Source organism: Ixodes scapularis, unplaced genomic scaffold, assembly GCF_016920785.2.
Source record: "Ixodes scapularis isolate PalLabHiFi unplaced genomic scaffold, ASM1692078v2 PGA_scaffold1__304_contigs__length_218370807, whole genome shotgun sequence".
NCBI classification, from domain to species: domain Eukaryota; kingdom Metazoa; phylum Arthropoda; class Arachnida; order Ixodida; family Ixodidae; genus Ixodes; species Ixodes scapularis.
The window spans coordinates 186305323-186377411 of record NW_024609846.1 but is presented as its reverse complement, the minus strand read 5'-3'; the positions used below and the strand labels follow the sequence as shown (position 1 = coordinate 186377411).

Sequence of the window (72089 nt, the reverse complement as noted above, 5' to 3'; positions counted from 1 at the left end):
TCCATCATTTAAGTAACAAATATTTCATGTTCTTTCGTAGTTTTAACGAGTGTTTTAGCATACGAGGGAAAACCAGATACTTGCTGTTCTGCCGCAGGGCACACTTGGTAAGAGGAGCAAAGCTGCCTCACTGCCTCGAGATGCGGCACATTACCTTCTGAGAATTTTTCAATAATCTGTATGCGCGTGGCGACATAGTAGATAACAGACTTGAGAATACCAGTAAGTGTCTTGGATACTGCACAGCATTGCTGAGGACGAGATCTACTTGCCGTTTCAAAAATTTTACTTCCTCCATGTGCCATCCATGCAGCTTTTGACGTTGGTCATCACAAATCAACTCCTGCAGCAGTGACGACACCAAATCAAGCAGCTGCTGAGTCTGCTGCACATCATCAGCAGGGTGATCAGTGTACAGCTGTTCAACATAGTGAAGGGCATCTCTTAACTCCCTGAAATCCTACAACTGTGCAGGAACACTGACACGAGCATGGTTCACAACGCATGTTTCACCTATATAAGCTTCATCACAGAAGTCACTTGTCACTGCCACTAAGGAACGCACAGCTGGGGCATGTTGATCAGTAAGGTCCAGGAAAAAAACCTTAGAATGTTGGTTGCATACGGTCCAGAAGTGAGACGTTTGAAGCCATGGAAGAGCATCAAGGAATGCATAGAAACTTGTCACTTTATGCTTCTCTGATTGTAGCTCCTATTCGTCTATGGACAGCTGTAGGGCCTCGTTCAGTGATGCTGCTACCAGGTGTTTTCTTTTCTCCTGTGGTGCTTCTCGAGCCGACGTTTTCGTGTGAGACAGGTATACGGGGCAGTTTCGGAACAAACTCAGTATCGCATCTTGTTTGACTTTGACGAGTCGCAGAGGCACTTCGACAACTCTTCCTGTCTCTACGTTTCTGTAGCTTGATGTTATAACGAAGTAGCTTGGAGCGAATTATTTTTTGCACAGCTGCATTAAAGAACAATATATTGTGATCACAAATTCTGTAAGAGAAACAACCAAGAAAACCCATATGTGCGCCTTGCTCCGATAGCAAGCGTTTTGCGGGAAACATACGTGTTTTAAAAACTACTTCTCCTCATTGGCTGCCACAGGCTAATACTAAAACACCAAAACTAATATACCAAAAGCAAAAATCTTACCACAGTCTGCTTTGTTGGAATGAAATTCTTCCGAGGGACAGCTCGAGCCCACGCCGTCCACCCTAGAGGGTCAGTCGGAAAAAAGTTAACTCTGACGCTCGGTGCACCCACGAAGTTAGACTTGCAGTTCGGAGCGCAACTGCAGCCAGGCATCCCGACAGTTTCGTTATGCGTGAAGGTTCATGAAAGGAGTACAAAATATGCTAAGAACAGCAAAAGACAACAGCGAAAAGAACCAAAAGAACATGTGGAGGCCGCGCTGATTTGTTTTTGCGTTTGCTGATTGAATCATTGTGGCCAGCGGACGCGGAACGAAATCCGACAGGAACAGATTTACATGTCACTAAGTCTGTACGGAAAGTAAAAATAAAATAATCCACTAAAGGGTTTCTTCTGAAATATTTACTAAGACGGAATTTACAGTTCATATTTACTATTTTCTTCCGTCTAGGTAAGTTCAAAAGGGGCTGAAATGAAGTTTTCGCAATAACACTATTTTTTTCTTTTTAGCCGAAACTACTTTTAAATCCAATATCAGCCAACCAAAGCTGTTCAACGACGAGGCGCAGACGGCGCCAGGAGGTGAGAGCTTGCTGGCGATAGTGCCATTGATCTCGCTTTGATGATGTAGGCACTTGTGAGAGGAGGTCGCGAAGAGGACTTCCCCTCTTCTAGGAGGTGTTGACTAGAGCACCATATAGCTCCTATCGAGAAGAGTAGCGCAATCCTTTGTTCCGTGTGTTTTGCCGACAATATGGCCGACAAAGCAGCTCGGCGCGAGACACGTGGTACTGAGGGTTCCAGGAGGCGGCACCTCCTATGGGAGAACAGAAGGAGATTGACGCAACACGACTGAATAAAAAGTATATGCCGAGTTCACACTTTTCAAAACTAATCTGTCGTGAAGTTGGTAAAGCACTAAATACGTTATCAAAGTTTTCATAACATCGGATGCGTGTGAAAAGTTTGAGAAGGCAATTTCCAAGGCAATGGCGTTTGAAGCAGACGTTTTTTGTACGCAGCGAAAATGGACTTTTTGGGTTGACCGGAGCGATCACGTGAACGCTGTGACGTCGCCGCGTCGTCTCCTGCATGATGCCGTTCGAGCAGTTTTTCAAAAATAATTACGTCCTTACGTGGCACACAACTTAGGACAAATTATTCTAAAATGTTCCCTTATCATGGCAAAAACTATTGTCGTTCTGTATATCCCCACAATATCGAAGAAAAAACTATTTTCTCATGTTCCCCAGTGCATTTCTGACCGGAGTTGGAACCTCCGGGCGTTTGCCGATAGTCGCCGAGAGATGGCGTTCTGGATTGCGCTACTCCAGAGCCGTGTATTGGGAGAGTTTGGCCAATAGGCGCAGCAAAGGCCACCGCCATTGCCGAATATTCCCCCCGCGCTTAGAGCGTAAACTAAATTTGCGACACGGAGTCGACCAATAAGGAGACCGCGACGTTACAATATTGCAAACGACATTTAAAGCGTGAAATAGAAACGTTCAATCTCGTCTCCATCTCATAAATGTCTGCAGTGAAGATAAAGGCACAGGCGCGTGAGCCTAGCTCAGCAAAACGCTTTTGTTTGTACGAGAACTCGTGCATAGGAGGCACTTTCCAAAGCCACGCGCTCGTACCCATGGCTTTGTCTGCACTGCTGATGTTGGCTTGCTAGAACAGCGCCCTGAGACTGGCTGAAAGAAAACAGTGCAAAGGGTGGGGCCCGCGAGCGTCTTGAGACGCGGAGTCCCACTCGGCTCGTGCGCTTGCTTTGGCAGTGCTTTCTTTCTCCTTCTCAGCTGAGAGACACTGTTTCTAGCAAGTCGGCCCTGGTTTGGAGCTATGTTATTAGAACCAACACAGTTCTGGAACTCCGCTCCGGAGGGGGGTCCCTTTGCGTGGCGTCTGATAGAGGGCGCGCGCTCAGCATTAATACTCGCTATCATCACCATTGACTTCGCGCTTGTAGGCGTTGCCATAGAGATCGTACATGGCCGTTGCATCTGGCCCATCTGGTCTACTGCATAGGCCTACTGAGCTTACGTGGTTTACGGATGTTCGTGGCGCTTTTTCTGACAGTAGCAGACGACTTCCAAATTGTTTCTGCTGCAGTTGGTAGTCATCGGCACATCTACTATTACAGTATGTACAACCTTGCCCTGATTTTAGCCACCGGACTGTGGCGCCGACGAATTTGTGTTGTTGGAAACGTTTCGCGCTGTCAGCGCAGCTAAGGCAGCAGCATTTTGCAATAATGCAAAGCGTATGCCAAAACGGTCGTAGCGCTTTTCATGCTCAAATTGTAATTTTTACTTGCGAAAGGGCCAAAATTAACCAAAAACCATGCTGAACCTCGAGAGGAGTCGGGACTCGCAAGCAGCCGCGGAACAGTTGCAGACGAAAACGCGTGAAATAATGCGCCGGCAGCGCCACTTAACTGCAAAAAATCGGACACGGTTTCGGACCCCCTCCAATGTACAGCGTCTATGGGAAGTTCCATAACTGAGTTGATCTAGTAACGTTGGTTTGGAGCGTACGTTGGTTTATTCTACACTTGAATATTGGCGTGACTAAAACATCACATGCACAAAGTTTTCAGTCACCGAGAGCTAGACTTTTTCACTCTGCGACGCTAAAACGGCTCAAATTAGTCGTGCCACATCTTTAGAGCACGCGACCACCGCTAGGGGTTGTTTCGCGGCCTGTGGTTGGCCCCGAGATGCTCGAATATTCAAGGAAAACTCTGTCAGTAAACGGCTCTGCGCTACTCTGCTCCGAAGGAGCTATATTGTGCTCTAGTGTTGACTGGCCCCGGCGCGCTCCAAAACGACCTGGTGAATTCGCCATTAGTTGCGGAGCAAGAAAGCACCTGAATCGCAACGGACGCGAAGGGATGCGCATCTCATAGCATCTTCGATCAACTCGCACCGGAATCACCCTAAAACTTGGACAGTGCACAGCGCTCCTCGGTCGTGTAGCACGAAGTCGGTGCAACATCGAAGACAAAATGCGGCGTGGCGGTGCACAGCAGCGAGCTCCACCATGCGTCACCTCGTATTTTGTTCGTTGTTTCTTGCGTAGGTCCGCGCGCTGTGCCCGTCTGCTGTCAATCTCTCCTGTTTTTTTTTACTCGCGGATTTGGCGGTCCCACACAAATGAACATCGTGGACGTGATTGTCGATGGGGTCACGAAGCGGGTGACAATTCCGCAAGTATATGCCGCCCATCATTGGTGGTGAGAGAGGGAGAACCACCACATAATGGGCGTACCTCGGTGTCATCGAAACACCTCGCAACGCTTTCTACGAAGTTCATACCTTTCGGGCGCTCCTTACCACCGCAGCAGTCTACGGTAATTGCGGCGATGGTAAGAAGATCGTCGTCTCGCTCCCAGAAGAGCTGAGGAATTAATCGAATGCAGCTGCGAGGCATGCTTGTCCTCGCAAAATCGCTACCTCGATGGACTGCACGTCTGCTATTCCCGCCATCTTTGGACATTTGTACATTCATCATCACCATTTCACCTGTTAACACACAGCCGAGAAGGCAGCCAGCACTTGGTTGTACCGGCTTCTGCCTTTTGACTGCCTCAGGCACTCGGTTGTGTGGAAGTTGTGCCATTAAACACCTTGAACCTTGATGAGGCGCTGCCTCATCAAGGTTCAAGGTGTTTAATGGCAGTCAAAAGGCAGAAGCGATTTTCTTTTTTTTGGGGAAAAAAAGAAAAGCGATTTTCTTTTTTTGGGGGGGAACTCGACTACAGCGCCCGCCTCAAACTGCCATTACACGCGCCTTCACGAGCTCCCGTTGCCAAGCCGCTCCGGTTTACACACTACCCCAGTATTTTAGTCACGATTCTAGTACACTGTAACGCGAGGTCGCATATAGGACGCCTTTTTCGGAGGTCTTATGGGGTAGCGACGTCCGTGACGTCACTGCAAGAAACGTAAAAGCAAGCAAGACTACGTTTTTTAAACGTTTTGTGGAGAGTTTGTAGCGAGTTGTTGTGTCCAGTGTTAGGGCGGGGTGAGGCGGCGGTTGCGGCGTGTTATTGTTGCAGTGCCATGCGCTAAAGAGGCGATGCCAGATTCGCGAAACGATCTTACGCCAAAAATGTACGTATGACAACAGCTCCAGAGCCGTCTTTGTACGATCAAATCAACATGACCGACAACGCCGCTAAGTTACTTGGTCGCGACGACCTAAGGACATTTTATTTTCTACGTGCTCGTCTGGCCGGTCCCGATTTTAAGCAGCAAGAAAAAACGAAAGAAGTACTCGAAACCGGCCACGACGAACACGAACGGTGGATCCACAAACTCCTGGGAAAAGCGACAACGGCAACCATGACACCGACCGAGCGAGCTCGGCAGAATTTAGGCCTAGGAGGCGACTCGGCGCAGCGTTGCTCCGACGGTCCTTGACCAAGTACGCGTGCCCAGGACCGGCTGGCTTGCTGAACGGAATACCCGCCCGCGCGCCCCTTGTGGACCCTTCCCGTATTATAGTTTGAGCGCTGACCTCAATTTTAGATTAAGAGTTCAATGTCTTCCTCTTGTTATCTCCTTGTTTTCTGAGGCAGCGGTGACGAACGCTGTCGTCGAAAAGGGACTCTCATCGATTCTATCTCTTTGTTTTGTGTGGTATGGAGCTCAAATAAACGTCGTATCGATTACCTCGCAACACGGTATGTACACTTTGTTATTAGTATGCCATTTTTATTCTGACACTTCTGGACGTCACTGTTGAGCTATAACAGTTCGTGGGAGCTACGCGATGCCGGTCCCACCTTTCTTTGCCGATTGTCACGTCAGTATCGAGTGGTAATCGTAAAAGATAGGTCCCGAAGCACTTCGAATAAACGCGCGCGTCCGCTCCGAGTGTGCGCAGGTATTTACGTGGTTCTTGCTGACACTCTCGTAGTTGAAACGTATCTTTTATAACGTTTGCTTGCTCCTGCATCTCCGAGGCCACGAAAAACGCCGCGGCGATTTGTTTCCATCTACGTCGCTTTGCAAACTACTGGCACGGGCCGTCTTTTCCAAATATGACAGTTTGGTTGACTTCGAAGGAACGAGCTGGGAGCATACTCCGGAGGAGTGCGCGAAGTGAAGGGGTAAAGATGTGACGAAAACCCAACGAGGTAGAGGGGCTTAGAGCGATAAACCGGGGTTAAGGTCTGCACTCGAAAGTGACCCCCATGAGGCGGCTGCCATTGTACGGAAATTTGACCACACGTCACATGACCAAACCAAATACGTGACATCACAGGAAAGATGGCAGCGCCCATACAGCGGCTGGCCCCAGCTGGGCCGAAGCTTGTCGGATGCTTTGTTGGTTGTCGTTCGTCTCGGCGAGTTGATTTCAGACGCAGAAGCCGTCATATGAGGCCGGTCGAAAGCGAGTTCAGAGTTCAGCGTGGTGTTTGACATAGGTATAACGTGAAAATACGGTAGAACGGTGTTCATTTCGCTGGTGACCGTGTGCATTTCGCTGGTGACCGACTGGGATATAGCCACGGAAGAGACAATCTGACCTACGTTGCTCGGACCTCGGATTGATTCGGATGCCGCTAGGATAAAATTTAAGGTGACGTTTCTGTGCTCTCGTTCACCATCGGAATCTTCGAGGTTTGCAGTGAAGCGTGTGCAATATATTTGGATACACAGTTTAGCGACGGAAATTGCGTGAGTCGTGCTTGGCGGTGTGCAATCGTGGTGCAGCTTCATTCAAATGACCGAGGGCTCATTTTGGTTGTGCGGCGCACCGGGAGGCTGCCTTGAAGCTGGTGGTTCCCGTGCCGTGCTGAATGATGCTGTGCTGATTCCCAAATTGTTCCGGCGTAGACGTGCACTTTCACGGAGCACAGGTGTGCTGCGCACCGAAGAGCTGCCTTCAAGCTGGTAGTTCCTGTGCCATGCTTTAGGTGATGCTGTGCTGCTTCCGAAATTGTTCCGGCGTAGACGTGCACTTTCGAGGAGCACAGGTGTTGCAGTTGGTATTGATCCCGCTGGTCTGTCGCACGTTTCGTCAACACAAATGTTTCATCCACACTCGTTACGCGAATTGCAAGCTGTGCGGACATTTCATCAAGCGTGTTACCTACCCAGCTCACGCCGCTTTGTGGCAACAGTCTGCAGTGGCTCATTACCAAAAAAAGTGGTCCCACATCCATTTCAGTTCAGTTCGTCCACGGCAGTCGCCAAACCCCGAAGGAGAGGATTTATTCGGACAGAATGCCACTAAAGCAATGCAGCTTCTTCAGTGGTCAGGATAGACTCTCTTCTGCGAGTTTTGTTATATTGTCACAGATCCTTGTTCCAGTCCTATCTTCTATCAATATTCACTATTCTGGAACACTGCAGGTCATACTCGACCTTCATCGTATGTTGTGGTGGAGGTGCTGGGTACTTTACCCATAGCCCTTCACTCTGTGTGAACCCGGCGGCTCCTCAGCCGAATATCCCGATATTGAGACACGGGTGGCTGACTATCCTCCGTCTTATACCCCCGGCGAGCCGTAAGCAAAGTCCTAACCCGAGCCTGGCAGAACGACCGCAAGACGAGCGAGTACCACAAGGAGTAACCTCGGAAATACGCCACGAAGCACCTGAAATCTGAGCCAGTTGCTGCTACCAGGAAAAACCACCGGAATTCGGTCTCCTGCCAGAAAATCTGAAGCTGACTAAGTCAACAATGACAACCCTGTAGCAACGAACCGCGTCCCCTCCCACCATTGTTTGCATGCCCGTCGCGAATCACACTCCGACGCTTTTTCACGCAAGCTGTATAAAAACGTCAAGGACTAGATTGAACAATATGACAGTGTCGCCCGCCACATTGGGTTTACAGACAACCAGCTCCTGCAGAACCTATACTTCTCGTCGAAGAAACTGCCGGCGCTGGTCTGAGAACCATGGATCCTCCTTAACGTCATGGGAAGTTTGCAAGATCGAGCTGAAGCGCGCATTAGTCCGCCAACATCAAAGGGAGAGAGCCGCATTCTTGATTCTGTCCAGGACACTGCCCCAACGAGAGCGCCACCGCACTCGTGGAGGGTGTTTTGGGCTTGATCGAGCGCCCACGCCCACGCCGACCTTGATGCTACAGAAGACAAGAACCTAAGAATCCCATGCCCCTCATGTAAGAGACAACACCTTCGGCAGCCTTGTCCGCAACCCCCCAACAACTGTCGAAGTGTTCATATCACCGAGGCTTCCAACATTGAATGTGCACTGCATGCCTGTCCCTATGAACAACTTCCCGGCGTCTCGACACTCGAGTTGTCCAGCTGCTACTTCGACGCCAGCCTCCCAGGCATCCACGACATCATTCACGATGTCGTCTGAGAGGAGATCAGGACGCTATTTCCTGCCATCAGTTGCCCGGCTTTTATTTTGATTGCCGAGATGGTTTCGGAACAAGTTTGACAGGTATTTCAACCGAGACTTCTGCGAGCGAAGCGGCATCTGACAAACCAAGGGCAACTTACCCCACAATGGCACAACCACCGCCACCGGCAGCCCCTTAGTATTCAATGCCAATTCAGAGAGACACTCCAACGCCGAAGCATTCCCGACATCGTGTGTAGGTCTGTGCTCAACAAAGTACACCGAGGAAAACGTATAGTTGATGTGAACGGCCGACTGAAAACCACTTTGCTACCACTGCATGAAGCCGACCATGTCTACCAAAGCTGCCCGTACTAATGGATTGGTCTGCGAGGGTTCGTGCCGAACGACCCTCAATCACGTCTCGAGGAGCGACCACGGGAGATTAAGGATTACCTTCGGCGACCTTTGTCCCTGATGCCGAAGGTGCTGATCGAAGATGCTGAATGCCTGATTACGCCGAAGCTCCTGATGTCCATGACCTCAACGAGATGTAAGCACGACAAAGAAGGTGAGCGGCAATGCAGTAACAGTGAAGTTTTAGTGTCCGTTGTCGTCCAAGGACAATACCTAAAAATTTGCTGACACCAATTATCTGTGTCCACTTCACGAAGCACACAATTTCCAACTTTGAGGGAGAATGCCCTTGAGTGACTTAAAGGAATAGAATGGTTGGTTGCTCTCAAAAGTGAACTGCAAGCATCACCAGACTTGGATAGCAAACAAACATTGTTGCCAGCTATCAAGTCAAAGGTACAGCAAAAGCCACAGCCACGTAAGCAATACATGCCCGAGCTTGCTGCATTGATTCAGAAAACTACCAGGAAAATTTTCGGATTAGAAGCCAGCCCTGCAGCTTTATTGCATCAGAGGTCAGTGGCCGCACATGACGTATGATTACAAGACTGCATCAGTCGGTCAAAGTTGCCACTTGACCGAACTGAACACTGACGTGCCAGGAGCGTCATCCGGCAACAAGGTCCACACGTACTACGACTGAACACCTGACACGAGACTGTCGCAGAAAGAACTCGTTATGGAACCATTTACTAAGAATCAATAATTATGTAATCAAGTGGAAATAAACATATTTGATACACTAACCAGATAAACATATTTCCGCTTGCCTTCACACCTTGAGAGTCTATACACTGAGAATTGTGTTCACTGCACGCTCTGGACCTTACGAGGACACTCACATCTCTGACCCTTCAATATTAATGAATGGGACATACCAGACTGGCAGACTTCTTGCATGGGGTTGCACTCGTTCAACCTTTCCTGAACACGTGGTGCGTCCGAAAACCAACTCCAGTCATGTGAAAATGTTATTTATTAATTTATTCCCTCCAGGGTCCCTCGTTGGCAATACAGAGAGGATACTTAAAACTATACACATGATAATAACATTAAAGCACACTGCAGTTACTTGTTAATTGGAAAAACAAACACACCTCTAAGCATATAGTTGAATAGTATGTAGTATGTGTTGATTCATTGGTATATAGCATGTCACTTCCTATATGTATGACACAATAGACCCTTTGCAGAACCCCATCAAGCAACACAACTGTCACCATTTTTTTCGGCGTAAAGCACACCAATGGGCCCTAGTTCACGTCGAACGCTAATGCAGCATTCGAGTCCAATAGGTGCTGAGCCGAATTCACAGGGATGGCGGACATAACATTCTTGTCGAACAAATGCCCAAAGTATGAAAGCATGGGGTAATTAGAGTAGTAGCTACTGTAATTTTTTTCAGCAGAATTTGGCAGACGGCAAAGGCTGCAGTCTGGGTGAGTCAATACACACGTTGGAGAGAGGCACATGACAACATGTCATCAGAGTGCTCGTCTGCACAGATTTGTCACACACCTTCGCTCCGTCTCTCTGATTGGCTCGAGGGGGCTGTGGCGGTTGGCCTTTTCCAAGTTACGGTGATACGAAGTATAGGCAGCCCACACTTTTGAAAAGAGTCTATTGAAGAGACCGAAAAGAATGGTAGTCAACATTTTTCAACAAGACTGCTCTCCAGGCAAGGGTGAACACAAAAATGAATCATATTATCCAGGTAATTAGAACAAGTAAATAATTGACCGACTAATACAATGCGCTCTTGATGGAAAAGAGTATTGCTGCAATAAATCCTACGAAAGAGAAAAAGTGTGCAGTTAATCAATGCATGCACCAAAACAGTTGTTTTACAGCAAGTCGAATACCTTTAAAGCAGGTGCCTGCAACGATTTATTCTTCCCCACACTCAATAAAACGTCATCCTCGTAGCTGAAAATAAGTGCACTTCGCACTCACGCACATACCTCGGCATTCTCACTCATGAGTGCGATCACTCACGATCACTCACGCTCACCGTAAGATTTGAGGTCATCGTGAGTGAGGCCGCGAGTCTCGAAAAATTGTGAGCGTGAGTGTGAGTGGGATCGTGAGTTATGTGAATTTATGAGTGTGAGTGTGAGTGTGATCGTAAGTTATGTGAACTCATGAGTGTGGATGTGAGTGTGAGTCCTGAGAGCTCATGAGCGTGAGTCTGATTGTGAGTGTGATCGTGAGTACTGAGAACTCATGAGTGTGAGTGTGAGTGCGAGTCCTGCGAACACATGAGCGTGAGTTTGATCGTGAGTGTGATCGTTAGTTCTGAAAACCATTGAACTTGAGTTTGAGTCCAGAGAACTCATGAGTTTGAGTGTGAGTTCTGAAAACTGATGAGCGTGAGTTCTGAGGACTCATGAGTGTGAGTGTGAGCTTGACTTCTAAGTGAAGTACTCATGAGCGGGAGTTTTGCGATCTCTTGAGTGTGATTGTGAGTTTCAAGGCTCATGAGCATGAGCCTGGATCAAGACGTGAGTCTTACCGCTCATTCACACTGGAAGCGGATCCGCGTTCGCAAAGCGGTTGCGAACGCGGTTGTAGTATAAAGATCCAGTACAATTGCACGCGCACTTGATGCTATCGAGTGCGCGTGCAGTTGTACTGGATCTTTATACAACCGCGTTCGCAACCGTTTTGCGAACGGATATCCGCTTCCAGTGTAAATGAGCGGTTAGGGCAGATATGAGTCCGGTGGTTGCATTAGTCTGCCTGATGAAGTGAGAGCTGCCGGGCCATCTTAGTGTGCGAGGAGACTCCCGCTTCGCAACTACTGTGTGGGGCTCAGGGTTAGTTTGGGTGTCGCTCGCCTGCTCCTCCGCCATGTAAGCGCGCTGGGTCCTGTGGAGGGTGGAGGAAAGGAGGGGGGTGCTTGCTCTTGCAGGCTCCTCCTTGCCAGCGCCCTCTGCAATGTCTCAACCAGCTGTGGAGGGCAGAGGGAGTATGGGGGAGGGGGGGGGGTCGCTTTCATCTCTCCTCGGCGTTCGCTCTCCGCTTCTCGGCAGACGGCGAGACGCCAACGGACTGACGGCGCCTCGTGGCGGTGCGGTAACGCCGGAGTTGGGGAAGCGCTCAGAACGGTTAGCGCTCCTCTCTCTGTAGCATAGAAAGGCTTGTGTGGATTTCGGCTCCTGTTGCCAAGTTGGTGCCGGTGCGCACAGAATTTTATAATTGCGTCAACTATACCGTTCGCACGGCTGCGACAAAATTAAGTGACTCGCATGATCCTCATCAGCACCCAATCGAACAAACAATTTTACCGCTCGCACGGCTGCGACAAAATTAAGTGACTCGCATGATCCTCATCATCACCCAATCGAACAAACAATTTTATCTTTCTGCACACCTCACCGTACTTTTCGCATATGAGTTAACACTCAAAAAGTGCAACGAAGGCGGTGTCATGATAGATCAAAGCTTCGAGTGAGATGTTTTACATTGTGCGATATCGTGCTTTTATGTGTCGTTCGGGGCAAGATAGCACAAGCGCATGATATCCAGCCAGCAATGGCCAGGCGGAGCCACGAGAGTGCTGCATTCAGCTCCACAAGCGGAGGTGCCTCTGTTAAAGGGGCGGCCAGTCTGCCCGTCAGGCCGTGGCGAGCGGCGGCGACCCTAATTTGAGCAGTTCCTGTGTGCACGTGCGCGCCATGTCCCTGTTTATTTTATGTTTGGAGCATATTCTAGAGTTGTCATTTGAACACCAGTTTGAGTTGTCTTCATCACTTGTGGGGTCGCTCTATAATAATCGCCGCCCGATCGGTCTGAGAAGGCAGCGAGAAGGCAGCGAATGGGTTTACTGCACTTCCCGGTTGCCCGTCTTCGAGAGCCGGCAGTCGGACCCGCCGACCATAGTTGTTGCCCGTCGTTCATAGCTCGCAGTCGGAGTCCGTGTCCAGGCCTGCGGATCGTCCTTCCCACGCCAGCGCTGCGTTGGCTAGCTGTTCCGGGCTATCACAGTCAGAGTCTCGCTGCAGAACCACTCCTGGACCGTCATGGCCTATAGGACGAAGGGCTCGCCATTTCCGCCAGTCCTGATCCCAACCTCGCTGGTGGAATGCTCCGGGGATCGACATGGCCCGGACCAGCCAGAACGGCCCTATCGTTCCTGCTCGGCCCCAGCCTCGTGCAGCACGCTCTTCCTCTTTCCTCGCCGGCTGGCCCCCGCTCCCGCCTCGCTCGGCCGTCCTCTTCTTCTCCGACGCCCCCATGGCACTAGAATAAAATGTGGACAATTAGGACCGAACTCTGCATGCTAGAGAACAGTACACAAGCCTGGTGCAAAAAGGCGACAGGCAACAAAGTGCACGTGAGAAGGATATTTACGCTTCGCACGAGCTTTTTCAAAAGAAAACCGTTTGCGTCCTATTTTTTGCACGCCGTCACATTTTTTTACCAGACTCAGGATTAAATTTTGTAGCCGAAGCAAACAAAGCATTTTTTGTACGAAAATCTACTATTTGAAAACTTGCAGGTTTAAAAGGGTTTGGTTACGACCGCGCGTGCCGAACGGCTCGCGCGGTCGCAACCAAATGCACGCTTAGAACTACGAGTACCGGAACGGGGCAACGGGCATCTCGCCTGAAGACCTGATCGCCTGATCCTCGATGGCACAGCGAACAATCGGCCCGATTTTTCCCACCGTATTTCTCTATGTGGCTGTCTCAGAGACTCGTAAAACAACTTGTGTAAATATGTTATTTTGCCGAGTAGTCTGCAAAACGAGTTTGCCAGACCACTTTCCAAACCTGCACATCTATTTTCGTTCAATTCAACAATTAATGTAAAATTCACTTACTTGATGCGTCGCACTGCAGTAATCCACTACTGTCGCCGTGTCGCTTCCCAAAATCTTGAAGGGAAGCGGTAAAGTTTGACGCTTGAGTCACCTTCGCGACTGTGGCAGTCTTTCACGCAGCAATAACGACGTTTATTTTTTGGGGAAACTCTACGAGTAGGCGAAATGTCACAGGAACCCGGTGAGGTCATGGAGACGTGAAGTTGAGACTTACTTTTACAAAAAACGGTTCCGAAAAGTCTCACGCCGATCCGAAATGCCACGTTCACACGCGGTTCCTAAACGCGCCCGCCCGCAGTCCCCATGCGACCCGGGTCGCCCACCTGTCTCACTTCAATGAATTCACTGGCTCCACGGGATGCGCAGAATTCGCCGTGTGCCGTGCTTACACTGAGAAGTAGAGGACGGCGGCGCGCGGCGCCGTAACGTCGAGGCGCCTGCCCCACGACCACGGCCGGGTTGCCGGCGCTCCGGCTAAGCGCGACTGCGAGGCGCCAATTGCCCGGGCTTCTCGGGCTTCGTGCATGACGCTGTGCTCCCCTTGCCCGTTGTTTACTCATGCTGCGTTTTTAGGTTATTATGGTTGAATGCATGGGTACTCAGAGGGTGGTACGAATTTCCTGTAAAACGAAAAGAATAGATTTGAGAATCAACTTTTTACAATTAAATTCTAAAACACTTGAAGGCCTATGACACATATCGCGATGATTCAAGCCCGCAATGAAATTTTACAATGGTGTAGCACAGGGCAAGATTGATCAGCAGGTCGTTAAAGACTTGAAGTACGCTACTGCGTTGAATGAATACTTGCCAACCGAGCGACAGAAAACCTGTCTCAAACCGATGGTTACAGAAACGGCGCGGGTTTGATAATTATGTAACATAAAGTATAATATTTCATGTGAATGTGCAACTAAATGACTAGAAAAACCGTTTGTCATAATTTCTGCCAGTTATGAAAAAAAATGCCACTCAATTTCAACTTCCCGAATGTGCTGCTAATTTCCGGGAACTAAATGCGCGAAATAATGTTAAATATTGTGTTTAAGAACACCGCGACCAGTTCAATTTTGATTGTGCCCGCGTAAGCTGTTGTGGTCGCAAAGCTGTGACACTTCAGGTCGTGCAAGCACGCACACTTAAAAGGACCATGAAGACACGTGCACCTTCGATATTTTATTTTACAATTGGAATAGGCTTCAGGCAATCTTGACAAAGTCATAACTAGGGATGCCGCGAACCACCCTAGGTTCGAAATCGAAAGGTTTCGATATTTTCGAACCAAACTGAGGTTCGAAATCGAAATATTTCGATATTTTCAACAGTACCGAGGTTCGAATTCGAAAAGTTGGCAACTCTCAAACACCGTGGAGTTACGCAATCAAAAAGTTCGAAGCTTTTACGGTTTCTTAAAATTCGGATTCGATTGTTTTGAATATTTCTTTACTTGTTATTTGAGAAATTCGAAGATTTCCAACTTTCCTAACTTGAAATTCGAGAGATTCGAAAGTTTAAAACTTCTTAGGATCTAAAGTTAGAAAACTGCGAACATTTCGAACTTCTTTGCATCTGAATTTCGAAAATTTGAAGATTTCGAATTTCTTTGGATCTGAATTTCGAAAAATTCGAACGTTTCAAATTTTTATAGACATAAAGTTCGATAAATTTAAAGATTTCGAATTTATTTCTGTACAAAGTTCTAAAGTTCGAAGGTTTCAATTTTCAACTTAGAAGGTTTCGAATTTCTTTAAAGTCCAAGTGCGCAAAGTTCGAAGTCGGGTTTTCATGTTCCTCCACAGTTTCAGTTTCAAATATTGTTTTCACGCCTCAGAGGTCTTCATGAAATCAGGTTTAGAAAAGTTCGGGTGTGATATTTAGACTGCGCGAAGATGGTCAGGCAATTAGATGAGACGTCGAGTGTCCCGGATGTACTGGAATATTTGCCAGTGCAGAGCGACGTGTGACCATAGAACAGTGGTTGTGATCGCCAGCCCGGGGGGAAGGGGGTAATTAACGTGCATTACGCAGTAGTGATCACATGAACGCAATGCTTAACGATACAGTCGATACTCATCCAGTATGAAACGGCCAGGGGAAGGCAAAAGATTGAGGCTCAGAAAAGCTTGAAGCGATCTGGCAAACTGCCTCCCTACTCCCTTGTACGCTGATACTAATCCGATCGAACGCCGCCCGAGTGACGCTGGCATATAGTAATATTAGTTTGTACATGATGCAAAACCATGATGGAATGAACTTTGAAAGAAAAATTGTACGAAGAAAGAAAAACGAGAAGAGAACGTCTCAAACTCAGCTAGCTCAGGACAACGTCGAATTTGAGACGTCCCAGGCAGCACAAAATGAACGGCCGGGCAATGGCTGAAGCATTTTGGCCAGTCACATTTCCTCCGGCCTAAGGCTGGTCAAACTACTATGCCCGAACATGGCTGTGGGCCTTGGCCAAAGACTTGAGGGGACTGGCTGTTGAAGGCTGGCCGATGACCTGTAGCAGGACACAAGCCGAAGGCTAGCAAATAAAGACCGGCCAAAGACTTTGGTATGGACAGAGGCCAAAGGTTAGCATCCGTGCACTGGCCAATGCCATGTAGCCGAAAGCAAGCCGAAGTTGCGGAACAGGACATTGGCCAATCACCTGCGATTGAAAGCTGGCCGGAGTTTAGCAAATGGAGGCCGGCCGAAGACTTGTGTCAGGACACAGGCTGAAGGTTAGCATCTGGGCACTGGCCAATGCCGTGTGGCCGAAAGCAAGCCGAAGTTTAGCAACAGGGCATCGGCCGGTGTCCTGTGATCAGAGGCAGGCCGGAGTTAAGCAACTGGGCATTAGCCGTACATTAGATGTCAGGTGCTAGGCGAAGAAGTTTGACCGGGCACAGGCCGATGACATGCAGCTGGACACAGGCCGATGCCTCGCAACTAATCATAGGCCGTACCTTTGCGATTGGGTGCTGGCCCTACAGCTGAGGTCGCACATTAGTGAGCGACTTGCAGTTAGGTGTTAGCCTTGCAATTAACTCATGGACGCACTGCAGAACAAGAGCCTGTGCCTGACATTTTGCCTGCACACTTTGCAGTAGCTGTGGATGCTGTATCAGTTAAGATCAACCACTTGAGATCAAATGTCGGGATGCACAAACTCACTGAGAACTGGTTTGTATTCTTAAAACAAAAAAGGCTGAGGATTTTCTGGGACTATTTTTATTTAACCTCTTCCATTTCTTCATCCTGCTTCTTGCTTCGCCCACCATCACGGTCGACAAATGACCACAGCCATCTCTTTGCGATATCTTGAACCGTCGCCTCGCTCAAGTCCGTATACTTCGCCTTGCTGGCAGCTGAGAAAATAAAAAGCATTGAGTTTAGACATAAAATTACAGTCAACAACGTTTATTGAACTCGCAAAAACTCTCTACCAGTCTGACATACTCAGTAATTCGATATAGACCGACACAATGTTTACTAACAAGCCCACGTTTGCCCACACCAGGTGTGGGCACTGCGCACGCGCAGCAACCGAATTCGAGTGAACTGAGGCTTCTGCGCATGCGCAGTGCCGTCGACAGTACCACCGCAGCTGCGTGACGTCAGGGAGGCGTGTGTGTCTATAAAACTAAAGATTTTGACAACAAACAAGAACGCCACATTTAGGAAAGTTGTTTGCTCTCAAAGGAGCGTCTGTATCTCATGAGGGACGCGTCACGCGGATAGTCAGTGGCCGTTTCTTCATTTTTTAAGGTCTCACCCACTCACCCTCTCCCCACACCCTTTGCAGAAGAGAATTTTTTCTTCTCTTCCGGGTGGTCGACACGGCCTCTTGAAAGAGAAAAGCCAGCTTGCTCTACAAGCTGGCTTTTTTATTTCAAGCGGCCTCATTGCCAGCAGGCGCACTGGGGGAAAGCCAGCTCTGCAAGCTGGCTTTCCCTCAAGGGCTTGTCTGCATTGAGTGAAAGCCAGCTTGCAGAGCAAAACGGCGCTCTTGGTAGTTCAATCTACACATGGGTAGCACGCGACGTCATTTAAAAAGCGCTACGATGACCACCAGGGAGGAGGGCAAGAAGAAGCTCGCCTCTTATCAGGGCCCCCTTTTGTGCCTCCCAAATCCGGTTATACTCTACCACACACCAATTAGTCTTAGCTTCTCACTTGTGGGAATAAGATGCAGAAAATTGGTTACTAAGTAGTTGCCAGGTCATTACTCACTCAGAAATTCTAGTTTTGCAGGCACCTCCTCTCTTCTTCCCCCCCCCCCCTAAAGCATTTTGACCTGCTTCAAATATGCTGACACATAGGCCAGCACAAAGCAGACAGACCACGAGTGCTGCATCAGCATTCGGCTGGGGCTCGTGTTCTCACTGATCAGACCAAGAACTAGAGATGAAGCAAACATTTTCCAAACCTGAGGTCTGAAGAATTCAAAGATGTTAAACCTTTCTAACTTTGGCACTAAAAAATATAACACTGAACCTATCATGTCAAAAAATTCGACTATTTTAGTCATTATTTCTCTACAGATTTGTCGAACTTCGAACCCGTGAAGTCCAAAAGTTTGACGAAGCTTAAACTTTTGATCTGAGGAACTTCTAACGAAACAGGATTCAATCGGTACCTACATGTTCAGAACACATAGCAACTGCTTCAACGCTTGAACCACGCTTGAACTGTGCAGATAACAATTGCTGTCGCAGGAGACTGACTCACAGCTCAAAGAGGCAAGCTAAGTGGCCGAGTGCCGACCTGCCCAGCAAATGCAGCAAGCTATCTGGTGGTAGCAACAGCTGTACCCATCTCTGTTTTCCGCAAGCTTTGTTTAAACTCAGTTAAACAGAGCTCACACATCAGAAAATTAAGAAATCACTCGAAACTGAATTTGGGACCCTCGTGCGATTTGAAGACTTCTAACTTTACAAACTTATACTTGGAACAAAACTCTTAATCTTCGAATAATTCTAACTTAAACCAAGAAATTTCAAATCTTCAAATATTTTTAGAATCAAAATTGCAAAAAAGAAAGAGGAAACTGTTGAACTCTACTTTTATCAACATCGAAAGCAACTTTGTAAATTCAAACCATGGCAATGTTCGAAAGTTGTTCACTTTGCAACCCTTTCTAACTCTACCAAGGACCCTGCCGAATGCAGATGCGGCACTCGTGTTCAATTTGTGCACTGCAGTGGCCTACCTATGCACTGTCAAATTTGAAGCATGCAGGCCTTGAGATTTCAGATGTTGTCTAGACCCCCTGGTGGCAATCAGTTCATCAAAGAATGTCTCACCGACAAATTGCTTTGTCGATGAAGACTGTCTGTTTCAGCAACACATCTTGCCACATTTCATAGATAGCTTCCTTTTCATGACAGCCTTGAAATTGATTTTTGTTAACATGAATATCGCCAGACCTCTTTAGGATCGAAGCTCGGCCAACAGCGCCCCATATCCGCCCTTTTGATTGCTAGCATAGCTTTCTAAAAACGCTCACTGCAAGTTCAAGCCCAAGAATAGATTTATTTTCCCCTTGCAAAGCAAGGGGTGACCGCACAAAGCGCAGCATGTTTGGAATTGTAGCTTGCTATCACGGTGCCAATCAAACATCGCAACAGTTAAGGTTGCGTAATGAGTGTTGATAAAATGTGGACTGATGAAAAAGTTGTTTATCAAACATGCATAGATAAAACGATAGCACCATGGGCATCCTGCTGAAATTGCAAGGCATTAATATGAGGTTACTAATGTTGCTTCCTCCAAGAAAAGTTTGAACTAGTAGCTAGCCACGGCTAGCATTCCGCATCGACTGCTATCTGTGGACTGGATGCCGTGAAATTACAAAATTACCAATCTTTGGTGGTGCATGCAGAGTTGCAGAAATTATTAAAAAGCAAGCAACGACATCACACTTCAGCCAATCCCGATCCTCTGTTTACGTGCTCTTTAACAAGCCAAGATGTCATAAATGTTCTCACCCCTTCGGAGAAGTTCCCTGCATCCAGGTTGTGGTAGACGCGGCTCTCTTCAGCCCTGTAGGGAGCAGAAAAAAAAGACTGCCTCAAGTAAGCAGGAGTGCACAAGAGATAAAACCAAGAGCAAAATTGAATGTGTTCTGAAAGTGGGACCAGCTATATTAGCTTGAGATAGTTCATAATGAGCCCGAACTAACCTGATACATGATAAGCTGGCAGGACTGAACCTGAAGTAGAAGACATTCAAACACGAAAAAAGAGAGATGCTTAGACCGAATCAGAAAGAGTGAAACTGTTTTGTAGATACAGAAAACAATGCTACAAAAACTATAGGTATGTAAGCAGTGTTTTTTACAGTGTAGCCTTTGCAATGGCTCCCTGAAACAAAGGTAGGACTTATGAACTCTTACCCACATTTCTGACACTTCTCTGGCAATCCATTAAAAGGAATGCAGGACTGACGCTCAATTCATGCAGACTGCTTTTGTAATATCCTACCGCAAGAATGCACAACTCTTATGACAAAAATGTTTGGATTGAGGCCACATCTGTGGCCTCAGGCCTAGAGCCTAGAATAGGCCATATTGCTTAACCCAAAGCTACAGCATATCTAAGCACCATGTTCCCAAATGTTCTTGTGTTAGAGGTATGGTGAACAACTAAGGCACTTTTTTTATTTCTTATTTCAGAGTGCCATTTTCCGAGCTATCTAGAACAGCGAACAAAAAGCTCAATCGCATGGTCGTCTGAAATAAAAGCTTTCATAAATTTGTTTTTAGAGCCTTTTCAAAAGTTTGTACCAACACCCGGCCACCATTGCTTGCTCACATACTCTGAGCATGTAATGGACACGGCAGTTGCGTCAGCGTTCGGCGTGAACTTAGGTCATATTGCAAATGAGCGCTCTGTCAGAGTTCGTCGAGGACTCGGATCCAATCACAGGCTTCGCGATTGGATTCGAGTCCTCGCCGCGTCGATTGTACCACGTAAGTGAAAATAGATTATGTATATAATATTTGAAAGTATGAAAGATTGAGCCCAACAAAGTCAGAAATCAAAGACCACCAACAAGGCATTATAGACTACTGACATTTCTTGGGGACCCCATGGTCAACACCTGTTCACTTCATGGCTGAGAGAACTACCCTGGGCGCAGGCTGGGGACATTTTTGTCTGGAAGCTTTGTTGGACAGCTAGTGCCCTAGTACCCAGTTACACGGGCGCTCTCAGCTGCCATTGAGTCCAACGACAGTCGAGTCCACCGCGATAAGCCAAAGTTACACGGCAGCGCCAACCGTCATTGAGCCATAATGACAGTTGAGTTCGACTGAGATCCCCACCTCAGTTCAACCGAACGGACTTCCCCAACGGAGGTAAATTGGCACCTGTTCGCGGGACCGCTGCCAGCAACCGCTGTTTGTGAGGCACTTACTGTTTCGAAATGCAGGGGAAGGCGTCTAGAAAGAATCGTAGCAGCAAAATTTTCTGGAAGGAATAAATTTAGGCGTCCGAGCTGCCAATAATAGCATCCCGGCTAGCCGGCAAGATTCCAAACGAGCAAAAATGGCGGAGGAACGTGCTGCATAAATAGACAAATAGTAGTGGGGCACCCATCATAGCGGGCAGTAGCTTGCACCACCTAGCCTAAAATATGTGCAACCTAGCCCTGAATCTGCTTTGGTACTCGTGTAAATGCCGCTAAAAAGCAACAAGGTATCAAACATATAGTATGATCTACTTAAAATAAATAAAACGTGTGTCTCCGAGTAAATTACTTAAAAATTAGACTGATCACACGGCACAAGAACCAGTTTCGTGCTAGCTTTAACTGGGTTCTAGAGAGTTGAGTTGAGTTCAGTTGAGTTCAGTCAAAGTTGAGGCCGATAAGTGTCGTAGACTCAACAATAGTTGAAAGTGTATGTGTAACTAGGGTAACTAAAGGACTGGCTTGCAAGGTTTCAAGGACAAGCAATTCTAACTGATGTGGTACAGTCTGCAGCAATACGAAATACCCACTCGGAGCGCATGGCCGAGGCGATGGCCGAAAGGGGCGCAGTACATGATTCGGACAGTTCCATGTTGCTCAGAGGGGAGGCTCGCTCAAGGCTGAACCACTGTTGGTTGTTTCGGGCACTGCACAAAATTTTCCATCCAGAATTAAATGTTGCTAACTGACAGCTCTCAGCTGTCTGTATACATCTTTCGTGCTTTCATTCTTTCAATTTTAACTACTGAATTTTACAATGTGCGTGCACTAACCAGACTGACCTACACTCAGTGATAAATCAAGATCAAAGAGCGAGGAAAACGAAGGTGGGAAAGGAGAAAACAGATGGGGTGTTGAAGGTGAGAGGACAAAAACCTCTTCTACCTTCAGTCTGCTTTCTATCCAGCCTTCGTTTCCCTTGCCCTTTGTTACTGACCTGTTACTGACTATAACTATTTAGCAATTTTACAATTGCATAAGGAGCTAAAGTTATTCATGCAAGTTTTGATTCACATTGAATAATAATTTATAATGAACAGCCTTATACCAGGACACACACTTTCTCTTGAGGCATCGTCCGAAGAGTCGCTGTCCATATGGCCAGCAGGCCTCCTAGCCCTTTCCTGTCTTGGGGCTACATCCGGTCCGTCAGTCCAAACTGGGTGCTCAGGCAGCTGCGACCAGATGGTCTGAAGCGTGCTGCAGTGTGGCTGCATGAGAAACGATCATCTCAATTATACGCTCAATTAAAAAAAAAATCGCCAACCTAATGTAGGAGTGAAGAATCTTCACTGGGTGATTCGACCAAGTCAGTGTAATCTGTTCTTTCTCTAAAATTGCATTGAGGACCTGCTGCTTTTGCTTGTAAGGTGGCCAGTAGGAGACGACTTGCCCTAGCTTCCTGACCAGCCAACACTCCGAGACGACGTATGCGCTCCCTTCATCTAAAGTGCACGACGTGGTAGCTATAGAGAAAAAGTGTGGAATATGCATTCTACCAGAATATTAGAACCTATTTTAGACAGCTTGGGCAATGTTGGGGGCCCCGCCAGCAACCACTGCCAGATTTGTTTATTTTTGGATGGAGAAATCCGCTAAACAAATTTTTAAAAAAGGTACTTACAAATGCAGGTTTCTGATACAAGCATAATGCACTAAACTCACAAAAAACTGTAGCAAAGATCCAAAATAAATACATCTAGCAAAACAGGCACGTCTAACTTTCAGCGAGACGCAAAACGTCTGCACTTGACCCGCAGCGCGTGACATCTTTTCGCCGCACGATTTGAAAAAGGAGCTCACTGTCACTCACGAGACACGACCACAGACTGAACAGTGAATACGCTACACTTAGGAGCGAAGCAAGAGGTCTGTTTAGGGCATAGGTTCATGATGATGCTGTTCAATTGATGTCGTGATGCTTCTGCTATCTATTTCAAGCCAAAATAAGAAGTCTTTAGCCACTTCACTGCAAGGCTGGGGTGCAAAGACCAGGCACCTAGCCAGGGGGGGGGACCATGGGGCCCCCCCGCAATCTTCCATTTTCCTGGGACCTCCTCCCTCCCCCTCATACAGCATTTTGTCATGGGCGGGCGTGCTCCTCCTCTCCTGCTCCTCCTCGTATCTTTCCCCTCCCCCCCCCCCCCAAAAAAAAAATCCTGGCTACGTGCCAAGCAAAGGCCCCTGTCGAAACTTCACTACCCAACTACTCAGCTGCTTTGTTGTAACGCAAATGAACTTCTGCACGAGAAACACCAATCAAAAGTCAGACATGATGATTGAAAACCTGAGACTGTGGTTAAAAAATGGAAGAGATGCTCTCTGTCACTTTGTCTTTCTACTATGGTGCCTGGAACGTGTCTCCGACTGGTGTATTTACCGTGTCCAAAAAAGTGGTTCCTCGATTTCCGCCTGATGACGTCATAAAAGTGTCATGCTGTCGCTGGTCGCGAACCTGGTGGCGTCCCAATAGTTGTGGTGTATGTGGCGACGCCTGTTCTGCTGCAGGTCGCTCTCCACTGTGACAGTCCACGGAAGCTACAGCAGCTGCAAGTTGGGACGCCGTGACGACAGCGACACTCGCGTTCGCTTGTGCTTTTCGCCAGCATTTCTATGGCCAACCGCCAGGATCGTGACAGTCAACAGCATGACACTCCGGCTTCTGTGACGTCATCTGTTGCCACTTCGGGACCACTTTTGATGTATGGGCGGGATAGGATGCTAAACACACCAGTCGTAGACGCGATCCAGGCACCATACTTTCTACATCACGTTTTTCCGTTTTCCAACCACAGACTCAGGTTTTCAATCGTCATGTATAACTTACACCAGCTCGCCTGCACTTTAACCGTTTTTTCATTGAAAGTTAGAAATGAACAAACTTCTGGGCGAGATCGAAACAATCGAAAGCTAACATTTTTGTACAAGCAGCTGCAGACTGCCGCCGAAAAGCGGTGCGAGTGCAGTGCTGGAGAGTGGGTTAAGACACGCCTCCGTTATTCACTCAAATGGCGTTGTTCACTAAAACGTCCTTCACGCATATGATATCAATTACCAGTAAAAAATCAATTATAAAAAAAAACATTATCAATAAAATGTTAATTATTAAAAAAAATCCATTATCGGTTGAAATAAAAAATAAAATACATTTATTTTCAGTGATAATTGTCAAAAAGAAAATGTGTAAATATCGCAAAAAGCTATCAATTACCACTAAAAAATCAATTATAAAAAAAGCATTATCACTAAAACATTAAGTATAAAAAAAAACTAATTATCGGTGGAAACAAATAATAAAATATATATTCATTTTCAGCGATAATTGTCTAAAAGAAAACGTGCAAATATCGCAAAAAGCTATCAATTACCACTAAAGAATCAATTATAAAAAAAACATTATCACTAAAACATTAAGTATAAAAAAAAACTAATTATCGGTGGAAACAAATAATAACATATATATTCATTTTCAGCGATAATTGTCTAAAAGAAAATGCAAACATCGCAAAAAGCTTGACAAAAAAAAAAAAAAAAAAAAAAGTATACTCACTGGGGATCGAACCCGCAACTTCTGCGTGAGAAGCGGACACTCTACCACTGAGCTACTGCCGGCTCGGAGACTTCTACGCTTACAGATCGTGTTATACAAGAAACAACATGCCAGTTCGGCGTTCCCGACAGTTTTTCTTTGTAGGTTTGTCATGACGGTTGCCGGCAAAATCTCCGCTTCCTATTAACAATCATACAATCATGTGGCTGCAGCAGAATCTAAAAAGTGCACAAGAGCCGCTGACATGCCGCCGACCGCCTGATTTTGCAATGACAAGCCAGTGGCCCGAGCTTCCCCGACCTTGCGAACCAAGCGGGCTGCGACGACAGCGTCATCACGCTCGCACGAACGGACGGGGCCGCCTTTCCGAAGCACCGCTAATGCAGAGCTTGTCAACTGAGCCGTTACTACTAAGCCTATGCCCATTGTGTTCCAGTCACTTTGCAAAACAAAACACCGAGTAGAAAATGGACTTACTCCTTGATCAGCGTATTCATGGCCTCTTGTCTCTGGACGCCGCCGCGTGCTATCTTGGGTGGCTTGAAATGTGCACAAACCGATAACAAAGCTTCTCAAATCGTCGAACCTTGAACGCCTTGAACCGCTTGAAGTTGAACTAGGCCTGATGAGTCCACCATCAGCCAGCTGCACCGGCCATTGCACCGGCATCAGCGCGACACGATCGAGTGGATGGGTGAATAATAAAATTACAAGTACACTTTTTGCAATGGGAGGTAGTTCGCGCCACCTGGCGGACAACTATCACCGCGCAGGGAATCTAGTCAGATTTTCGGGGATTAGGACGAACATGAATACATTTTAATTAAAGCACCCGTCACTCCTCTTTTATGCAAGAGAGTCGCCAGTTTTCGTGTTCACCCTACGCAGTCGGTGTACAGGGTATTCCAAGGAAGGTATGCATTGGTATGCATAAACAAGTAAACAAGTAATGGCGGAACTGGCGGAACTTGCTGGGACGAGATCACTTCCGGTTCACCTGCTTCATCTGTATGTTTGCTCGGTGAGCAGGGATGAGCAGCGCGCCTTTTTTTTTTTTTTTAGTTTTTCTCGTTGGAAAATTGGAAAGGTATGTTGAAAACCGGACAATTAACCTTGGACCGGGCCTAAGATAGATCGTTGTATGTTTCTGGACCTTACGGAGCCAAGAAGAAGCACCGCATCTCGTTTTGTTTGGCCTCCGTAGCCAAAGTTACGTAACTTTATGTGACGGGTCAGTGGAAATCTGTGTACACGTGAGACATTCAACGAAGTTAGACGCCCACAAATCAACCGAGGCATCGGCATGTGATTGTTTTATGTTTTTTGTGCACGGGAGAGCGTTTGTGAGAACTGCATCGCATCGTCAACTGCGCGGCGTCGCGGTGAGTGTTCGAGCTGGGCAAAGCGAGACTACGCTACGCCTGTCGGACGTAGTTGAAGGAAGGTGCGCAGGATTGTGCAACTGGTGCTCGATCGTGCCGTGGAAGAAGCAAGCGGTGCGTTTTCGACGACGTGTAGAGATATCGTGATTGGGACAAAGCCGTCGCACTGTGTATAGTACGATTGTGCCGTTCGTTCCCCTCAAAAAGCCAGCGGCGTGTTTTCGACGACGAGTGGAGGTCTCGTGATTGTGACAACGTCGGCCTACCACGGCGGGAAGTGTGATTCGTTCGATAAAGTTCTTTCGTTGTCGCGAAGAGTCGGATATGTGTTTTCCTCCATTTTTTCACCCAATATTTTTAACCATGGCTTAGTTAGGCGAGCTTTTTTTTTTTTGGTTTGTTTGTTTTTTGCTCTGCACGCGCTGCCATTAGCCCAATGTGCTTCTTTTGTAGCCATTTGACAACGTCCTTACTGCTACCAGTCACCTTGAGGTTTCCTCAGGTGGAGAGAGACCCGACTTCTGACCGTGATTTCACCCAATATTTTTTGACTGTCGCTTATATAATTTGGTTTTTAAGTGATAGAACTTTTCTGTTATATTTGATGTAGCAGTACTGCCAGCCAGGTTTTGGTTATGAAATACATGTGCTTATTCTGTGTTTGTTTTCAGGTTTTCTGGTTTTATCTTGGCCAGAAATCTGTGACTAAAGAAAAGCTGTTGTTATGAAGAATTTTGTAATTGGCAAAAGAATACCAGAGAAAGCTTTTTTTCATATTCTGGTTCATTTTTGTTGTGTACAACAAGTCCAGAATTCACTGCTCTGTTAAAGGCACAGTCATTTTTTAATGTTTTCGCATTTTGTACATATAATTTGTGTTCAAATAACAAAATATAATTTTTGTCCAAATGAAGTTTTCTGAGCCAATTTTATAGTATGGAATGCGCCACGGCCTGGATTCCTCAAGTGTTAATCCCTTCTCCCAGTCTTACCTGGCCAGGGCAAACATGTAGCCACCTACATGTGACCAGACTTAATATTTGCAGAACAAGCGGAAGTCATTGCTTACCAAGCCCGTGGCTTGAATACTTTTGTCTCTGCTGGGCAATGCAATGCCAGAGAGGATTGGTGGTCCTGAATAAAAGCAGCACTCCGCATACCCATGTTCTATGGGACACTTTTTTTCTTTTGTTGAGCAATTTGAAACAAGCCAAATAGGGTGACCATCTTTCGGATTGGTGGCCTGGGATAAAAGGAGAGGTCAGTACCCATGCAGTCTTCTACCAGACAGTTTTTTTTCATCATTGAATAAGTTACTGCCAGTCAACACTGGTCGGACATGTGCTGAGGATGTTTTTAGGACTGGTGGCCGGGGATAAAAAGTGTGGTCAGTAGCCAGGCTTCTACTGAACACTTTTTTGTCTACGTTGACCAAGTTGCTGCCTGTCAACATTGGCCGGAAAGGTGCTGAGGACATTTTTAGGACTGGTGGCCGGGGATGAAAAGAGTAGTGAGTCCTAGGCCTCTACCGGACACTTTTTTGTCTTCGTTGACCAGGTTGCTGCCAGTCAACATTGACCAGGCAGATGCTGAGGATGTTTTTAGGACTGGTGGCCGGGGATGAAAAGAGTAGTGAGTCCCAGGCTTCTACCGGACACTTTTTTGTCTTCGTTGACCAGGTTGCTGCCAGTCAACATTGACCGGACAGGTGCTGAGGATGTTTTTAGGACTGGTGGCCGGGGATGAAAAGAGTAGTGAGTCCCAGGCTTCTACCGGACACTTTTTTGTCTTCGTTGACCAGGTTGCTGCCAGTCAACATTGACCGGACAGGTGCTGAGGATGTTTTTAGGACTGGTGGCCGGGGATGAAAAGAGTGATCAGTACTCCGCCTTCTACCGGGCACTTTTTTGTCTTCATTGACCAAGTTCATGCCGGTGAACATTGGCCGGATGAGTGCTGGTCACCTTTTTGAGGCCGGTGACCAGGGAGGAAACAAAGACTTGGTGGCCAAGCCCTTCCCGGACATAATTTGGTGATTGGTTGCCAATGGAAAAACTAAGACTCTGTGGCCGGGGACTTAATAGTGATCTTTTGGGGACCTTTGGCCAGCTGCTTTCCAGTGGCCGGGCTGGCCAGGCAGGTGCCGAGCAAAAATCAGGCATTGGCCAGTGTCGGGCCAAAATTTTGTGCTGCCTGGGGTTGTCCTGTCCCCTTTTTTCTGTCTTCTTACACTTTTTCTTTCAAATTTCATATCTAGTCACAGGATTTTGCATCACAATCAACATACACCAGCTCGCCTGCACCTTAACAATTTTTCAGTTTGTAATTGCTCTAGATGCTTATTTTCCGGGACGGAAGAAACGCCGAGCAAAACGCACAGAAGCCGACACAGCTCGAGGTCGAGGAGCGTTCTACAATACCAGTGACGTCAGAAAAGTAAAAACTGGGGACAAAGAAAAAAAGAGGGGGGGGGGGGGGGAATTTTGGATTGTTAAAGAAAACAATACGGGGAAAGACGGTGTGTTCGAGTTTATTTTAATCTGAAATTATTTATGCACATGTATAGCTACTGTCGTCCTACACAGCATAAAAGATCGCGTAGATGGTCGTTGTTAGAAACTCGTCACTACTCGTCACATGCTCAGTGGTTCGGAAGTTCAAAGCTATGTCTTTGCAACCTATATAACTATGCCAATAATAATAATAATAAAAAAAATTAAACATAACAATAAATGCCGGAACAAAAAGCTGGCGAGAAAAAAGAAACTATCAAGAATCCGCCGGAATTGTTGTATTCTTGCAGATTCAGACGCCCGGAACTACGAAACAAGTTTCTCCTACCAAAATGTGTCAGGCTAAAAGAAACACGTTCCAAAAACGTAAAACGACAAAAAAAAAAGATTTTTTTTTAATGACGTGCTGAACTTGAACAGTATTACAAACCTTCCCCCATGAGTTAATTTATTCCTCAACGTGAAAAAACAATAAATACATCATTTTGTATTTTGCAGATGGCAATAATATGTACAGTCTGTGGTGTTAATTTAAATGCAAGACGAAAACAATTACCGAGTTTAGGTCATAATCGCCCGTAGATACATGTTTGGACATTTCTTCGGAACTCATCTTGAACAGCAATATTCTTACCTAAAGACGACACTTACCTAGGCTATACATAGATAAGTCTTAAAAAGTTTAACATCTGTACCATACAGAGCTTCGGCTATAACGTGCTTCAAATATGGAACGAACGACAATTGTCAAAAACCCGTCGTCCTTGCTTACACCTTCGGGAATTTATTTCTTTAAAACCAAGCATGCCAGATAATTGAAATAAACCGCATTGTCTTTCGCAAGGAATGCGGCACCGCATGTCGAAATTTGAGAAGAGAAATTACGAATGTACATCGTACGGCTTGAATCCAAATGAAACCGCCCGCCCGTCTTTCGAAGTTCGACGAACTTGAAACTTTTACCCTAAAAGTTCGAAGTTCTTCGAACTTTTGACTTTTAAGGAATCGAAAGTTCGAAAATTTTCGAATTCTTTAGATAAATAAATTCGAAAGTTCTTTGATAGGATGGATGCTTGGGCGAGTTGGTGAACCATACTTGACGGTGACAGTGCAGGGAAAACCAACCGCACACCAGACACTCAGGAAGACAAGCGCGTATGCTTGTCTTCCTGAGTGTCTGGTTTGAGATTGGTTTTCCCTGCGCTGTCACCGTCAAGTTCAAAAGTTCGAAAATGATCGAATTTCTTAGCGTAGGGAGTTCAAAAGTTCGAAAAGCTTCAACCATTTTAGTGGAAGAAATTCAAAAGTTCGAAAATCATCGATTTTTTAGTCTATCAAGTTCGAAAGTTTGATAAGCATCCAATTTCACAGCGTAATAAGTTCGAGAAGGATAGAACTTTTTAGCGTAAAAAGTTCGAAGGTTCGAAAAACATCCCGTTTCTGAACGTGTAAAGTTCGAAATTTCTAAAAGTGTTGAACTTCTTAGTTTAACAAGTTCGAAAATTCGATTTCTGTCGAATTTCTTCATATGTAAAGTTCAAAAGTTTGAAATATTTCGAACCGCTTGAATCGATCATCGAACCTTCGGTTCGAAAGAAGTTCGCGGCATCCCTAGTCATAACTCATAACCTGTACTGACGCTTGTGTGCCGAAGAAATCACTTAAATAGACCCCGCTAGTATTCGTACCCGTGGCGACGCCTCGAAAAGGCGGGAAGACCTATTTTCCGTGACGTTCAAGCGTAACATCAGAGTAGGCTCGTAAAGGCCGGTTCACACATCTGCGTTCCGATATAGAGGAACGACAGAAACGACACGAACGACATGACACCGGGACCACCGTGACACATGATCGCTTGATGAAGCTGCTCTTTGCCATATCTGTCAAGTTCTGTTATTCGAACAGAATCGTCCCGGTGTGATGTCGTTCGTGTTGTTTCTGTCGCTCGGAACGCAGATGTGTGAACCCGGCTTGAGGTAATAGACCGACCCACCGCCAGTTTCGCTACGCCTCCTCCGGCGCATTGCATTGCGGGAAGAGTAGCCTTTCCACACGAGGGTCAACGCCGCTGTAGGCTTGCGAGTGTCGATCACGAGCCGTCTCGTGCACTACCACTGCCTCCTGTGAAGACAACTATATATATGGCTGCGTCACCCACGCTCCAGACGGTTGGTGAGGGGGGAGGGGGTTGCATAAAACGGGAAAAGGGGTTTAATGCCTATGCAGATTGTTATCCTCCAGGAAGGGGGAAAGAAAGATGAGAGAGGGGTTTGGTAAAAATAGTTGGCCGCAAATATGCGGAAGGGTGCCAATAAATCAACGTATGTGAGGAAAACGTTGGAGAGGAAATGTAGAGCGTAGGGCAGATCATAGCTCATGGGAAACAGCGACGCGCGCAATCTAGCTGGTAGTTGTGTCTCTTTCAGGACTCATATGAGTCACACAGGTCTGTCGCGTCGCCGCGAAGCGGCGGCGCGATTAAGTTCGCGTTTCACGGCTACCACAATTGTCATTGTGGTAGCCGTGAGAGTGTGTGAGATCGGTCTATTGGTTAAAGCGAACGGCAAGCTCTGGTGTTCATTTTTTGTCGGGGGGTGTTTAGAGATATTCCGTTTTCCTGGTTGATAGCAAGAAACTATTGATATGTCGGCCTGAAATGTTCACTACCTTACACACGGATGAGCACTGTTGAATACTATATAAATAGGATCACGCTTCAAGCGAGAGCTCCAGCACGTAGAATCGGTCAGCTGCCCAATGGCAAAGAAGACGACGTAGGCGATAGATCTCCGCCAGCTCCAACTCTACACACTACAACAATGTAAATACCTTGTTCATCGACTCTTAAAGACTACCGAAACCGACAGGTTAACCTCTACATCACTACCTTTTTCGGAAAACTTGCGAGACGAGAATGCAAAACATCAGTTTTGGTATTTTGCGTGTATTGCTGGGCACAAAATAAGCCTTACATAATTCTAAAGTTGAGGCTTGGGCGAGTTGGTACATACTTCGGAAATTAAAAACAGCGCGGAAAGACGAGGACCAGACAAAGAAGTGACACGGACGTGTCACTTCTTTGTCTGGTCCTCGTCTTTCCGCGCTGTTTTTAATTTCCGAAGTACATAATTCTACAAAAAAAAAAAAAAAAAAAGCGGTATACGAGGTTACCACCGCGTCGAGAAACGCTCCTTTAGAAAAAGTTTGGAACGATTATGCATCTCGCGAGCTTCGAGTGTGCACGCAGCCAAGAGCACGACAAAAAGCAACAATTACGTCCGGCCGTCTGGCTGTCGAGTGCCGAGCCTCAGCTTCATAGGGCACGCTCCTTACGTAAACAAATAGCCGCTAGACAGGTCGAGCACGCGCCCGTACAGCCAAACGTATCCAAAAGAACGCCTCGCCGCACGCACCACTCCAGCAACGTAAGCGCAGAGCGCACTGCGTACAAAGAGTGAGGAGCAGTTGCGCTTACGCCACCTGCGCCCTGCCCGTAGCGGACACCACCGTAGTGCGCTGCGAACATGCGAAGAACGCGAGACGCCAAGAAGCCGCGTGGATGAAGGAGAGAGAAAGAGAAATGTCGTCTAAACGTCCGAGTAAAAAAAAAAAAAAAAAAAAAAAAGAAGTGTCGACGAAATGTAGCAAACTCTGTCAAGCATCGAATGTCGAAGAAACGGTCTGCCGATGAAAAATCGCAGTGTCAATGAAACGATCTGTCTATAAAAACTTGTTCGATGAACTGCGCGCCAAGAATTGCGCGGCTTGCCACATAAAAAGTGGCGCACCCTACGTGATCGAGAGCGCGACAAAGAGACACACGGAGACGACCCCAAACCCCCGACCCACTCTAAACCAAATTAAGCAAAGCCATGCCAAACCAATCCAAATGAAACCAATCCAAGGACGGCTGCACGTATCAAGATAATAAATGCTGCTAGTATTTTATAAAGGCCGAGATGACTGAAAAACAATGTCGGCTGATGATTTCTTAAATCGCAGCCTAGTGCGGTAAGCACGGTCGATCAACAAAAGCAGAAGTAGCTCGAGTGAGTAGGAAAACTCGGCCTCCAACGGTCTCTGCTCATAGAACAGCATACGACTGACGGACACCACAGAACTGCGGAACCCCTCACTCAACGCATCCAACAGGGATTATGGTGAGATTTCAAACCAGACGGACGTCACCCTACCTAGCAATACCGCCTCCCCCCCCCCCCCCAAAGAAAAAAAAAAAAAAGAGAAAAAAATTTGGTCAGTGCATATGTTTATTATATATATGCCGCATAAACTTCCGTAGAATTAATTGTGGGTGGCACACAAAAAAAGAAACGGGGATGATATATGTATTAATCGTTCATTTGTGTACAAATGAGCGAGGTATGCACAGCGAGGCGATGCTCTAATCACTGCGACGTTGTCTGTGTAAGCTGTCGGAAGGCGCGTTTGTGTTTTTTTGCTGCCCCTTGTCAGCAGGCGAAAGTTCAACACACCCAATTTCGTCAGCTTGCATTTAGTTATTTTCGTAACTAATCAGGGTGAACGAGATTTGGTAGAAATGTGCGGAGCATAAACATAGTACATTTCTTTCAAATTGGATAAGCGGTTCAGAAGTTCAGTGTTTTAGGGTAGTTTCCCCGTCGCACGACTCACGCGGCGACAGACCAACGGCTTGCGAGGAACAAAAGAAAAACAAAGAAAGCAACCTATAAGCGTGATGGCCTGTGAGTGTGAGGACCTGTGTGTAAGATGAGCGTGAAGATCTGTGTGAGTGTGAGGACCGTGAGGACCTGTGAGGACCATGAGGAGCTGTGAGTGTGAGGACCTGTGAGTGCGAGGACCGTGATGACCTGTGAGTGTGAGGACCGTGAGGACCTGTGCGAGTGCGAGGACCGTGAGGACTTGTGTGTGTGAGGACCGTGAGGAGCTGTGAGTGTGAGGACCTGTGAGTGCGAGGACCGTGATGGCCTGTGAGTGCGAGGGCCGTGAGGGCCTGTGTGAGTGTAGTGTGAGATCCGTGAGGACCTGTGAGTGTGAGGACCGTGTAGAGCTATGAGTGTGAGGACCTGTGAGTGCGAGGACCGTGATGACCTGTCACTGTGAGGACCGTGAGGACCTGTCAGTGTGATGACCTGTGAGTCTGATGGCCTGTGAGTCTGATGATTTGTGATGACCTGTGAGCGTGATGACCGTGATGATATGTGAGCGTGACGACCGCAATGATGACGGCGGGTGAGTTTTGGTTTTGTGTTGAACCGTGAGGGTGAGTCCGGGTGATGACCCTATTTTGAATAAATCGTGATCGTGAGTGGGCGTGAGTCCTGATTGAGGAAAAAATAGTGATCGTGAGTTTGAGTGAGGACAGCCTAAAATGCCGACCTATGCTCACACACAAAAAAAGGAAGAAAAGCGATCGAATGTAGAATCGTGGATAAGCACAAAAGGTAAAAATCGCAGGAGCTTCCTTGCTAAAAGTTGCTACGGTTGTTCGGTGACGGAGGGCTGAAACAACTTCCCCTAAGCCCCTAACGCGACGTATACATTTCGCGTAGATTCTCAGATATTTCAACGTTCAAACAAAACTAAAAGAATGTTAAAATTTCATGTTAAAAGCACTCAAATGTTCTATCGATCCTCGAACACCCATCCCGGAATCCGAGCACCGGTACGGCGATGCAGAGCTGATGCTGTCTCACAGGCGTTAATATCCAGATGATCCAGAGCGATCTTGCGTAAAAACGGTGTAAAGTCTCATTGCTTCATATTTTCACATTATACCCTGCGCCAGCCAGCACGAAGAAGCCCAAAGTCGTCGGAAAGCAGCTGCACATCACGGCTACCGCGCACCGAACAAACTGGCATACGCCAGCACTGGGCGCTGCCATCTTACCTGTGACGTCACGGCTCTTGGGAGGTCACGAACGAGTGGTCACATTTGCGTACAACATGGCGGCAACCGGGGGGGTGCCACTTCCGAACTTCCGGTTTATCACTCTAAGCCCCTTAACCTTGTTGCGAAAACCGGACATGACGTCACGGACGTCAAACTACTACTTTGCCAACACCCTCTAGAAACTAAGACCCACTCACTCCCTGCGTGACGTCACGCACCCCGATCCACCGTCAGTTCCGTCGCCATATCAGTCATGCCCGGTTCTGCTGTTGAGTTCGACGTGCTATCTACCACTGTGGTCATTGTTCGTCCGTAACGAGAAATGCAACGGTGCTAAAACTTTCTCTTGTATATGTCTGTGAACTTCCTTCTTCAGAGCTCAAGTCTCGGCGCGATATCGGCGAAAAAAGAACAGAAAGGTGAAACGAAGCGGTTACGCTGGCTACTGCTAAGCCTCGTTAGGCCTCTCCGGCGGGTGTTAGGTTTTTCGCTTGCGTTCCACAACGCTCTCCCTGAAAAAAAGTGAACTAGGAAGGAGCAAGAAATATATCCGGTGTATATGTTTGCGCGTGTGTGCGCGTGTGCTTTCGTTAACGTCTACGTGCTTCGCGATCTGTGACCTGCGTGTAAGAGAGCAGCGCGAGTCAACGCAGTTCTTTGGAGCTCAAGTTTCGATACAACTTTTCCAAAAGAATATCATTACTAAGGTGGAGCGTTATATACTTTGGGAAGTTTTCGTTTTGTCACGTTTGAGATGGATTGGTCCCGCCAAGTATAGAATTCGTAAACTTGGCGAGCAATGGTGTGAAAATATGCGGAACACGAGAAACGCCTTGCTAGTTTCTGCACCGTTTGTGCTCTGTTATCGAAAGTGCTGAAGCCCGATTTATTTCTACAATTATACTGTAATATTGAAAGCTAGTTTGAGTCCAGGAAACGAATATATATAAACGTTTGGTATAATGCTCAACGCTGCAAGCGTTCGCGTTGATCCTTCATGCGTAGGCGTTCTTGTTTTAATAGTCAAACTGACGCAAAAGGTCGGCGTAACGTGCATTGTTTTCTTTGTTTGGCGGTCAAATATTCCTATTCTGGGTAGTCTGTTGTATGTCTTTCGTTGATGTACGAATTGTGGAATGTCCTTTAAGTCACTTCGTTGGTTTTACGGTCGTATATTCCTATCTGAGCACCCAGTTGTATGTTTTACGGTGGTGTACCGATTGTGGCATTTTCTTTAGGCAATTTCTCTTAACAAAAACAGCTGGTTTACAGTATACTACCTCAAACACCTAATCTGACACTAGAATTTAATAAATCGTGTAGCGATTGAGGAAGCCTTTTGAGTGTCAGAAAGCATTGTTGGGAAAATAACTTTTAATACTGATGCCGCTTAAATCTAAACTTGCCGTTTTGAAGAGAAGCTAGGAATTGGTAAAACTCTAGTGATATGGTTATGGATGTGGTTAGTATGTGGCAATATGTATGTAATCAAAGTGCAGAGCTTTGCCATTTGTTCAAAATATTTTTGAACAAATTGGTACTTGTGCTTTCTTTCATTAGGTTATAAAATTATACAAGGAAGACATTGGCTGTGTCATTTTTATTTTTTCGAGTTGATAAGTAAAGAAAGTATATGTACCAGTTTGTATGTGTTTTTTGTCATAAATCAGAGCAATGTATGCTGTGAACCTTTTAAGAATACTTCATTCTTGGGTTGTTGACTTGCACACCAGTGGGCAATAAACATTTTTAACGCATCGCTGCATCTGTACATCAAACTGAATAATAGTAAGTAATGTTCCAGGAACCCGATTTTGTGCACTGCTGGAACCACGTCCATTTCATTTTAAGGTTTGGAGTTTTCGTGGCTTCTCTTTACCCTTTTCTGTACGAAGGTGGTCATTTTGTTGCTGCACATAGTTTTTTTTAGCAAAGTATTGGCAGCAGCACAAAGTACATAGGACAGCACTGTCTCTGGGTGATGCCCGTTACGGCACATATCAAAGTGTTCATCTTCCGCACTTGACAAATGGAACTTCACTTGATCCAACAGGATTCCACGTTTATTTTCGCCTCCAAAAATCTGTACTTATTGATGCTGCTGCAAGTGAGCTTTTCCAGCACAATCTGCGTGTGCAATACTCCATTCGGTACGCATGGCCGAGGAAACTTAAGACTACCTCTGGAGAGGTTCTCGATCAGCACGTCTCTCTCAGCTTGCATCTCTCTGGTCTGCACGGTAAGGTTTTCCGCACATGTATCACAAGTTAACTTTTTGAGAGCAGCATGTGCACAAAATCCAGCCACATAGGCAATGGCTGGCATTTCAGGCTACTTCAGTGTTATGTCATTGACGGTGACACTGACAGTGTACTGCTGCAGCAGTTCCTCTTCATTGGGTGGTGTAATCTCTTTGTGTGCTTCTGCCATGCTTGGAAAGCTAAGAGATTCTTGTAGCCGAATTTTTTTTTTCTGACTCGAATGCTTGTGTGACTGACACATGGTACTGCAACCCTGACAACTGCCTGTACCTTCCGAATCGCTCTTCGAGACAGTCCGTCTGAAATTTCCCCAACAGGACGTACTCAAAACCCAGCTCCTCAAGGCAGTATCGGGTCAGCTCGATTAGGGCGTACGAAGTCAGTCGTTGTGCTGTGTGGGTGTCCGACGTTAGCAGGCCTGTGCTAGTCCCCAGGTTTCGCCATGTGTCAAGCCAATCCACGAATGTGCTCAGGAAGCCAACCTGAACAGCATCTATGGACGTAATGGGCTCTTGGAAAGCATCTTTTAATCGACGCCTTTCGTTAAAGTTTTGACATTTGCAATGGACCACCACTTCACAATTATCGCAATGTAATCGGCAGTTCCCTCTGCATATGGCAGATTCAATGTCTTGACACGCGTTCTCATTGCCTCAGCGACTGAGCTGTTAAACACCTTGAGTGCAAGTTTCGCATTTTGCCTCTCGAGGTTTGAAGGATTCAGTGCTTTAAATGTGAGACCATGACCGAACTTTACAAGTTTGTACTGCTCACGCGCGTGTTACCTCTTCAGTGCAGTTAACGATGCACCGTTAACTTTGGTAGTGCTGGCAGGGTTTATTGCTGGGTAGAACATGCACTTCTCTAGGTTTCTTTGGTTTAACCAATTATTGCGCACACACTTCAACAAGTGAACCGGATCTGCAACAAAAAACAAGGGTCGCCTGGAGTCAACTGGGTGTGCGTAGCAGATGTCAAGCTTTCCCTTGGACGAAAAAAGACTCATCACTTTCCTGTTAATAGCATTGTAATCACTTATGACTGCTACAACAGTGAGTCCAGCTTCCTCAAGCTTCATGATGACTTTTTTCAAAATTTTGCGGAGCTGTTCAGCATCAATTCTTGCGACTAGAAGTATGTGAGCGACGTTTTTGTGAGGCGACAGAAGGGACTGCGTCATGAATACATGGGCGGTTTTTGCGGCTTCTGTGGAATTTGAGGCGGTGCCAGTTAATTCCCCTCCATTGTATTCAAAAGATTGTTGGATGTGTACTTCGTCAATCATGAGGGTCACCCTACGCTCATGCGGTTTCATTAACCTCACCCGTCGTTTTTTGTAGCTCGGGAACCCATCATCGTTTTGTTCATTTGCTGGGCTGACGTCGAGCGAACGGCACTCACGCATTATCGTGGACGGATGCGGAAGAATTGCGTTTCCAGAACGCCTGATGAACGCGTATGCGTGTGGGGAAATCGTATACACAAGACTTGCAAAATCTAGAAGCTCTGCTGAGTACCCAAATGCCCTCTTCTCTTGCATGAGTAGCTGAAGTTGCTCTTGAATGAAACTGAGAACTTCAAGTTTTTCCCCAGGGAGTAGATCATCACTGATAAGGTTCTCTAGGAGAGACAGCATCAGCATCATAGTTGCCGTAGTTCTGTGCACTTTTTCGTCCTGTGGTGTAGTCTCGATAGATCTCATGCTTTCGAACAGTGTGTGGAGGGTACGCATGTCTTCGATGCTTTCCGGAATCGTGACTAGGTTGGCTTAAGGGTGCAACTGTTAACCTTTCCAGTAAGCACGAAAAGAGAGGTCCTGGGACACAACAACGGAGCGTTCAATTTACGGAGCCTGGCAATCTTCTATGTGAATGCACATGAGACTAGTTTCCGTGTGCACAACCGTCCAGAATGGCTCCAGCTCCAAACGATGCAGTTGGGATGCAATTTGCGCAGCGTAGTCACCTGGTTGGCGCTTCCTTCTTCTGCATGTGTCTCCACAGAACACCTGATGGCTTCTTCTACAGAACCACTTTCTTGCCTTCTTCGCTTCGTTTCCGGGCTGTCTCGCAGTTCTGTTACGTCGGAGAAGTATGTGGGGCAGTTCGGCATGACTGTCGGCACTGCGTCTAAAGTGAGCCTCGTGAGGCTCATTGGAAACTCAATGGTCTTCCCACTTGCGTCAGTACATGTTGTTGTTGTCCGGAGGTACTCGGCTTTGAATTGTAGCTCGCATACTCGCGCAATTCTCATCTTCTTATTTCTGGTAACATTAAGGTAGCCCTATTTTGAGCATGCAATACAACTCACACGAAAAGAACAAAGGTAGCACAAAACATTGTAACAACATTAATTTTTTGTTGCGTAAGTTGAAATAACATTTTGTTTTAGGTGTAAATGTTACAGTACCGTTCAAATAGAACGCACAACGTTTTAGGTATGTTCTCAATGTTAGTGTAACGTTCAAATTAAACATATAACGATATTGTTGTGTAAAAAACGTTATAAAAACATTCAATACATAACTGTAAAAGAATGTTATGAGTACTAACATTAAAGTAACATTGAGTAATATTATGCTCCTAACATTATATTGAAGTTTACAACGGTTCAGTGATGTGATTGCTGCGCAAATTTCGCCAAACTGCGCCAAGGGGCTAACCCTGCTACATCCTGCTACATTTCGCCAAAATGTGGGTAATCTGCGCCAAGCCTGCGCCAAAGAACCACTTTAGTGCGCCTTTCAAAACAGAAACTAAACTCAGAACTGTAATTGAGCAGGCGTGCGTTATGTGGCGCAAGCGGCCGCCTGACACAAAGTACCGTGCATCAATTGTCCAACGGGTCTTGCATGGTTATCCCGGCGTCTCGTGTTTCGGGCTCTCGTCTTGTGGGTCTCGTCTCTCGTCTCTTCTTTTTTTATATTTTCAGCGATAGACGCGGATGTGTGCAGACGCTCCGACGCTAGCGTGCAGGGTACCAGCCATGACGTCATGCTGTGAAACGAAACCACGTTTTTGCTCGGCAGGAGTTACTTTGTGAGCTGACCCTTACAAAAATATGTATGGACACTTCTTGGACGTTCTATAGAGCAGCGTCCATAGGCAGAACAAAAGGCGTCTATAGGCAGACCACGACCTCTGTTGCCTCCGTGAAGTCGTCCTATGGCTGTCCTATAGAATATTGGCCAACGGACGTTCTATGGGCGTCCTATTCTATGGATGATGTGTGGTCATCCTATACCCTCTCTATGGTAAGACGCCATATAGAGTCCATAGGGACTCTATAGGGTGTCTACACAGCGTCTTTACGGTGTCTATAGGGTGCCTGCAGAAAACCCATACGAAGACTACAAGGAGTCCCTGGGGAGTCCACAGGGAAGCCATACAAGGTCTACACAGGGTCCTCATGGGGTCTCCAGAGAAGCCATACAAGGTCTACAGGGAGTCCCTACAGGGTCCTTAGAGAAGCCACTCAGTTTGCAGGGGGTCGGCTACGGGGTCCGCACCGACCAACGTTTCTAGAGCAAGTCAGTTGGGAAACGCTAAAGAGTTTGCTCTGAGAAAGCGGCACCCGATCTGTACTCGAAAACCGAACTAATTGCGATCGCAACGCCACCATTCCACCCGCAGCGGCCACTCGGATAACTGCACGACCGCGTCTGCCGGTTTGGGACTATCGATATTCGACAGCATGTAACTGTTCTGCTTTGGCTTTAATCGGCCACTTTGGCGCCGAAACATATACGGTAGAAGAGGGGTTTCAGGGATGCCAACCCCCATCTCCCAGGTGGACGCGCCGCGAATTGCAACCGAAGTTAGGACGCACCCAAGTCAAAACGCGCTACCTGAATTCGCCGGTGAGGCATGGCTGTAAAAAGAAATATTAATTGTGCCACAAAACCCTGTAAGCTAAAAGTGTAAGCAAACATCACGCCCTTGTCATTTTGTACTATCTCCAATAAAAGTTTCTACAAAAAGAGCTTTTTCCCATTTGTTTTTACACAAAAACGTGCTCTGTAAAAATCATTTTAAAGAGTGTAGGGTCCTTAGGGGTCTGCAAAGAAGCCATACAAGGTCTATAGGGAGTACGTGCGGGGTTCACAGGGAAGCCATACAGGGTCCACAGGAGAGACATACAGGGTCTACAGGGGCTCCTTATGGAGTCTGCAGAGAAGCCATACAGGGTCTGCACGGAGTCCCTAAGGGGTCCATAGAGAAGCCACTTTAACCGATGGTGGTACCGCGGTGTGAGAATCGCACTCCCTAGCTCCTGGATGATTGGCCTCATAATAAAATGGATTGCCTACACTTTCCTGACGTGAAAAAAAAAACAAAGTAAGGTTTTGATACTGCGCGTATACAGCATAACTAGAATTACTTACGCGTCGCGCGCAGACCCAGCCTAGTATACCGCTTTTTAACGACGATCATCCAGATGACCGCAATTTCGATAGGCACCAGTGCGCCCCCTATGGGTTTCGAAAGTTGCGAATATCTACGGGGGCCGCAGCGACCCACATATATCTACCTCCCACTGAGAAAGTAAAAACATTATTCCGGCACATACTAAACACTTCCATATCTACAATGAATATACCCTGAGGTTGGATATGCCTCCAGACATCAATGTACCATAACTCGGACACCTCGCTACACCTAAAGAAAACGTCTACCCGGCATCACTTTATTAATGCACCAATATATAGCTCACACCATAGAGAGGCAATAGGATGTCCATAGACTCACCGGGACCATAGAACGGAAAGAGGAAGGTATGAAAAACTTTGTCTTTCGCGAAGATCTCTATAGCGTTGTTGTGTCCATTCTGTGGCAAACCAGTGGTACATAGACGGTCTAAGAACTGTCTACAGGAATCCATAGGATGGACAAAGGGGTAATAGAACGGCAAAAGTATGGACATAGGACGTCCATACATATTTTTGTAGGGGGAGGCAACGGCCGTAGGAAAACTATATTTGGTCACTGCCTTTCAGTCACCGCGGTGGCGCGACGTCGAATCTATCCGTCCCCACATCACTGCAGATATGGTACTTGCTCAAATGAAACTAAGTACCGCCGCATGTTCATCACCATTCCTGTTTTTGTTTATATCAAACGTTACTACAAAAATCCATCTTTAATTCAAAGACTGCTCTGTCAAAGTATTGATTATCTAGATTCCTCTTGGTGGGCCTCCTTTCTAGAGGGACCTCGATACGTGAAAAATCTGCCGTGAAAAAAAGTTGGTGAAGAGAAGTGAGCTAAAGCAAAGAAGGCAAGGTATGCACGCTGGACCCGCACAGCGTGCTTGTTTGTCTTGAGTTCAGTCGTTGCACAAAGCGCTCCGAGATCTTTTTGAGGCTGGCTCGCAATGTCTTGCATCGATGCACTCAGGTTATTTATTTCTTATGTGTTTAGCTTGTACCTTGTTTGCCGGCCTGGCAAGCACGCGCCACTGACCGTTTTGTCGCATGCTCGAAAGTTACATTTTGTGTACAATTTTGGGGATAAGTTAGCGACGGAGCTGAGGGACATGGTTTCGGTTTCGATCGGACAGCCGTTGTCTGCGCTCGCGCGGCGAAGCATGTCCAACAGCAAGCCTGTCGAAGTTGACCTCACGTGCATGCGAACATGATTGCGTGATTGAGGCACCAGCTGGGACGCTTGCAATTTATTGTTTTACGTTCGCTTACGTTTGACGAAAACCTGGCACGTCGGGAACGAGTAAAACGGCGGCAAGCAGTTTTTTGAAATTGCTTGGCAATGCCTACAGCACTGTACACATCTGGGATGTCTGAGCAGTAAAAACAGAAGCAGTAAGTTCTGTCACAACACGTCACATCAGAATACAACACAACACAAAGTGCCCTTCGTTTGTACTGCACTTAAAACAAATATTTTTATTTTCCTAAGAATATTTGCTCCAAAATCCACTTTTGCTGCTCCCAAACCCTGTCTTGGGTGCTCAAAAAGCCTTTTTTGCTGCTCCAAAACACTGTTTTGGTTGCTTCGAAACGTGCGCCAAAATGGCTTAGGCCAATCACATCACTGACAACGAAACATTATAGTAACGTTGAATGTAGAACCGTGAAATAATGTTGCAGGAAGTAACATCGAAATAACATTTTAACATGTATTTCCAATGTTATTTTGAAGTTTACAAGGAAACATTATATTCAGTGAAAAATAGTAAATAAATGTTACAAATAGTAACACTGAATTACTGTATTGGTTTTATCACATCTCTGTTTTTCAAACTTCAAATAATTGTTCCAAATAATAACATTCAAAAAATTATTTGACAATATTGTGTTTTTAACATTATTTTGAAATTTACACAGAAACACTACGCACAGTAACAATTTATTTATTGGTAGAATGTTTTGAAAAGAGTATAACATTTTTGCAAATGTAAGAAATTGTAGTACACTATTTAGTTTCAGATTTTACTGAAATGTAGTGTAAAAGTACAAAAGAATTACAAGGAAAATGAAAATATACGCTATGCTACTTTTTTGCATTTCGTGTATTTTGCCGTATAAAGACGCAATCGTTTCGATTAAGCTTTTCTGTAGCAGCGGCTAACTCCAAAGAACGGAAAATCTTGGAATCATAGATGTAAATTGTGATCCATAGAATGACTACCATAAATAGTATGTGCTTGTTTCACTTGAATAGATTCACTTCCCTTTACCAGGAAGGTCTGAGGGGAGAGGCGGTGATTATTTCGACTATGAAGTTTGTGGATAAGTAAAGCGATGATGTGTGTAAACGATCAGTCTCTCGGCAACCAGGCGGCGCCCCAGCGCTCAAGTCACACCTCTGATCTGCTCCGCACATACGACCTACTTCCAGCGAAAATTCCCCTCAGCGACCTGATTCAACGTTACCATTGTGTGCCTCATGACTTCCCGAGCACGTCGATCCCAAACTTCCGACCGTAGGTGCGATATTTTGCATTTTACGACCACTTCAAGTTTCGAAGCGTGATCGCCCCGCTAAGCCTACCACGCTAGCGGCGAGGCCTGGCCAGCACTTCGGCCACCACGCCGCCACCGATGGCGGACGCGCCGCTCAGCGCCGCCACCGACGCTGCCCACCTGTCGTCCACCGGGGCCTGGGGGGACGAAGACATGGAAACCCGCGAAACGCAACATGCTTCTCTGGCCGAGGAGGAAACCGACGGAAATACTGAACCTTGGATCACCGTTACGAAGCGTGCCCGCCGCCGCGGGCAGCAGCCACGTTCGACCACGCCGCCCCTACCTCTACCGCCACTGAAACCCGCTCTCTACCAAAGCCGGCCGAAGGTGCGCAAGCCCCGACCACCCCCATTTCCCGCCGACGACTTCAAGTTGGCGATTCGTCCACGGAACGGCCTGCAGCTCAACAAGGTGAGCCCGGGGAAGTTAGGGGACGCCATCGCTCTCGCGGCGCAGCTACAAATCGGCGCCACCGAATTCAAAGTACGCCTCGACGCAGACCAAAACATTCTTGTTCTGATTACCCCCTCCCAAGCTACGGCCTCGGCACTTAGCAAAGTGCAAAAACTTACAATTGATGAATTCACATACGATATCGCATCGTACGGTGTAGCCCCCGACAACTCGTGTAAGGGGGTGATCTATAACATAGCCCACTACACTACGCTCGAAATGATGCTCCAACGTATCGCAGCTCCCGGCTACGAAGCCCTCACCTGTCGAAGACTGGGCAACACAACAACCATGGTGATCACATTCTTGGGAAAGCGAGTACCATACTACATTAAACTTTCCGGATTTCTGATACGGTGCTACCTCTACAAGCGGACCGCGCCCCACTGCCGAACCTGCCACGAGATCGGCGACAGAGCGGATGTCTGCCCGCGCCCCCCACTCTAAAAAAAAAGGGTGTCATGTGGTACACCCATAGGGGGTGTAAGTGCTTGTCACATATGCTACACCCTTTGGGGGAATACAAGTGCACCCCAAATATGGGAGTACATGTACACCCGTTGGTGTGGTGCACATGTACGCCCTTTTCTACAGAAATCTCACTCCTAGGGAACACAGGTGCACCCCATTCAATGGTGTACGGCTACACCTCTTTCTACACCCAATGAGATGAAAGGGAGCACAGATGCACCCCATTCGATGGTGTACCAATGCACCACTTCATACACCCGCCTCACTCAAAGGGAACACAGATGCACCCCACTCAATAGTGTACCATTACTCCCCTTTCTACACCTACTGCTCTCAAAAGGAACACAGGAGCACCCCGTTCAGTAGTGTACTGTTACACCTCTTTCTACACTCACTGAATTCGGAGAGAACACAGATGCACCCGATTCAAAGGTGCATGGTCGCAGCACTTTATGCACCCGTTTCATAACTTCATAAACCTAATTAAGACATCAAGGAAAACAGTAAAAAATGTTTGCGCCCCGGTGATTGCAAAAAGGCAGGAAAACGGACACACGGTATTGTTTTCAAATCTCATAGAAGTTTATTAGACGCCCTATTTCGTAAACAAGTACAAACTTGCAAGCAATCTGTCATATCTGAAGACGTACAAAGAAGCTTTTACACAACTGAAATTATTACTAAGCAAACAAGAACCGGGGGTGAGTCTTAAGTAGTGTCCATTCTGCCAGCAGCCGGTAAAATTATTTCCCCAAAATTCCACCGGCAGTCGCCATTAATTCATCGAACGACGTTTTGTCGACAACTCAAATTAGCTTTTCTATATTAGCTTCTCTCCTTTCTTTTCTTGTAATGAGCCGCCCCAGAATGTATCCGCGAAGTGACGTGTATGGGTGGGACAGGTGGGCTAACATTTTCGTAATGAGCCGCCGCAGACTGTCGCCACGAAGTAGCGCGAACGGGTAGGCTGGGTCGGTGAGCACGCGCCTCAGAGATACACTTGCGACAAAATGTCCCTACAGCGTGCATTTTGCGTAGCGAGTGACGTTGAAACGTTAAGGCCCGTTCACACTCTTGCGACCGAGTACGACTGAGAAATACCAGACCGGTTTTTAAGCCTCTTGCGATCTCTTAGGACCAGCTCGGCAGCATCGCATCCGGTCCTAAGAAGTCGCAAAATGCTTAAAAGCCGGTCTGGTCTCTCTCGGTCTTACTTGGTCGTAAGAGTGTGAATGGCGACGTAGTGTCGATGAAACGTGTCTACAAAACGTGTATCGGCAAAAACGTGTTTTCACAAAACGCCTGGAGAATAAGAAAGTCAGTATTATACCTGCGGTTTTCACATGATTGTAGTCAGCTAATGGCAGGCGACTGCCGATAGAATTTCGGGGAAATTATTCTCCCGGTTGCTAGAAAATAGACACTGCCTAATTCTAGAAGTAATCCGGAACGGAACTGTCAATTGTTGCAAAGGAGTAGGTTGCAGAGCACTTACGATGAAAACGCCGGACTCGAAATATGTAATCCGAAATATATGTCGACACGGGCACTGCAGAACAACACAAAAACGAAAGGAAAGGGGTCCGTGAAGATACAACACAATGTAGCAGAAGCAGTAGTTCGCCGAACCGAACACTAAACTCATCAGAAGAATTCCTTGGGCTTTTCTGAAGAACTCGCTTGTTGCCGATATACTCGTAGGATTTTTCAAACACTAAAAATCTTGGCACACTCGAATACATCGTCGCGGACGAAATCTACGGCAGCCCCGCTGGTCGCGGCACAGCGCACAAGAAACTAGGCCGGGAAGCACCGAGATAAAAAAAAAGATACTAAGTCATCCATGAAACCTTACCCTTCTTCCGTGCTTTCAGCTTATGGAGAGAAAGAAAAAAGAAAGGAGTATGAAAATTGCAGCTCCTTCAAGGCCAAAGGGGGGTGCCCTCGCAAAGGCTTATCTTCAGGGGCAACCCAACAATGAACACAATGAAAGGATTATTCACTTATATCCTCTTGAAAGTTCGACCCAAAGTTAATAGTGCAGTGGATGCTATCTGTGGCCTTGGCCTTCAGGCAGGTGCCGTGCTCTGCCTTATCTCTAGCTTGGAGACTATAGTCACGTGATACTACCCGGAGACCCAATTGGCCTAAAACAAGCATAGCGCCCACTCTACTGTCAATACCGAGTGAACGGGAGAGCTCCATACTTCCTAAGAAACTGCCAAACCCAACAAGTGACCCCCAAACGGGAATCCAAGCCCAAGCTGATCGGGACGCGCGGCTAGCGTGGGGGTGCACTGATACACCTAGAGGTTTTTAAGGGAGAGGAGGATGCTCATTGTCGGTGTACAATTACACTGGCTGGGAAACGCAGGGTGCATCTTTTAGGAAAAGGGTGCATGTGCGCCCGATGCACCCGACTACACCCTTTTTTTCTTAGAGTGGGGCCCGGTCACGCCAGGCGTCGGACTCCGTCGCGGAACCGGCAGCCCTCCCGTTCCAGGACCTCAGGCCGAGGTCGCTCCGCTAGTGCCAAGAGGGAAGGCCAGGGAGCAGTGCAGGCCACACAGCAGCTGAGCTGGGCACAGGTTGTCTCTCCCGAAGCTCGTCCCCCACCGACCCCGCAAGTCAGCGCAGAGCTAGCCCAAGCACAAGCACCTATTGCGTGTCTTAAAAAAGAGAACGCTACACTGAGGGCAGAAACCACTCAAGTGCACGCAGAGCTCGCAGCTCTCAAAGATAAATTACTCGGAAGAACTAGAGACATTCTGGCACAGAACACACAAAACCCACCCCCCGAGAAGCGCAAACGGACAGAGAAGCCAGAGCCCACAGATTCCCCTACTTCCACACCGCAGCGAGTACCTGCGCAGCCCAACACACTGCCGGGGCTCCCACACGCCCAACATACCACTTCCCAGCAGATCGAGGAGATTGTAGCAAAGGCCATCCAGTCTCTTCATGCATCCCTACAGGTTACTCTTAATCAGCAACTCACGGCTATACAACAGACAGCGGCTCAACAACAGCTAATCAATACTCAGATGGAGGAACGCGTCGCGAAACTAGAGGAACGCTTACCACCTCTCGATGCTCGGCGCAACCGGCGCCAGAAGGAAACGACTCACCCAGACCTACCGGAATCCCACATGCTGCAAGAACTACCCCCCTCTCACAACCTCGATGGCTGCTACTCAACATCCAGGCAGTAAGCGCAAGGGCCCCCGAGGCGAAACCACGGTGTGGCAGTGGAATTACCGAGGCTACAAGAACAAGTACGGATCACTCACACAATACGTCTCCACGTCCACAACACCACCCGAACTCATCGCCCTGCAAAAAACGAACACACAAGTCCGCCTACCCGGCTACGTCACGTACGCAACCGACACGGGCAACAGCCTTCACACCCTGGTTAGTAAGCGATTAGTAGCAGTTCAACACCATCTCCGAGAATCCGAACCGCTTGCCATTCTCCTCGAGATTATACCACCGGCAACCAAGAAGAAAAACCCCATGTTCCTGTTAAATATATACTCTCGGCCGAAAAGCCCGCCAACGATCCTCAAGCACGTGTTGGAGCAGGCCACACACATAGCAGCCAACAACCCGCTGCTAATAGTGGGCGACTTCAACGCAGCCCACCCCCTCTGGGGCTATGCGTACGCCAACCCCAGGGGAAACCTGCTTCACAAACTTAATGAGGACATGGACCTCACCCTCGTCACTGACCCCACAAACAGCACGAAACTCGGCACAAGTGTCACAAGGGCACCAACCCCGACCTAACCCTCACCAGAAACATCCCCCAAGCTGACTGGACCCACCTGGAGGAGTACGTAGGCAGCGATCATGCGCTGCTAGCCACCACCCTTCATGGGCTCGAATACAAGGCCAGGATAGGCACTGCTCGCCTCACAGATTGGGCGAAGATGCGGGAGACAAGACCACAACGACCCGGAACCGAAGACCGCCAACACCACCTCCCCATCAAGGACTGGATTAACCAGCTCCACCAGGATGTCCTGGCACATACTAAAACTCTACAAACGTCCACCACCATTCCATCCATCGACGCTCGCCTCCTCCACATGTGGGAGGCCCGACGCAGCCTCCTGAAGCGGTTGAAGCGCCAACGATGGAATCGTAAACTCAAGAAACGCATCGCCCTACTCACGGAGAAGGCAGCGGAATACGCCACCTCGCTATGCAGAAAAAATTGGCTATCCCCCTGCGACGGCTTGAGAGGAACGCTGAGCACGTCCAAGACGTGGAAGCTATTGCGCTACCTCATCAACCCAGCCAGTGGCAAAACGGAATCCCACCACAACTTGGCCCAAGTGATCCATCAGTTTCCAGGAAAAGGGGCAGACCTCCTTTTGACCCTCAAAGCCCGGTACTTCCCCACAGAGCCATCGGAGCCGCTACCTCCGTACACTGGCAGTCCAAACGATCTCTTGGATGAGGACATTCATCTCCATGAAGTATCTGCGGCATTACAACGCCTGCAACGACACACAACCCCGGGAGTGGACCAAATCACCAATAAAGCGCTCATTAATCTTGACAGCCCCTCACTACTAGAGCTTGCCGCTCATCTAAACAAAGTATGACGCGAAGGAAGCCTTCGCGAGGACTGGAAAACGGCGGAGGTCCGTCTCATACCGAAGCCAGGCAAACCACCAGCCATTGAGAACCTACGCCCCATCTCCTTAACTTCTTGCGTTGGAAAACTCCTGGAGCACATCGTTCTCAACAGGTTACAACCGTACCTGGAAGACTCGAGCAAACTTCCGACAACAATGATAGGATTCCGTCCGCACCTCTTAACCCAGGACGTCTTACTTCAAATAAAAGAGGAGGTAATGGCACCAGCGACGCGCAACTCTTTCACCGCCCTCCTCGCCCTGGATCTTAAAGGGGCGTTTGATAACGTGAAGCACTCAGCGATCCTGCAAAGGCTGATTACCCTTGGGTGTGGGGCCAGGACGTACCACTACATAAGGGATTTCCTGTCGGATAGAAAAGCCATCCTGAAGGTCGGGGATTAAGCCACGGACCCTTTCCCACTGGGTGGACGCGGCATACCACAAGGAGCAGTGCTATCCCCTCTCCTGTTTAATATTGTTCTCATAGGACTTCCGCCGCTCCTCGACAACATCCCGGGGATTCGGCATGGCTTATATGCGGACGACATTACCATCTGGTCGTCCACAGGGTCAATCGGGGCAATGGAGAGCCGTCTGCAGGACGCGGCGTACGTGGTAAATGCCTATGCTAAGTCTTGCGGGCTGAGATGCGCCCCCCAAAAGTCGAAGCTACTCCTGGTTTCGCAGCGAAAGCAGCACCCTCCCGGCTCGCCCACTATCACCATACACCTGGAGGGACACACCATCGCCCCATCCCGGAGCGTGAAGATACTGGGAATGATTTTCCAGGCGGATCGCAACAACTCTACATTGGTGAAGAGGCTCCAGACTATTATAGACTAAGTTACCCACATGATTTGACAAATCGCGACAAATACAAGAGGCATGGGGGAGGAGGATACGCTACGACTTGTCCAGGCCTCCGTCGTGTCTCGGATCACTTAAGCTATCCCCTACGCTTTACTCAACCCGACGGAGCTAAAAACACTAGACACAATGATCAGGAAGGCGTATAAGCAAGCCATGGGCCTCCCGACAAGCACCTCCACCGGACGCCTCCTCCGGCTGGGAGTACACACTACGGTCCAGGAGCCGATTGAGGCACACCTCTCCAACCAGCGAGCGAGATTGGGGTCACGGAAACGAGGAGGTCCATCCTCTCACGCCTGGGGCTCCCGGCCCCGCGGCATCACCCGCCTCTTCAGACTGCAAGCCTACCCCATGCCATCCGGAGCAACATTATAGTTCCTCACCTTCCTCGCAGCATGCACCCCGTGCACCACGCGCAGCGAAGGGAGGCCCGGGCACGGGCTATTCACAAGCAGTACGGGTGTCAACCCTCCACAGCCTACACGGATGCGGCGTCATACCCCGGCAGAGCAGCCATAAGAGCTACCGTTATTATGAACAACGAACCTCGGAGTAGCCTATCACTCCCCCGAAACGACCCCCTTCAAGCCGAGGAGGCGGCGATAGCCCTCGCTCTCACTCAAACCGAAGCCGAAGTCATCGTCACCGACTCTCAGCAGGCGTATCGCAACTTCGCTAGTGGCCGCATCCATGCCTACACGCTACGACTCATCAACCAGAACCCTCCAACGAGACAAGTCAGAATTGTCTGGGCGCCCGCCCACCAAGGCATTCCCGGCAACGAGATTGCTAACGTCGTGGCTCGAGATTGTACCCACCGAGCCGACGCCGAGGAAGCCGAACCGGAGCGCATGCACCCTCTCGTCTCCTACCAAGAGATCACGCAACATTACAGGTTAACCTGTAGAACTTACTCTCCTGCACACAAATCACTACCTAGAGAACAGGAAAGGATACTTCGTGCGCTACAGGTTAATACTTTCCCCCACCCCACCAGAAATCACCTCCTAGCCCCCACTAACTTTTCTCCGCAATGCCGCTTCTGCGGAGAACCCGGGTCAAAAGTCAAATTTGGGGGTTTTACGTGCCAAACCTACGACGGGCATCTGGCACGCCCCAGCGGAGGACTGAGGATTAATTTCGACCACCTGGGGATCTTTTGACGTGCAACCGAAAGCTCGGTTACACGGCGCCTTCTCCGCAATAAGCCTCCGTCATATTGCGGGCACCTCGGTCGGGATTCGAACCCGCCACCTGGGGATCCGTAGGCCGGCGCTCTCGCCTCGGAGCCACCGAGGCGGCTGCGGAGAACCCGGGTTTCTCCGACATATGGTAGGAGGCTGTTCCCAAACACCACTAGATCCCCCCATCCTCTACCCCATCACCGAGCTTTGGGAGAGAGCCTTGGCCAGCTCCGACCTCTACGATCAGCCACGACTGGTCGCGAGGGCCGAAGACGTTGCCCGAGCTCAAGGCATCCTGGACTAAGGACGCGTCCTGAAGCTTCTTTTGCTCAATAATGATGTTTATCCTCTTTCTCTCTCTCTCTCAGTCTCTCGGCTTGTCGGCTTGATCCTGCTAACGTGTTCACTATGTTTCCGTCGTTCTCCCTAAGTGACCTGCATCACGCTACGATTTACTAGAGAGGTGCCCGAAGGTGGAGGATTAATTATCTGAAAGCGTAGAAACATGCGCCTCCTTCAATAAAAATAAATAAATAAAAAGTTCTTTTTTTTCTTATAAGAAACTTTCCGTTTTTTTTTTGTTTTTTTTTTTTAATGATCAAAAAGGATTCGGGCTATCGGGTATTTATTACGACTAAATAATGCGTGGAATGGGAAGGAAATAAAATTTACAAATATGACATTCGTTTCATTCGGCCTCAATAAACATCTCAGTGTCCCAAAATAATAAAGTTTTTTTTTTCTTTTTCCATATTTGAATTAGATATATGTATGAAATATTTACTGCACTTTGTATGTAGGGAACGTACATAGGTGTACTGGTGCGGTGGGTAGGCTGGCATCCATGCAATTATGTGTCCGAGGTACCTTCGTTGATGGCAAGTGAACTGAGATTGCCCAATCAGTGCAACCGCACCTTTTCTCGACGAGACCTTGCACTGTAAAAAAATTCCGTAATTTTAAAAACACTTTGTTCTAATTCTGACGGAATCTTTGCCCGTTTTTAGTTAACGAATATAAAACCCGTTTTTGTTAGGTTTAAGAAAATAGTATACAGTTGTGTGCCTAAGAGTACCATAGTAAAAGATAAAAGCATTAAAAGTGCTTTTATCGTTTAATCTTGCTAAAAACGATTCCTTAAAGTAAAGAAGCCAAAGGCTGTACCAAGACACCTACAGTACCCTGCCAGAGGAACAAATTAAAGGGGTGGGGTAAGCACTGATTAGAAATTAAGTAAAAGTCCATAATTTGCAGTAAACCACATAAGCACTGCTCTACCTCACTCGGAGGGAAGGTGTCAAGTAGCCTGTCTACAGCTGTATTCGAGCATGTGACGATTGTTAAAGGGCTTCTGTGTGAATGCACATAAAGGGATTCCCAGAACAGTGAAGACCACACCAAGAAGGAATGCTATTGCTCTACGGTAGGAAACGGTTGAAAGGCACCGGCACAATTCTTGCAAGTAACTCCCTTCAGTGCTGTCTCGTGACCTTGCAGTTTTACAATGTCGTCTAGGGGGCATAATAACACGACCCCTAAAGGGCCACACTTAAAATCACTCCTGGCCCGCCAGTGAAGGGCCAGAATTCGAGCCAATGTCAGAGCAGTGAGTGATCGGCAGCGAGCATGGCTGCCGAAGAATAGCGTAAGCTTCCCCTTGTACTGAACGCTTTCAACTGATTTTACAAGATCAACCTCATGCGAGTCTCATATGGAGCTTCGATACTCTAGGGGTGGCAGGACCAGGACTGTTAGAGGCACCTAAATGTGCTATGGCCTGTTTCACTGGGCACGCCAAGTACAAAACCCAGTGTTCCGAACATTTTGGACAAAACTGCCGATATGCTGTGTGAAGAAGCATAGCTGGTTGTTCATACTAGAACTTGTCGATGTTGTTCTGCAAACCTTCGTGGTTTTTGGGGCCACCTGATAAGCAGCACCAGCATCAGGTCGTCCGTAACAGCAGTGGTGTTGGTTGGAGGGAGGCATTATCACGATTAATAAGCATGTTAAGAACAACAGGACCGAGCACACTGCCCCGTCAAACTGTCGAGCTCTAAGGCGACTGGAAATAAGTTCCATGGTATACACTGCACTCTGAGCGACTCAACTTGAAGGCTTCTAGTATGCACACATTTAATTATTTCTAGTGTTAATGCGCACCAGTGGCTCGCTGGACAAGTCATAAGACTCGGTCACGGAAGCCGGGCAGCACGCACAGCATAGCAGCACTCTGCCATGCTTGTGGGAAGTTCCAGCTCCAGGTTAAAGGCGTTGCCAAAAGGGTAATCGGAAAAATACCACGACCAGCGCAAATCTAGAGTTCTTAGCACAATCCTTTCGGTAAGTAGCGTGCTCCACTGTACCAATTGACAAGGTGACCGCCATAAACCGAATCCTGCATCCTCGTTCTACATACCGATAGAACTGACGTGGGATGCGTCTCGGGGAGTGAGTGAAGGTGCAGCAGCTTATTTGGGACCAAGTACCCATTTTGAGAATCATACTGCGAGTTGAAACAACGCTGAAGGCTCGCGTCTCGCAGCGTCGCTTGTAGAAGGATCATTCGGAGAGTCTGCACACTGTGAAGGTAAGAGCGTTTACATCGAAGAGCTCATCAATGAAGGTGGCTACTTAGGTTTTAAGAGCGACTGATCGTAGTAATTGCATTCCAAAGACGCCGCGTTGTCGTGGATTGTTTTTCACCAGCTAAGCCATGCAAGACTAAGGCCAGGTCTGGGGGATCCGTCGCCGGAAACGTGAAGGAACCAAGCAAACGACGTGAGGCTCACTGACTCGGTTCGTGGGTGCCGACGACGTCCGAGCAACCCTAGTGGCGTCCTTGCTTCCAAGGATACTGAAGATTCTTTCCTGCGAGCCATAACATCTAGACAGCATGCTTGTGGCTGATGCGGATCGCAGGAGGTGGATAACAGGACAACCAACGCACGAGTAGGTCGAGCACGGCGGCACTCGAGAAAATGATGGTCGGTGCCATGCAACGTTACTAAAACACTCAGTTGGGAAACTCGCCGTTGAAGCCTGGACCGCTGGCGTCCACCGAGACCGAGCTAAACACGACAACAGCACCACTCTTTATCATTCTTTTGTACTGTGGTCACCTTGAGCTTTTACAAAGCATGTTTTTGCGTATAACAAACGGAAAAGACCCTTTTTGTATGAAATTTATTGGAGTTTAGTACAAAATGAAAGGCGCGTGATGTTTTTAGAATCTTTAGTTTGCAAGGTTTAGCGGCACAATTAATATTGTTTTATACAACCATGCCTCAGCGGTGCTTTCAGGTAGCGCGTCCCGACCTAGGGGCATTTTAACTTCGGTAGTAAGACGCGGAGCGTCCACTGCGGAGACGGGGCTGGCACCCATGTAACCTCTTCCGCTATATCTCTTTCGGCGCCAAAATGTCAGATTAAAGCCAAAATAGATGTCACGTGGAGTTCCTCGAGTGGCCGCTGCGGGAGAAATGGCGGCGTTGTGTTCGCCATTAGCTCGATGCTCGAGGACAGATCGGGGCCACTTTTTCAGAGCAGTCTCTATGGCAGTTTCCCAACTGAGTGGTTTGGTAACGTTGCTGCCATGTTAAAATAAAACGAAGCCAAGCTTCAGTTTAGTACACAGTGCACTACCAACCTGGTTTATTACAAATAATTATATAAATGCTAAACAGCTTTCTCTATTTGACAGTTTTAATTTCAGTTGACTAAAACAAGCACATTCACAATGCGTAAAATGTGCTTGATCGGAACTAGCGAGCAACGATTATCGCCGTATCTCCATCGCCATCGTATCAAAATACAAGAACAAAGCGAGCAGGCGGGCGCTTTCAGACTTTCGGAAAAAAACATCGAAGAACGTTTTTGAAAAAAGGAAGTGTCCTCGGTGCCGGCGTGGCCATGTACCAGCAGTGGATTTGAGTCTAAATGGTGAGTCCTCGCCCATTCGTTTTACTTTTTCAGTCCTTTCTGTTTGGAGCGTTTATGACGTTTTCTTGTGTGTGCAGTCGGCGTGAAAGCGAACGTGTGCGGTTCCTTGTCCGACACGTGCCTTCCGCATTGGATGACCCTCGAGCTTTTGCCAAGGAAATCCTGGAACCGACCTGTCCCTGAGCGAGCAGTCAGATTGCTGGAGCTCACGAAAAGGCAAAGGTCCCACCGGAGGCAGGGGGGCAAGCGATGTACTTGGTGAGTGCATCAGGGAGCTTTATCTCGTAGAAAGGCTTGATTTCTGCAAGTCGGATGGCGGCTTGGTACCACCTAGCTAGGCGGTGTGTTTTGCGGTACCCACGACTGCTAAAGGTAGCCGTTAGCGTGCTGGCGCTCGTATTAGCTTCCACTGTGGGAGGTTGAATTCAAGTTCGAATTTTGTCCTCGGAAACTACACGAAACATTGCGTGACGTGCGCCTTTAGAAGTAGGGTCTGTATTAATTATGTTGCTTGCGAAGTGTATGAAGAGTATTTTTTTCAATTGGGGCACTGACTTTTTATACAAAATCCTGTATATGTTGCACTTATTTACTAACCCACAGGCTTATTTACTAACCAACCTTCATTGTGAAGGTTGGAAGAAAAAATAAAAACTCGCATTGAGTAGTGACAAAAGAAACAGAAAAAAAGTTGATGCAATAAAACTGGTTGGGTTAGTTGGTTTATATTGATTAAAAGGTTAAAGGGTGCGAACAAAACAGGACGAAAAAAGACACGTAATACACAGACCTGTCCGTGTCGTACATATGCCTTTTTTTCGTCCTATTTTGTTCGCGCCTTTTAACCTTTTAATCGAAAAAAGGTATTTGAACAACTTCCTTGCGAGACCATGAACTGATTTTCAAACTACTTCCTCCTCAGCTTTCCTCCTCAGTTCATAAGAAAAGTGAGATATCACGTAGTCGTATTTCACTGGAACCCAAAGTTTTCCTAGCAGGCTGAGAGTCGGCAAGGGCAAAGCCCTCGATAAAATTCACGCTTCACATTTTGGCAAGTGCCGGCAACCATAAGATCTAAACCGCAAGTAAGCAATTATCGCTCCAGCCGGACGACGAGGCAAACAACATGAAAGCGACGGGAGTGAGTGACCAAGGCGATGAGCGAAGTTTTCTAGAAATCCAAAAACCGAGCAACGCGATGAGCAACAGCGAGAAATATTTCTCGCTCGCTGCCGTCGCTCGCTAAATTGCGTACATGTGGTTCAGCCTTAATTGTGTGAACGCGAGAGACACGTGCCACTCACTTCCAAGTGCCTTTCATTTCAGGGCTACACTGCCATTTGCTTTCAAGTGCTGCACATGCCTCGTGCACTGGCACTTTGACACCACTTACGAAACTAACACAAACATACCCAGGGGTTTTAGGCGGGTTAGCCATCCTGCAAGATGGTGTTGCTCAGTTAATTTATATCAAGTTCAAAATGAACAGCACTGTTTATTGTTGGCTGATTCACACGACGGACTGATCCGCAGGCGAATTGATCATTTCCGCTGTTCGTCAGTCTCCCAAGCGCATCCACACGAGGGAGCAGACGTGCAAATGACAGCCAGGACGAATCGAACACGCTCGCGACCCCATAGTGCCGCGAAACTCTAACATTGCACAATCACACTGGGGCACCGTTGTCCAAGATCAAAATCAACATTTGCTACTTTGAACAAGAACTGTGCGCCCCTGTTACGTGCAGAGCGGGACATAACGCCATGATAGGTTTAGTGCAAAGCGCCACTAGCTTTACTAAACCAAGGGATGACAAAGACACAAGCATATGGGCCTGCTCGAAAAGGCTTTGGTCTAGAGGCGACGAAGTCCTGGGCTCGCAAAGAGGCATTTGGAGATGCCTTCACTGACTTTGCGCTCACGCCTTCAGCACAACACAGGCACAAGAAAGGTTTTGCTGGGTGAAAGGTAGTTTGGAGATTCGAAGTGATTGTGGCGGTGTGGCAGACGCGTTTTGACAGACGATTCTCGACGCAGATGAGTACTAGAATCTGCGTCGTGTCAGCCGGGCGAAGTTCCTCATACCAACCTTTTGGTATGACAATTGAAATGAAAGAATTTTTTGTTGCATTAGTTTGGGTCATTTTTCTTTAGAAGTCTTGCTTGCAACTTTCAGAAATGCACAAGCATTAAAGCCAGCTGCCCTCACAGTCATGCCCCCCCCCCCCCTCTTCCTGGTAGTTCCTGTCGGTGAGCAATCTGATAGCCTTGGACTTTCCTAATAGAAATTAGCGTTTCTTCTACATGTGCAAAAGTGAAAAGTATGCAACTGCCATGTTTGTCAGTTTCGTAACTTTTATTCCATGCTCAAAGTGAAGACTTGAGACTGTTTTGGCGATGCCAACCTTCTGTGTAGGATCTGTAAAAAGTCCTTAATGATTGTAGTCAAGAGAGAGAAGTTTCTGCTTTCATGAACAGGATGGGGTGAAAGGAAAAGTGTCTCGACGGACAATGAATGCTCCAGGTAACCCACTGAGCCAGGTTTCTGCAACATAAACCAGGCTCTAACAGAAAGTCCTAGGACAAGCACTTGGAAATCTTTGGGATTTGGGAAGGAATGAAATAAATTTCAATGCACAAAAAAGTATGGGGAGAAGGATGTCAAGAACATTTTGGGGGCTTGTGTTTTGCAACTTGAATTGTTTGTGCAGGAAGAATTACTGAAACATCACTTCAGTCCGGGGGTAATAATTCATTGCTAGTCAAAGCCTGTTTCCAGAGATGCACATCAGGTGAGCAGCTTTTATTTTTTTTTAAACATTAGGTGCTTTTTAACGTTACGCTCCAATTCCGAAATGTTGTCCATCCGTCCGTGCATTTGCTGCTAAATTTAGCGGGAACACTGTATTTGCGTGACCTCAACTCAAGTTCAGTTTCTCTCTAAATTTAGCTGGAAAATTGATCTCACAGCACCTACAGACAATTCCAAGCTCTCCGATATATTTAGCGGAAAATAGACGTCACATGACCTATGCAGCAATTCTGTTTCCCCTCTAAATTTAGCAGAAAAATTGATGTCACCCGACCGATGCATCAATACAGTTCACCGGCTAAACTTGGCAGCAAATTTTATTTTACGTTGCCTGACGTCATGTGGCCTGCTGACGAGTTCAGGCTCCCCGCTGAATTTAGCGGAAAAATTGTGATGTCACGTGACCTATACACCAATTCAATTTCCCCACAAAATATGGCAGGTAAATTTATTTTACGTGATCTGACGTCATCTGGCCTATACACAGATTCAGTTTAAAATAAAAAGAACAAAATAAACAACCTCCTAAATACTGCATTTCATGCGTTATAGCACTTTGAGGTAAAAGTCACTTCCAATTTTAAATAATGTTTTTACTTTAAAGAAAACTTTTCTCTGGATGTTTTTATTGAGCACTAGTCTCGTAAACTGCTCCTAACAGCCTTGAGCAGTAAAGTTTGCACATCAGAAGGATTGCTAAATTTTAACAATATATTTTATTTCTTCCAACTGTACAAAATATGTGCATGAAGGTGAGCATTACTTTCTTTTTACAGAGCCAGCTCTTCAGTTCTGGGAGCAATAAGTCATTGCTAGTCAATGCCTCATTCCACAGATGCATATCAGGTGAGCACCAGTTTTTCGAAACAACTTTGCTCTCATTGTTCTAATTTAACACTAGTGTGGGAAGCCTTGTTTTACTGCGGTTCTTAAAGTGAAAACGGGTATAATATTTTAGATTAATAAAGTACTTCGTAGGTGCCATGTCTAAAATAAAAAAGTCCTTAAATTAAAAAAACAATTTTAAATGTGCGCACTTTAAAAATGGTGTCTTAAGTTTTCTTTTAATCTTGCTAGTAGGAGCGTTGTAATTGTTCATTAAAATTTCGGCGTAACCTTGCATGTTGCGGCACACCGAACGAAGCAGAGCACGAGAACAGAGATTAAAACTGGCAAAGGGTCCGGTAACCCTTGCTCACAAATAGGCTGACTTGGGGGTGCCAACAATGACGTCGCGACGCTTTGGACAGATTAGAGGTGGAAGAGAGACCCACTGTATGCCCTACTGCAATCGGTGCGCATATTTTTTTTTTAATAAATGGAGTTTATGTTGACATTCGCCCAAGTTTAGTACGGTTACTGAATTCACGGGACTCGATGCTATGGAAGTCTGCTCCTAACCCAGATTTCTTACGAAGTGCTTCAGCTTCCCTGTAATGCTACCTTGACTTAGTTGCACAGGCCTGTGCCAGTGCAAGCAACTAAAGCAAACACATTGCTGTACTATTTTGCTTTTATTGCGCTGCTAGTGGAGGACGGTACAGATTTTATTAAACTCAAAAAGCTAAACCATTCATTTGAATGTAATGCACAGTAGACTCTCATTTATTCCAACTCCAGGAAGCCACAAATTTGGCATGAATTATCAAAATCTTAAATTAGAAGAAGCTCATCTAAATATGTTGCAAGATAAATTATGATTTGCTTGATGGATGGCGACACACACAGAACAGACATTTGATGATTTCCTCTACACAAACCTACTAATGATAAGCAGCAGTGGCACTTATGAAACATTGGTAAAATTTATGACACAAGTTTATTCAACTATCAAAAATGTTGTTCATTGGGGACTGTTTAGACAGCACATGACACCTCAAAACAAAATTAAGTTTTTCAACTAGCAAAAAGTTGTCTACTATATTTGCGTGAACGCTGTGACATAAAGCCATGCCTCCACATCACAGCATCCACGCAAGTTGATGTGTAAACTGCCACGCGGCACCCCTTTTTATCACTCATGTGTCCTCTGCTTCAGAGACGTTTATAGAGAGAGTTTAACCATTCATTGGGATCGATACGAAGCAAATGAGGAAGCACTATTGGCCGAAGGTGGGCTGGGCATGTGCCGGAGCGTTGTCACAAATGCAAATGTGGCACACCAGAAGCTGCACATAATACCCTGGCGGTTGTTGCGATAAACAAAATTAACAAGTGCGTCGGAGTAACTCTCGGTGAGCGGAAATATGGTGCACACGACGTTTCGAGCGCCGAACGCCGGGAATCTGCCGTTGAAGCGGTCAGACTCCATTTGAGCAAAACAGAAATCAAGTGACACATTCGTTTCTTACGTCTTCTTGGATAACAATAATCAAAACATTGCGTGCACCATAACCATAAAGAGTTACTTCATTTAAGCGTTACGCAATTATTAAAACTGTTTTTCGCTACCATGGCAAGGAGATTCTTTTCGGCTTCTGGTTGGCCAAGAGAGGTTGTCCAGCTCTCTATCTTCGTCTAGTGCATGCCCTGGCTCTGCCCGCTCCTTTCATGGACAAGCTTTCTATAGACTGTTTTATCGTGAATAGCGTCATCTTGAGAGCGAGAGATAAGGGGAAAGGGCTACCGGTGTTTTCCCTTTTGTTGGAGCCTTAGAAAGAGTGAAAGTCTCCTATGAGAGGCTTCACCGGAGTTCGGTGTCTGCATTGCCCGAACTTTGTTCGCACTTCTCTGTTTTAAACTCCCAAACTCAATTTGAGCCACGGGTTTCAATGGCGACAGTCCCCCAGTATTGCGGCAACATTGCTGGGTTATAGGGTACACGAATAACGACAAAAAGCGTCGAATACTGTCTGAGGACCTATGTAGCTTCCATGGAATCCGGCAAGGTGAGTGCAGCTGTTTCCACATGACCCCAATCTCCGGCGGCAATGGGTTGCGTCCGTAAACCAGAAAGACTTTTCCCCAACGCCACCCTCTGAACTGTGCTCGGAACATTTTGTGAATGGAGCGTGCACCGAGCTTCACGCTGTACCGTCAGTGAACGTGGGGTACGCTTGCAAGGTGTGTGCAAGTTTTTTTTTTTTTTTGTGATATATGCTGTTTGAGCTTGTAAGGGGGAAAGTGCTGGCAGCCCTTTCCCCTTTTCTCCCTCGCCCTCTTTCAGTAAAACTGTCTATATATGACTCTGCTCTGCTTTAGCCCTGTTGAGCGCGTATCTTACCGAGCCCTGGTGCACTGCGGAAAAGCAACACCAGCGGAAGAAAGATCCACGGGTGGTATTTCTCCGCAGTGCACTGGTGCTCAGAAAGAAGTGCGCTCAACGGTGCTGCGAGAACAAAATGTATGAATTACGCAAAAACGATGTTCGAGTGAAGCGACTTATGAATACATTGAAAAAGTAGCGGGACAACCCAAGTTTTGAAAATTGTTTGACTTCACGAGATGTATTAAATATCAGAGTTTGAATTATTGCGAGCCTACAATGTGTGTACTAAGGGATATCTGGCTCAGTTTAATGTGCTCAATATCACTGAATAATTGTGAAATTCTAATTTGCTAATAGGGTGATTTCAGATAAGATCGACCAAAGGGTGGCTGGTCGACATTTTTAAATCAACTGATGTTTTTATATGACATTGTCTAGTGTCCGGTATAAACGAATCCACACTTAGTTTTGACCAGAAAAAAAATTTGGAGACAAGAAAAATCGTAAGGCAGGGAGAGGTGGACAGTTGCAATAACGCGCACTGATGGAGGGGGCAAGTTTGAAAGTGAATAATTAAAACAATAAAATTAGGAGAATTTTAAAACTTTTTTACAAACAAACTATGGGTACAACTTGCTTGTAATATAAAGTAATAATATTTATTAAAAATTTATTTAGTTTTCTAAAAATTGCCAAACATGCCTGCTCGAACGACAAATTGCAAACTTTGGAAATCTGGATCTCATGAAATAATTTAATCATTATTACATAACTTGCAGACATTATTTTACTAATATATGGCTATTATTGAAAAAATAAATAAGGTATCTGAGTGACACAATAGTTACAATATATTTAGGCAAACATGGGAAAAAAATCAAACAAAGAAAAATTCCAATGCGAATAAAAAAAAACTCCACCTTCGATTTTTTTTAAATTTATGTACCCTGTTATACTCTATTTCGGCATTCATTTCTATTAAAAACATGTTGCATCATTGCACTGTGAAAGAAGAAACAACTCCCCAAAGTAGGGTCCTTTTTCAAAGCCTACACTTAGCAGTGTCCTAAACAAGAAGTGACTCTGAGTTCCAGTTTCATGAAACTTGCACAAATCTTTTATATACATTTATTCAGATGAGGTCATTGATAAAAAGATCGATCGGTCACACAGTAAAAGGGAGGAGAAACTATATACGGCATTTTACATAAGCGTACAAAGTGGTATCATATTAGAGACTAATGATTTGAGAAAAGATGATGCAGTGTGAAGTTGTACCTTCCTTTATATTTTACATCTAGAGTAAAATAAATAACTTTACTTCCACACACAAAAACAAAGATATAATAGTAAGATATTTAGGTTGGCTGTGTATTTACGATTACAAACAATTTCAGGTGACGGATGCCATAATGCCTAACTGGAGCAGCTTCGATGCTCTCGGTGTATGAATGAATCGTGGCAAGCCGATATATTTTATCCTGCTCGAGGATAACATTTTGGGATTTTTTTATAGTGATCAGATAAAAATTATTAGTAACCACCAACAAAAACAGTAGGTTAAATACCCTGTGAAGAAAAATGTGATAAATAAGATGTCCCTGCATTCTAAATGAGCAGTCCTTGAAAAATCAAATTCGGCACTTTACGCTAAGGTTTTCCTCGCTGTACCCATTTGATAAAGTTGCTTCCAAGCAGATCCGACTGTCCGTGCTACATATACGTCACAGGTCCCTTCTGTTGATGACTTGCTGAGCCGCCACGCGTGCCAAGACTGAATGCCAGGGAAGGCGCGCACCGTCAGCCACTCTTCTTTTTTTTTTTTCACGATACCGAACAACCTCATTTTCGTCCAGATATACAAGATGCACGCCTTTCAGTTTCTTTGATAGAACGCTCACCATTGTCCTGGCCGTCTGAATTGCGCTTACTGAACGTTCTCTCAGTTTGTTCAGCGTGGCCTGGTGCTTCACGAGTCCGCCAACTCCGTCACATGCATTTTTCCCATGTCCAGATGCAGAAAATAACCACTGGGCTTGTGGGCAATCGTCCTTTGCAAATTGGTGAAGCTGGTAGCGATTCTTGAAATGACTGGCGGCGCCGTCACTTACGTACGTCACGTACGAGTATACCGCAACGTTGTCTTCAACCCACTCCTTCACTTTTTCTAGAGCCAAGCAAGCGTGAGCGGCGTCGTGACACAGGTCCTCACTGATGATGGCAAAGCTGTTTGTAGATTTTCTTGTCGTCACTACACATGTAAATATCGAAACTTGTTTTTTTTTTTTTTTTTTCCAGTGTTATGCTCGCACTTCGTCAGGAAGCACGATGGTCCAGTTTTCAGCAAAGTCAAAATGAAAGACAATGCTCCCGCGTTGCATGCACAGTTTTTCATCGTAGATCGCTTTACCTTGCGTTTGCCGGATATGGTTGTGAAGTACCCAACTTCCAACCGTCACTTGGATGACTTTTAGGAAAGTCTCAGGTTCCAAAGTTTTTTTCACAAGGTCGCCGGACTCCCATGTTGCAAGCACAATCTCTACATCCTCCGGGATATCAAGTTCCTGGAGTGTAAGAAACTGGCCTTTTGGGCAGTGATCACAGTCTCCTTGAAGGCACAGTTTTGTTGCTGGGTCGCACAGAAATGCCGAGTTCACTTCACCAGTGTTGAATGTTGAGCCTGTAACTTTCTCTAGAGCGGCAATACAAAGATAATAATTGGCGCAGCGCACACAAACGCACACTTCCTGGTGTGGAATACATTGGACCCATCTAGGGCGCAACGAATAAAATTTCGTTAGCCCAACACCGGAATCGGGATGCTTGTCTTTGTATATACGGAAGGCCTCTCGTATTGAGCGTGTCATGAAGCGCTTTGGCACGAGCGTTTTCTCTCCGTTGAGCATGACAGAGATGACGTCCTTCTGTTTGGGACTTTGGCGCGAACATTGTAGCTCGTCTTTCGTGAAGTACTCTAGGGCAGCAGACAGGTTCTAAGGGCTCACCTTGCACCTCGTGTAAGGATCCGGCTCATACCACACTCCATGCTTTTTCTTGAGTTTTCGGGATTTACTGATGAGGTACATTGATGCCTGTGGAATCATCTTTTGAACCTCATTCTTCGTCAGTGTTGACGGCAGGAGTGTAAGCAGTTGACAACGTTCCCGGAGAGAGGTGGCGGTTTCAAAGGCCTGCCGAAAGTTGTCCACCCACTCAGTGCATGTGGAGCATGTTGGTTCGGACGACCCCGATGGTGCGTCCCTGTCGTACGCAATACGTAGCCTTGAGCGTATATTCTTGACAGCAACCTGCTCCAGTTCTGTCTGCTTTCTCTTGACATAGGCAGGCCTGTCCCGACTTCTTACGACGCTTGGTTGTCTCAGCGGCGACACATCTGTAGGTAGTATGTTGCGATTTAGATCTTCAATTGCTTCTTCAGCTGGCACAAATATGTCAGGGCACTGCTCTGAGCTTCGCATCGAGATCTCCTTAGTGATGTGCATGAAGCAATGGTAGCACAGGTAGTCCGTCGCACTCACTTTGGTGGAACAGTCAGGCGGAAGAATTTGCTTCAACGAGTTTAGGTCCAACTCGCCAACACTTCGAAAATTCCGCTGCTTTGGTATAGTCTTTTTGTGTTTTCAAAAGTAATCTGCACAAAACACTTGTTCGGAGCTCCAGGACGTCTTCATAATGTATACATAAATAATAGAAATTAAACCCCAACTGATGGCATATAATTGCCAAGTGAAAGAACTACTGGGTGCACAAGTGACAAGTCCGAGGCTGAGGAGCTCACTCACTGCAAACGTACATTTGAAAAGAAAGGTCACAACTGAGGCTGTCGGCAAAGCTTGATCCACGTCAAAGGAAGAAAGAGGGAAAGTCTCCAGACAAAAAATTGTGGTCAGCGGCATTCGAAAAAGACTTTCCGGAATCGCACTGTCGTCCCTCCACGCGCTGATATGAAAGCACCCGAGCTTCTACCACGTGGTTCATGACACAGCCTGAGCCATGTCGGCGACCGGTTCGCGAGGGGTTGGCGGTGGGGTTACGTTGATGGTCACTCGGATTAGCCCTTGCTCTACTGAGCTACCGCCTGCAGTGCCTTATCGCCGGCTGGTGTCAACAACGAGAACACACACACCCTGTCTACACCAAAACTACAAGCGTTCACCGCACACGCGTCGCCGCCGCTTTTAAGCTTTTGTGAAATTGCTCTCTTTTGCCGCGGAGAACCGCCTTATCTTAACTACGCGCCTGAAATCCTTCCAGGCGGGCGTACACAATATCAAGCGTTTCGAGAAATGCCCGTGGAGTAGAACTATGAGAAAATTCGGAGCCCGCGATGTCGATATCGTCGCCGTTGTGTTAGTACGCCGTCGCGTACTGCAGTCCCCCGTTGGGGGAGGGGGGGGGGGGGGCGGTCTTACTACGATAACATGGCGACAGCGTTTACACTCTATGTATTTACGCGAGGCTCGAGTATTTGGGGATAATGCTGCCGGTTGGTGTGCCCCTTTGTGCCTGATATTATCGCCCGTGACGCCAGCGAGTGAGATGGTGACAGGCATGACTGCTCAGTAAACAGGCGTCGGCGGCCATGTTTTGCTGGTTGAAGCGAACCCCCTTGTCCTTGACAGCGAGCGGGGAAATGCGAAAAAAAGATTGTATCGGCCGTTTTGCCAGAACTAGCGACGAGTGTCGTCTGCGGTTTCCGGCAACTATTTTGCCATAATCGTGAGCTTAGCGAGGAAATGATTTTTGCTAGCCACAGAACACTACCACGCAGAAAGGGAATGCTTGAACATGTTTTTGTTCTGGATATATATCAGGGATATATATGAGAGAGAGAGAGAGATGAAGGTAGGGCGGAAGAGGGAATAGCATATAGTGTCGCAGGAGAATGAAGTAAACAAAGTTCCCAGTGGCCGATGGCTGCATTATCTTTTCTCGGATCACTAGTCCGTAATATGATACCTCTTTGTACACAGTAGTTTCTCCTTAATTTAAGTGTGTGAACGATTTCTTTAGTTATCATTGGCCTCATCTGAATAAAAATATATAAAAGATGTGTGTTGGTTTCATGAAACTGGAACTCAGAGTCAGTTCTTGTATAAAACACTGCTAAGTGTAGGCTTTGAAAAAGGACCCTACTTTGGGGAGTTGTATCTTTTTTCTCAATAAAACGATGCAACATGTTTTTAATGGAAATGAATGCCGAAATAGAGTTTAACAGGTTACCTAAATTTAAAAAATATCGAGGGTAATGTTTTTTTTTATTCGCATCGGAATTTTTCTTTGTTTGATTTTTTTCCATGTTTGACTAAATATATCCTAACTATTGTATCACACAGATACCTTAGTTATTTTTTTAATATTAGCTATATATTAGTAGAATAATATCTGCAAATTATATCATAATGATTAAATTATTTCATGAGATACAGACCTCCAAATTTTGCCATTTGACGTTCGAGCAGGCATGTTTGTCAATTTTTAGAAAAATAAATAAATTTTAAATAAATATGATTACTTTATATTACAAGCAAGCTATACCCATAGTTTGTGCCTAAAACGTATTAGAGTTCTCCTAATGTTATCGCTTTAGTTATTCACTCTCAAACGGGCCCCCTCCATCAGTGCGCGTTAATGCAACTGTCCACCACCTCATGCCTTACGTTTTTTTTGTCCCCAAGTATTTTTTCTAGTCAAAACTAAGTTTGGATTCGTTCATACCAGACACTAGACAATAACATATAAAAACATCAGTTGATTTGAAAATGTCGACAAGCCATCCTTTGGTCGATCTTATCTGAAATCCCCCACTTTTATTTCTCAAGCACTTGTTGTATAGGGTTTTTAAATCAATGCAAATTTTTACTTTGGTTCAATTTATGGGAGATTTGTTTTACATGTCATGTACAGTAGAAAGGTGGGGAGCTGGGGTAGTTCCTAAGCACGTTGCTTGCTGACTTTAACCATGTATGTCATTGTCATGTTCTTCCGCGGGGGACGAGGGCATGTCGAAAGACAACACGACACATAAGTAGACGGACAAAAATTAATTTACTCACAAGCACAACAACAACAACAACAAAAAAGCAGAACAGAAAACAAAATTATAGGCGGAAGTGAAAGAAAAATAAAATAGAGTGGTTAAATAGCTACAGTCAATACAGTCAGTCTCGGTTGCGCGCTGAGAACACTCACAGTCTCGAGCGTCGATCTTGCTTCGAACGGAACGCGGCCTTGTTCTTCGATGTTACGGGTGTGGGTCCAAGCTTGCTAGGAGCTCTGGGCCTCCCAGCACCGGTTCGATGGTGTCGCTTGACCGACCACGTACGCGGCCTCGGTTGACAGGAATGTTGCGAGGACACCCCTTCGTGTGCGCCTTCGAGCTCGAAGTCCAATGCTCCGGGCTTCTGGTGCGAGCAGCAGGCACGACGTCGCTCCGGCTCGATGGCGGCGAGAAGACCTGGAGCGGAGCCAGGGTTCACCAGGAGCGAAGCCTGGGCTGCCGGGAGCGTTCGCGTGTCAGCTGCCGCCCTTCAGGTTCAGTCGTCGAATGTCCTTCGCGAGCTTCTCCTTTCCCTTTTGCTCGAGCTTGCCCCCTTCTTCGTCTTTCGCTTTCACCGTCACTTCAGGAACGTGACAGTCATATACAACTTGTTGTGATTGTGTATTGATTCCGAATCCTCTTCTGCTCTTTATTTCAAGCTGCCCTTACATGCACCATGAAGATACTGAAGACGTCTTCAACTGAAGGATAACTATAAGCACAAGCATGGAGGGGCATCTAGACGGACAGCGCAAGGACAACTATAATGTAAATTTTCTTCAAGGTTAAAGCCCCAAGGCATGCCTTTTTCCAATGAAGGTATTGCGGCAAGTAGGTATGACTCAGCTTCAAGCCGTCGCAATATATAATCTTGTTTGTTCATTTCTAATTACCTGCTCTAGTCACCACTTCTAGTGAGTTTCAAGCTTGTTTCTGTTGTACATACAGATTTGTTTTAAATTATTGGTGAGTCATTTTAATAGCTGTGTCTAGCAGCATCCTTGCTCGTATGTATATGCTTCGTTTCTCTTAATCTAAAACCACAATAAATCATGTTTTAGAACATCTACCTGTCTGATTTCATCTCTGCAAGGGTAGTAAATTGCAATTAATTTCGTCTTAATATGTGCTGTGATGAAAAGGAGCTTGGAAATGGTTGTGCATTCTAGCATTGTTGTTAATAGTGCGTAGTTTGTGCCTTTCACAAAAATCCTTTTCCTCGGTTAACAAACATGCTACGATCCAGCTTCTTCAAAATGTGCATGCAGTCAATTCTGTGCAGTTATATATGTAGTGCACTGGAGTCCGGTGGTTCATCTTCTGGAAAACATTGCTACGTATGCGGAAAAGGACCTCCTCGAAGACCCAGGATGCAATATTTAGCTGCAAGTCTTACCTTTTTCAGTCCTTGGAAAAGCCATGCCTGTAGCGAAACACTGCCGGTCGTTGGGCTTCAAGGAGGTTTTTTTTCCAACGCCTTTCTTCCTGCTTTGATTACCTATGAATTTGTTGGTACGCAAGTTAATAAAACATTGAATTCACATCAAAGAAAATGGTACTGCTACACTAGCAGAATATCCGCAAAATGTTAGAAAGAACTTTTCAGTTGACGAAGACAAAAGTATTGTAATCGGACGCAATTGCTACCCATGCAGTTCGCCTCGTTCACAGCACAGTACTTAACTGCATGAATTGCGGTTGCGTCTGATTTACAATGTTTTTGTCTTTGTCAACTTAAAAGTTCTAACATTTTTTTGGGACATTCTGCTAGTGTAGCAGTACCATTTTCTTTGATGCGAATTTAATGTTTTACAAACGTTGCATATAGGACGCAGGAGTGTTCCAGAAATACTATAGTAATGTTTCCTTCTATGTTAGTTTAATGTTTTGCAAACATTAAATTTATGTTGTAGGAACGTTTCCTATGTGTTCAAATAACGTTTGGAAAAACATTAACCTAACGTACACATAAACGTTGTGTAAACATTAAATTAAATGGAATTAAGGACATTTCTCGAACGTTTGGGACAAACAATAAAATAACAATATTATAATGTTTTCGTGCTACCTGGGAAATGGCCGAATGACAGTAGGCTGTCTCCTTTGCATTCCTTTGCTAATTTCAAATCAGTTCTCGAGCGCGGTTCGGTTGTCAAGTGAACCGTTAAATCAGTCCATAAAGTGAGCCCGACGAAACTCTTCAAAAAGGTGTCTTTAAGTGGTGCATTTATCATACTCAAATTTCGTGAGTGTGGGTTTGCAGCAACTAAAACAAAGAAAAAAAAACGCAATCTCAATATGAACGGGGAGAAAATACGTGAGCAAACAGTCTGCTTGATGCTGCCATTCACAAATGGCTCCACGACGCCTCACAAGGTTATACGCATGGAACTACGGTTGTCGTGTGATCACGTACATCTGAAACGGTAGTGGACAACCTTCTCAAATATCGTGGCGCCATCTGTGAGTAGCAGCATCAAGCAAACTTTGTTATCGTTTGTTTTCGTCGTGCATAAAGATGATTTAAGAAACACAAAAGAATAAAACATGTAGAGACGAAGACAGACAATACAATTCTTCGAAGTGCATCTTTTTTTTTTTTCTGGAAAAACGCTTACAAAATTTGAGTATGATAAATAGACGAAGAGTTTCATTGCGCCCACTTTATGAGTGATTAAAACGGTTCATTTTAGTTACGGCCGGACCGCGCTCGAGAACTCCTTTACGTATTTCTACTTTAAGTCAGTAACGCTAATTGAGCACAGCTGTTTCCCTGCAGCCTACTTCACTTTCAGATTCAAAAATAATTATAGATGTATTGAATGAATAAGGAATCGCGTACTTGCGGATCCCGCTGCGTGTCCAAGTCGACGTCATCTCGACGGACGGCTCTCTTCCACTGGGTTCTCCGAGCTGTATCTTTTGGGAAGGAAAATGTACGAGCCTTGAGACCGTTCTTATAATCTCCTCGAAAATTTGAGACACAACAGCAACCCATCGTGGTTCCCAAACGCAAACAAAACCCTCCACGCCAAACTAAAGTGAACGGAGCTCTCGCGCGAAGAGATGCGGACGGCGTAGCAGCTCCCCAGCGCCGAGGCTAGATCGGGGTACGTGACGTTAGCGCCGTGGGAGAGGGAAGGTGAACGGGCCTTAGTTTCTAGAGGGTGTTGACTCTGCCCCCTTGCACTGCCCCGTATCAACCTCCGAAAAAGGCGTTTCGTCGCATATGGCACGCTTTTGGCACTGGACTGGCTAAGATAGCTCTTGGCAACGGCCGCGGTCACTCCAGTCTTGAAAGTGAAAGCGTGGCTCGTGGCGGTTGTGCGTTGCCATGGGGTCGCTATGTCATACAGCGGACACCTCTCGTTTGTTCCTTTTCTGTTTTTTCTGCGCGGCATGGCTGGCAGAAACTGTACACGGACCAGTCTACCGACCGCGTGCAGATCTCGTCGTATTGCGGCAAAACCGATCGTGGCTGCACCTGGTGCAGTTAAACGGTGCGTGTCTCGAGGCGCCATTCCGCCAGTGTGGCCGTACTCGGAGACGCAGAAAAACACCACGCTCATTAGCTGAGATATACGCTCCTTTCGAACGGCCCGGCGACGCAGTGCTGAGCATCGCCATGGCGTCGCTATTTGCGGAGTATGTGACTGACCCACTTTTGCTGTGCGGTGCGGCAGAAATCGCGCACCAGCCGATTTGTCGGACGGCAGAGGAAGCTCACCGTTCTCCTCCAAAACCAGCCCGGCGTCCGGCAAACGGTGGGCCGAAAGCTCCCGTGCCGCTAGTGTAGTTGTGCCTTGGCTGATGTGATTCGATGGGAGCTGTATAATGTTGAGGCCCTCTTGAGGCTTGTGTATGACCGTTTCCCGATTTTGAGTGGCCAGGATGTAGTTCGAAACTCGCTCCCTGCTGAAAATTAAGAAGGAACACCTACAACTTAAGTGCAGCAACTAATGAAAAGAAAACAATAAACCATGATACGAAAGCAGTTGTGTGTTTGATCGTCGAAGTAACGAAAATAGTACCTTGCTACTTCTGACGTTAAGTAGCGCGTTCCTTTTGAAAGTCGGTAACGATTAGCATATTTAGTTACTTTGTGAGCCAGTAACGAGTAACGATATTTAGTTACTTTATTTGGGGGGGGGGGGACATGTACATATCTGGAAGAAACTTACCCCATAGGGCATCCGGGAACAAAGCAGTGTGTTTGACATTTCGACATCGCGGTAGTCTGGACGCATGGGCAATCTTTCCAGAAAGAGCACCACAAACGAGCATTTCAGCGTCGCGAACGAGCCTTTCCTGGCGCAGCTTCTGCAATTTCCATCTCACAATCGATGAGCGCGCCACCTGTCGTCCTCACGATACACTAACACGGCGCTGCACACGCAGCAAGCTGCGTGATTCTGACACCTCCCCTTCTAGCCACCGTAGCCTGTTGGCGTTTACAAAGAAAAGGGTCAATTCGCTCTTTCTCGCGTGAGTGGAAACGTGGTGGCGTCAGTGTGCAAATAGTCCTCAATCACTTCCTGTTCTAAACGAGATGGCGGTCTTCGCAGTATTCGCAAAGTTAAATATGCACGCTATATTCTGAAATTGGCCACTTATTTAACTGTGAGACTTAATTTACTCTTATCATAAAAGAATGAGAAGTAA

At 46.7% G+C, this 72089-nt stretch overlaps 1 protein-coding gene and 2 pseudogenes across 1 annotated transcript; 1 reads left to right on the top strand and 2 right to left on the bottom strand.

The window, feature by feature from the left end:
• Positions 1-36371: 36371 nt before the first annotated feature.
• Positions 36372-37487, bottom strand: LOC121835881 (annotated as a pseudogene).
• Positions 37488-37572: 85 nt separating this feature from the next.
• Positions 37573-38523, bottom strand: LOC121835880. Its single transcript, XM_042290422.1, has one exon. It carries the CDS (start codon positions 38521-38523, stop codon positions 37573-37575), a length of 951 nt encoding a protein of 316 aa, XP_042146356.1.
• A 4907-nt stretch (positions 38524-43430) lies between these two features.
• On the top strand, positions 43431-44676 carry LOC120840935 (annotated as a pseudogene).
• The last annotated feature ends 27413 nt before the right edge of the window (positions 44677-72089 follow it).

What these genes read in the sequence shown, in the direction of transcription:
- LOC121835880 (XM_042290422.1), bottom strand. Translation starts at nt 38,523, where the DNA reads ATGCGTACCCTCCACACACTGTTCGAAAGCATGAGATCTATCGAGACT.